Source organism: Simochromis diagramma, unplaced genomic scaffold, assembly GCF_900408965.1.
Source record: "Simochromis diagramma unplaced genomic scaffold, fSimDia1.1 OVJJ01000676.1, whole genome shotgun sequence".
Taxonomy (NCBI): domain Eukaryota; kingdom Metazoa; phylum Chordata; class Actinopteri; order Cichliformes; family Cichlidae; genus Simochromis; species Simochromis diagramma.
In genome coordinates, this window is record NW_024387466.1 from 2,347,055 (window position 1) to 2,419,143 (window position 72,089).

Genomic DNA, 72,089 nt, shown 5'->3' on the forward strand with positions numbered 1-72,089 from the left:
GAGAAAACTATTTATTCATCATCCAGTGTAAAAGCCTCCTCCACCGGGGGTTGTCCATGTGGCTCCTTTGTTGAGTTTACAGGTTGAAATCAAACAACAGCCCTCTGAGTTCATCATGATCAAATGGATTTCCCTGTCTTTGGCAGACCTTGGGGAGATTTTTGCACCTATTGCAGGGTTGATGTTTTTTTCGTTTGCGTTTTATTGAGTCTATCGATCATTGTTTCAGTCTCATGCCCTTTCTTTTTTCTCGCTTCTCTGTCTTGTCTTACCATACTGTTAGTCATAGATACACACACTCACACACAGAGACCTTATAAAGACACTAAAGGTATGCACACCTACACAGGCAATGTGATGTTGAGAAGAAACTTAATGGGCTGTAGGTACTCGGTTAAGGGATCTGTGTGGGATAGGGATTACGACTTTAAACCTCTCATGTGTGGGCACGCAGACTATAACATTTTTTTTTTTTTAATTTTCCGTGTCACCACCTTACTGTTAGCTTTGCGAGACCTGTATTCATAAATGTATTCTCACTTGCAAAGCAGAACAATTCAGACTTTAAACTACAATAACAAAGATCCTCTTAACAGCTTTTCTACTTTTAGGACCACCATGTCTTTTTCCTCTCCTATCTTTTCCATTCAAGAGCATGACTAGTTTCACTTAACAGCTGCATTGCTTAACTTCTCTACATTGCAGAACATTGCTTCATGGCCATAAAGCCATACTTTTCCATTTAGCCCCTCTGGTAAAGCATTCAACTTTGTTCTTCATTTCACGTCAGACCTGACATTCTCTGATCTAGGCTGTCTACTTGCAGTATCACCATCAGACAACTTACTGTGGCATTCGTCATTACTACAGAGGTGAGGACTGATTGGCTTTTGGGACTAAGGAATCTACGGAGGAATTTGGATCAAGCGACAAAGGGTGCTGAGGGTTATTTCTTAAAATCTTCTTTAAAAAATGAACTGGAGCTTCAGAAATATACATTTTTATACTCTTTTGTGTTTTTAAAGTTCCTATTAGCTGCAAGTCTGGTAAAAAAAAAAAAAAAATGCTATTACATCTCATTCCTTTCCTGTCAGTCAGTCACAGCGTTGGGCTTCAAGTACTTCCCTTTCATAGAGTGAACTTGTGATCAACTTCAGAATTCAAAATCGTGTGCTGCCTGCTGTGCAGACACATTTATATCATGCAGTAGTTAGTAATGCATGGTTAGAACCCATACAAGGCTGTACCAGACTCCTCCGAGAGGCAGAACATTGGGTTTCCAAAATAGATATTTGTAGGTCTGCAATGCAAGGACAAAATATCCAAATTTAAACTGAGTGAAGCTCCCTCTGGAAAAGCCCAGAAAAATGAAAGACTTGATAAAAAAATGAAAAGCCCTCCAACTAATTTCCTCCATAGACCCTCTGTCCTAAATAGCACACAGTGCCTCTTTGTCTCACATTCATTATCATACCCACATGCCGCGCGCAATCCTGCCAAAATTCTTGCTTACTTTACTGCACACATTCCTTATCAACATTCCTCAAGAATACACCTCCTAATCCGTCACTCTTCCTAAATAACCGCCACCGTGTGATGACTTCTTTACAATTCCGCACACAATTTCCGACTTACTTTTCACCCTCAATACGGCACATTCGTAAAGCCTCTATTTCACTTTCTGTAGCATGTCTGCGCATTTGCACATTATGTGACCATTCAAATTAAACTCTATTGCCAATGCACAGAAATTCCTAGAATTATCGGGGAATTTTTAGCAGCCATCTAATAGGCATTTTTTATTTCCCGTTTGGCTTCCCCATCTCCCAACATTGCTCTTTCCTGTCATAGCGAGGGACTTAACGCTGTCTGTGTTTGTTGGTAGTATCCATGCCCCATTCACTTTGACTGAACATTGTGGTGACATTTGTTTTTCCCCTCAGTGACTTACCAGAGCAGACAGCACCCAACAGCAGCCATTACTGAAATATCCCTGACATCTCCCATTTAGACACCTTGTATCAGGTCAGTTGCATACAATTCTAAAATTGCATGCAGTTCAGTCTCGATGCAATCAAAATACCGGTTAATTGAAACTAAAAACAAAAAGTTACATTTAATGAAGATTCCTTTGAGGACACTCATTCATTTAAAATATATACACATCACACAAAAGATGTGATGAGTGGTACAAAGTATCACCTATTCCACGACACAGACATGTCAAAGACGCAACATTGTGCTGTGTCTGAAGGACACAGTAGAGGTTACCCACAGTTTCTCTTTCTATCCTCTGTGCATGCACTCATTCACAGAGAATCTTACCTAACATTTATACTCTAAAAGACAGCGACATAAGGGGGTTAAAACACAATCACAGCAAGACGTTCACTCAGACAACTACATTTTTGAGGGCAATTCTTCCAAGGTGATTTGATAAAGCTAGTGAATGGATAAGCTGCCAGACATCCTCAGAATAACAAGTGCTCCAACTCAGAGGCTCCTTCGGCTTTGATGTTGGGCTTCAAACCTGGCTTTACTCTGACAGCAGATGCCGAGCAAAGTGTACACTAGCGTGCTTTTTCAGGTGACTGATCCACCCTGGGTTTAAAATATGAGCCAGTTGTTTCATTTGTAGCCTTTAATGAGCGAGCGCCATAATTAGCGATCACCTGTTAGAGATTACTGCAGTAGAAAGAGGGTGTCATGCACTGTCTCACTTACTTATGCTGCCCCTGTTTTTGTTTTTGCTGGTATAAATATTGCTCAAGCCTTTTGACCCTTTCCATTAGAGTCTGGAAAAACAAAAACAAAAATACATGAAAGTAAATTATATTTTATGGCTCATCTTCCCAAGAAGAGTAGCTGCTTCAGGTTATTAATTTATTTTACTGGGAACCACTGCTTACACCTATGTGAGCAGTTCCTTGCTCCTGAACTTCATAGCATTTGTTGTGAAATTCAAATAGTCCGCTTTCTTATCTCCAGCAGGACTGAAGCAACCATCCCCACCTCTCTGCTTATTCAATATAATGTTTTTAGCATCATCCGGTTATTATCACAGCTAGCAAAGAAAGCAAACAAAAGAGGAAAAGGATTCGTTTTTAGTTGCTGCTGACCTGACCCGACCCAAGCTTCCTGCAGATTTCTTTCGTCTCTAAGCCATATCATCTCACTTTGAGCTTTAGTTGACCTTAGTGATTAGCTGGTAGGCAGATGGTGGGTGGAAAGCTGGCTGAGCCACACTGTCACCAACTTTAGGGCTCAAGAGGGAGCCCATGGGTGAGGATTATCCTGCGGAGTCAGTGCTGGGTGTGTGTGTGTGTGTGTGTGTGGTGACTATACAGTACAATAGAGCTGATGATGGGGAAGGCATATGAGAAAAGATGAAACTGTCAGCAGACAAAGAAGCTTGATCCTGACGGAGAAATAAATGGGGCTGCACGTAAGCAAATCACAACAGGTACAGAAAGAAGTGACACTGGGAGAAAGGGTGGGGTGGCGGTGGTAGGAGTTCTGGCTCAGACCCTGGGCTTTCCTTTTGTGGTTTCAGGTGAGGGGGGACTCCTCTCTTAGGTCTTCTTGGCTGCTGATGGACTGCTGACTCTTTATCCCTCAGCATCTTGGAGTGCACTTCTGGAATGAGGTGGCCGCTGAGGACCATTCCCCCAGCCACCCTCAGTGCATAGTGGGCAACTTTGTTTCAAGTGTCACTGCTACCCTTTGTCCCACCCTCATTCTCCTGTGCTATGAGGCCTCAGCCTTGGGAGCTTCTTTCTGTCCATTCTTTAGGGACGGCGAATCTGATGTCTTCACCGTCTTCCGAGGTGGGCTCACTGGCTCACTGACTAGCTCGTGTAGTGATGGCTCCTTATACATTGCAACTGTGTAACAAAGATAGGAGTCGTCAGTTAGCAATTTAGGTTAATAATTAATAACTGAGAAATAAACTATTTCAGTATAGTTTTTTTTTAATATACCCTCTATAACTTTAGGCAGGAAGTGTGCCGCTCCCTTGGTCTTCTTTACCCGGTTGCCCTTCATGACCTGACCGTCACGGTTGATACCGATATACCAGGAGCGGCCAGACTGGGTCTGCCGATAGAGCATGGAGGAGTACGTAACGTAGTAGTTCTCAAACACGCTCTCTTTGAACCTGCACTCAGGAGTGAAGTGCTCCTGAAACGAGATATGGAATAGGAGAAGAATTGCATTCATATTGTCAAACTGAACATAACAAAAAAAAGTAAACTGCAAATGTGATGAGAATATTTCTAAATTATCGCAAGTCTTTGAACTTGGACTACACTGCATGTCAGCCCAGACTAAAAAGGAAACAGAAAAAAACAAAAAGAAAAATATGGGATGCATACTGTGAAACACATTAATGAGGTGGCTGTTTCCGGAGGGAAAGGAAGGATAGAATTAGATCTGAACTTGTGTTTCTTTGAGAGCGTGGATGTTCCGGTCTTTTAAGAACAGCAAGAAAAGGTGCAGACTATAATATAGATGTGAGAAAAAGCATTAACATCTCTGCTAAACATAACAACTACCCAAAGGGAAAATCCATAGATGGAAAAAGAAGATGAAAGACACCTAAACAATGACACCAACACACTGCAATGTGCACACATACATTGCTGTGTGTACATATAAATGACATCAAAGTGCAGGAACGGCTTCGGAGACATCACAATATGCTGAGCCTGGGATGATTATAGGGGTGAGGATAATACTGGTAAAGTTTACCAGTGTTTGGAATCACTGTTTCTGCAATATGTATGCCATAATTGGTTATGACATGCATACCGCATTTAATTTGTGTTAAGCTTATAATTATGACATGCATAAGAAGTTGTTTTTAATGTGTTTCCTGGTTAAATAAAAGTTACATAGACACAGACGCCCATTGCAGAGCCAAACACCACAGTTTCCAAAAAGTAGACACCTATGTGGAAATTACCCAACTGCAGTTGGTTAAAATTATTATTCTTTTTTTATCAATGTACAGTGGCAGTTACTAGTTAAAAGATGTTACGAAGCCACAGTCCGCTACCCAAAATTTCAGCCCTGACAAATGGCTGCACCACCGCCTCTCTTTAAACCCTCTTTTTTGCTCTCTTTGTAATTAGACGTTGTAACATGATGTAAAGTAAATGGCTGAATTTCATTTAAAAAAATACAATAAAAATCAGTGAAGTCAAGTGTAACTATATTCTGTACTGGGACGTGAACGCCAGCATGGAAGAAGCTAACGCTACAGCTGCTAGCACTGCAGAGGCCAAATTAATCTGAAGTTCTGCACATTTCAGCGACACTTCTAGCAACGGTAACGTTATATTAGCTATTAGGTCTGGCTTTGGGGACAGGGATGGGGACACCCTTTTGCGCCTGGGGACAGCTAGACTGGGACATAACGATAAACGTGTTTAACAATTTCAGCTCTTAAAATGCAGACTGAATACTCATTTGACCAATATTTAATTTTGTATTTTTAAAGCATGCTCACCTTCAAATTTTTTCTCAGGATTTTGTATCTTTTTCGACAATTAGAAGACTAGTTGCCAATAACATCCTTAGTTAAAGGTCTGGTGGAAATAGTTTTTGTTTCTGTAGTTAAATTTAACCTGTTGTGACAACAATATAGCATTTTCTTTTTGACATATAGTGAGTGCCATTTCTTGAGCGTAGAACATAATGGCTATAACACGCTACCTAGCAATTACACGCTACCTAGCAATTGCTAGCATTAGCTACAGCAGAAACAAGCAAAGAAACGGCACAGCCAAAATACCAAAGTTAAGCATTTAAACCAAGGGGTGGTTTCTCAGTGGCCCAAATTAATGAATTGACTTAAAACAAAACATTTTGTGGGCAGAGTCAACGCTGAGGTGTGAGAAAGTTCACATCTATAGGCAGTGTTGGGCAGTAACGGAATACATGTGCCGCCGTTACGTATTTAAAATACAAAATATGAGTAACTGTATTCCGTTACAGTTACCGTTTAAAAAGGTGGTATTTAGAATACAGTTACTTTGTTGAAATAAATGGATTACACTGCGGTACTTCCCTGTTTCATATTGTGTCGGGTCAGGACTGTTTGGGTTTTGTTTGACAGCTACGTTCTGCTGTTTCAGGTGGCAGCGTTACGGTTGCCATGATTACAGGGTGACGCTCTCTCTCTCTCTCTCTCTCTCTCTGTGTTTCCTGGGTGAGAGAGAGCGCCTTTTTGTTGTTGTTGTGCTAAGCTAATAGGCAGAATGCTACAGGCATAGCTCTAAAGAATGTAGCATCATAGGCAGTGTAGTCTGTGCTGCAGGGAGAATGGACTGCCATACGTGTTATGTGTCTGTGAGCGAGGGAGGGAGAAAAAGGAAAAGTACGAGTTGTCATCGAGCAAAAACGTGAGCTGGAAGCATGTAAATATAATAATAACCACTGCAGCCAAGAAGAGTGCCTGAAGAGCCCAGTTGTAAGTAAGCTATTAAGACTCGACTGTACGCTGTGTTCGTGTTTTCCTCTGAAACAATAAGTTCCGTTGGAGCAGCCTTTCAACGCCTCTCTCTGTCTCTCGCAAGCAAAGTTGACCCAGACAACAAAGTAAAGCTATTTTTCGGCTAAGAGCCTGACATGGAACCCGACGTATTAGCCAGAGGTCCCTTTACTACGGTTCGGAGCCGCGAACCTTCAGTAACAGTAATAAATCACAGCAATAGTACATTCACGTAGTTGTAAACAGCATGATAATATATTAAGTAATCCAAAGTATTCAGAATACGTTACTCTCATTGAGTAACGTAACGGAATACGTTACAGAATACATTTTGGGGCATGTATTCTGTATTCTGTAATGGAATACATTTTAAAAGTAACCTTCCCAACACTGTCTATAGGAACTCTAAATCTTAGAAAAACAGGTTGAAAACAAACTAGATTTTAAGGGTCACAAACTAGTATTACATTTATATTTACGATACATGTTTGTTTTTTTTGTTGGTTTTTTCCAGACTCAAATTAAACAACAGAAAGATCTTTCACCCTGCAATCCCCTAAATGAGATTATTAATATAGGCCACTCTCATGTAATGCCAATTGTCCGTGACTGGCCAAATGTGTATAGACAACAGAAAATCAAATTAGAAGAACTTGGATCATGTCCAACAGTTAAACAATTCTTTGTAAGTGATCATGTCCCTGCAGCACTTTCCCTCTCTCTGTACTCAGTGTAAGGGCTACTGAACACTGCATAATGTTGGCTGGTGAGATTAACCAATTGTGACAGATATACATCACTCTTAGTCTCCATCAGGGTCTGGACAGAGTCTGTCCCCTGTCAGAGAGCAAAGCCAATCTGTTGGATTGATTAAGTGAGAGCAGCAGGCCAGAAATGGCTGAGTGGAGAATTTCTGAGACTCGGGACAAACAGTAGCATCAAACTTGGCGTAGACACGTTTTAATAAAGAGATATAAGAGACCTTCAGTTTCAAACTTATCACAGATCATCAACTTTCTGCTTTATAGGGGAGTTTTATCCTTTAGCAAGGTATTTCAGGACTGTGTGTCCTCCCTCCATTTATTTCTGACCCACTGCTCCACCAATGTTCATGTCCATTTCACTGCCACCTTCCTACCATATGAAAATAAGCTTCTACCCTTAACTCAACAAACACTCCTGCTACCACCACATTGCAGAGCTATTTTAAGATCCACTGACAGGTTTGATATCTTCTGCTGTGCTAACACAGAGGATGGGATCGATAGATGATCTGCTTCATTCATTATTAATCAGACCAGAGAGCAAGAGGGTGGGAAGTGCGGGAGACAGAAGGGGAAAGGTAGGGGAGACAGGAAAGAAAGCAGAAGATCACTCAGAGAGGACAGAGGGGTTGGTGGGTAATAAAGGAGATTAAGAACTGAGAGAAAGGGAGATCCCTATTATCCCCCAGGACCAAAAGGAGCGCACGCTGAGCTGACAAGGGCTTTAGTCGTCAGCACCCCACAATCTAACACTCACATTCCTCTGGAAACAGAACCCATTACTACAGTGCAATGCCCCTTAGTTCAACCTCTGAAATGACACCAGTGATAACCCCTCTCCCAAGTCATCCTATAATTACCCTTCATAATCACGCCCCTGAAATTAGTCTAATGATAGAACTCACGTTTTCTGTACTTCATTCAAGTAGTCTCAGAAGATCTAAAGAAAAACCATTCTGCGAGAGCAGGCAGGACAGTAAAAAAATGTCCTTATAATACAAGGATTTTTCATGATGACCTACCGCAGTGGCTTCTATTGCTCTCCCTAACGGATACAAATATGTTACTGTAATTATCGCCATCTCTCAAACTCACCTTGAGGTAACCTTTAGACCCTAGCAAAACAATAGTTTCCGCTCCCACTGACAACATCACTCAAACCACCAACGTCTGCAGATGAATTATTGCTAATGATGTGTGGAGCGTTGCACATTTTAAAGAGCAATGAGGGAATATTTCCATCTAAGTGGTGGGTACTTGGACTGAAAACGAAATAAAAATCTCCTTCTTTAACCGTGACTTATTCGGAGACTTGGCTAGCTAGCTTCCCCCTTCATGTGTCGCAAGCCAAAAAATTAATGCGAATGAAAGCAGATGAGAAAGATAATATGTAGGGTCCGTGCGGAGAATTCCTAAGATGGGTAGAACCTTTTTATGATGCAGAGTATCATCCAGACCTTCCCCGCCCACACACGCAACCTCCTTCCTCATTCCTTGTGTCTGATTACATCTGTTCTACCTGCTTCAGTAAGCTTTGCTCTCCACCACGACCATACTCTGGAAGTGCATCAAGCCACACTCACACACTCACAGGGCAGAGTTCCCTAATCTTACCCTGCAGATAATTAGGATATAGGGGACAGGAGTGAGGTTGTGACTAATTAGAGAGAGTAATTCCATGCATGATATGTAATATCTTGTTCACTTTAATTTCATCATGCATGTACAAGCATGAAATCAGAACTGATGCCCCTGAAAATATAGCTCTATTTCTGTAAACCAAAACATCATTTGCATTTATCATGTTAAAACATTTGCAGTTCCCCATTTAGACAGCAGGGGTCATAGTGTCATGCAGGCTTCCTGCATCTATTAACCGGCCCATCAACTCCTTGTGTAATCTATGGGAAACTGTGAAATGTGCCCAGCTCCAGTAATCCCACCACATTCCCATAGTTCTGCATCACTGCTGCAGCAGCCCACTCACATGACAACATGAAATGTAAAGCTCATCCATGCAACATTTCCCTAGTACACACACATACATGCTCTCTGCGTTCAGGAAGCCTTCCACCTCCCCCTCCCCAGCAGGGCATGTTGCTGATGTTGTTTGTCAAGCCAGATGTGGATGCACTATGACACGACGAGTTACATAAGTCAGTAGACTACAGAAGCTTATTAAGAGGGATTCAGAGAGGATGAGAATACTGTCTAGCACCACACATGTATGATCTGTCCCTAATGCAGTCCGGGGAGAAATGAAGCTCACATGACAAGAATAGAGTGGATGATAATGTGCTGAGACTCGTGGCTCTGCAGTGCTGATTGATAGCTGGAAGTCCCTTGTCAATATAATGCTGCTGAGAGTGGAGCTGTCGCTGACATTCCCTTCTTCCACCGTCGGCGACAGCGGTGACTGCTCCGCACTGCCCGCTGCCTTTATCAGAAAACCCTCTGCTTTAAATATTCTGGGACACAGCACTGTGGTTAATAGCTATTCCATACAGTAGCAAATCGGATAATGTATCCTGACTATTTTGGTAGGAGAGCCACGGTACAGGCCGGCTCATGAATCCATCACAAAGAATAGGATTTTTGCCTTTCCTAAGTGCTCCTAATTGGCTGCCTTGGAAAAATGTCCTGCTTTATTGTTACATTTCTGCACTCTGCCTCTTTTCTTTGGCTCTGGCCAATTATTCTCCCTGCTGCTTTTTCTAATGTCCACATTTTCCCCTGTCCTGTGATAAAAGCGATGCTATCAAGCAGTGGTGCTGTCCTGCATCTCAATGTAATCCTTTCATGAAAAAGAATAAGAAGGACACAGGTTTTCATCAATACTTTCTCCACTTTTCTTCTCCCTTTCCTGTGTCTGTCTATGTTTCGTCTCTTTTGGTCCCGGTCTGTTCTAAACACACCCATCAATACTTTAGTATCTTTTAATTAATTAAAAGACTTGGACACCACACTATTTAATTGCATATATATATATGTGTGTGTGTGTGTGTGTGTGTGTGTGTGTACTGACTAGTTTTGACCAGCACATCTTTGGCCAAAACTTGCTTGTTGATGGTCATGTTAGCCTTCACTAACACAAGCTCTTTTCTCCCTCCCTCTCATTCTCTCTCTCTCTCTCCCTAGCACATACACACACACTCTTTCTCTCTCTCTTTCTCAGTGTCCATGAGGAGTTTTTCCAGAACACATAGATTATAAAATGGGGCAGGAACAAGCCAAGCTCTATTTTTGTATCGGGACCAGCCTTTTCCTGTTGTCACCCACAGGTAGTGAGGTTGAGATTTATGTCTGAGACAACGCTACTGTTGACTTCCTTCCTCTGTTTTTTCCAAGTCTGGCTCAACAGCCACACACTGCTGTATATGCATGAGGCAGGGGCATGAGAAAATTTTCCCTTGAGCATGCAGAGGCAAAACCTTCTAATAACTAACATAAGTGGCAGAACAAGCAGTGAGAAAACACTCTGTTAGCCACCTCAGCTCTGTTGTGACAGCCAAAAGCATATGTATCACATAGAACGCTGTCTGAGTAAAAAAAAAAAAAATCTGGCATCTTTTAAATGAAAAAGATGATTTACATTTAAACACAGCACAAAGTTATGTAGACATTTGCCAAATGCACTCACTCAAAGAACTAAGATTAAATAAAATGAGACTACTAATGTATCAGAAATTAGAACATGCTTTATGGCCAAAAGAAAATCATGTTCTGTTGTACTGCACCTATATGAGCCCATAACTGTGTGTAAAAGAGAGGAATCTCTCCGAAAGAGGTCAGTTTGGGATGTACTACAGCTATCGACTGCTGCTGAGGAAATCCCTTCTCTCCTCTTCGCACAGAGGAAAGGCACCAAAGTCTAATGCATGCTAATCAGGGGCTGAGAAGATAATAAGAGATGTTGCAGTCCATATGCCAATATTCAAGATTTGACTCTTTTATGCACAGATGGTCCTCTCGCATTTATATGCATTGATGCACACTTGCATTCACTGATTTTGCATGTAATTTTCTGTTCTTGAAAGCAGCACATATAACCAGTAGAGAGAAAAGATCCTAGTTATACAACATACATGAATAAATAAATGTGTTTTTACAAATGGGTGCATGAGTGATTCAATATTTGTACTTTTTCATAGCTAGGATATTGACACAAGGTGAAAAATGATCAGCTGTGCACAGTCTAACTTTCTAGTGACTTTAAGATAACCTGGTCTTTGTTATTTATAGCAACAAATGTAACTTTATCACCTTGGTATTTTTATCTCATGCAGGATTTCATAGAAAACAAAGTTGTCACAGTAAGGTGTAAAGAGTCAACATTTCCTGTAGTAGTCATAAATTTTTAAGCATGTAGCCATGGTTAAGTGATTTGACACTAATCGCATGTAAGCAGTATTGCAAGCACTGTCCAGAGTGCTGATCAGACTTTATCCTCTTGAAGTGACACCAAAGCTGTCCAAGGTGCTGACTGAAAGAGTCAAGTGTTCTGAGACAGACGACATTGGAACTATCCATCTGCCCTTTTTGTCCATTCCTTCACTTCTTAAAGTATAAACTATTTAGTTAAAACTCCCAGATGAGTTGGTACTGTATATGCTTGGTCTCAAAGCCTGAACATTTTATTTTCTTAAACAGTGAAAGGTCAACTTTTAAGAATATAAATGACTTCAAATAAATACTTAAATATCTAAAGTGGTAAAATGTAATATATACATAAAACAGAGACCTGGGACACATTTCTGAAAAATAAATTGTTGTATTTTGCTACTAAGCTTTGCCTCACATATTCTAAGTTGACAGGATATTTACTTTGTTGCGGAGTATTGCCACAGTGTGGTATTGCTACTTTTACGTCAGTTAAGGATCTGATGACTTATTTCACTACTATGGAGCAAAAACTACAGAACTATACAAGTGTTGAGCTATCTCTTATTATAACTTGGAAAATTGGAAAAGGGTGTAGCAATGTATTGAAATTTGTAAATAGAGCATCCATCCATCCGTTCATTCATTCATCCATCTGCTGTGGCATATCTGGCTTTAGGTTGTGGGGTGCAGCAGTCTAAGCAGGGTAACCCCAACCTCTCTCTTTGGCTATTGTTTTAGATGTACAGCAATTGTTTTTAAGTATGCTATAGAAATAAACATGACTTGACCTCTTCCAGCTCTACCGGGGGATATTGAGGCATTTCTAAACCAATCGAGAGATTTAAACTCTCAGTGTGCCCTCCTCTCAGTAGGACATGCCCATAACACCTTACCTAGAAGGAGGTGGTTTGGACATCCAAATCAGATCTCCAAACCACCTCAACTGGCTCTTTTCAATGTGAAGAAATGGCGCAGGGCTGTCCAACTCCAGTCCTCGAGAGCTACTGTCCTGCACCTTTTAGATGCATCCTTGTTCCGATACACCTGAATCAAATGAATGGCTTGTTACCAGGCCTTTGCCAAACCTGATGGCATTCTGAAGAGAAAATCCAATCATTTGATTCAGCTGTTTTGGAGTAGGGACTGAAGTTAGACACCCGTCGAATGGTGGGTGTACTCCAAATGAATGAGCTCCTGATGCTATTTTACCATGCAATTGACATGATTGAATGCCTTCTGTAAGTCACAAGGCACATAAACTCGTGGGGCTAACTCTGATATACGCTTAAATATCCTCTCCAGTATCCTGGCATGAAGCTTCCCAGGTGGGCTGAGGAGTATGATCCCCCAATAGTTGGGGCACACTCTCTGGTTCCCTTTCTTGAATAAAGGAACCACTAGTTTTTGAGATGTGGTGGTCCTTGAAGGGTTCCACCAACCATTGTGGTGCCTCTTGAGGTCTGGCCTCTTGAGGTCACTCCCTATTGTTCCCAGACTTTCCTTCCATTACAGAAGGCAAATCAGTGGGGCCACTTTTGTGCTGCTGGCCATCAGATACTTTCCAGATGGTTTTACATGGTGGATCAAAATCTGATGGAACTTTTCTGCTTTCATATTTCCATTAGTTTTGACAAGATCCCCAGCACCACTGGCTGAAATTCATCCCCAAAACACGACAAAGCCTCCACCGTGTTTTACTGATGGCTGTACATACTCACTGTTGTACCACTCTCCTGACCTCCACTGTACATACTGACAACAACTTGAACCAATTTTTTTTTTTAACTTGGATTCATCACTCCTTAAGACCTATTACTTCTGACTTTCAGTCCAGTTCTTGTGTAATTTGACATACCTCAGGCTTTTATCCCTGTTTCAAGTACGGAACTCATTATATTCCATTGGTTGCAATAAAAAAAAATAAAACGTCAACAGTTAAAAGGTTCTAAAGATGTTTCTGAATTATAAACTATCTCAGTAAAATATGTGTAGCGTAACATGTTTAGCATAACTCACTTGACCAGAGCTGTTTATTTTCTAGCTGTACTAGGACAAGAAGATGATTACATCAAAGTCCCCAAATTAATGTTTTTTAAAATACTGCAGCATAAAGATAGGTTAAATTGTTTTGGTACAAATGATCTGTAAGGTGTCTAGTATCAATGTCTATATTTGCAATTATTTAGCTTTGTTCAGTATAGCCATAGACTGACTGAACATTTTAATGGCAACAATAGTGACCAGAATAATGCTGTATATCTAGGCATGCTCAGAAAGGATCGTTCTTGCGCTTACTATCACAATCAATGAATGATAGTTGACAGCAAAACCCTGCTTTGAGGCACTATTTCTCATCCCAGTCACTTCACACTTATAGGTGCAAATCACCTCAGTGCAAACAGAAGGTCATTTACTCGGTGAAGCCAAAAAAGCAGAGATGAGAACCTGAAACCACTGAGCCCGACACCTTCCACCCCTTGGCTGCACCTAGAAATAAAAAAGCCCAAAACAGACTTTTTTATAGAATTTTCCCTTCCCTTTTTGAATCGGTGACAAACAGAAGGCCTGTTGGAATTTAAAGCCCACTTAGAATCAAGCTAACTTATTGCTGGCAATGAAAGTCAAGCTCTTACTATGGTTTTACAGGGACCAGGTAACTGGACCAGATAAAAACAGTCCTGATACCCAATACCACCACAAGCATCCCCCGCAGGATACCCCAGTCCACATAACACATGTAGACTGGTTGAGCAATCTCCCATACACCCTCAAATATCATGACCAGGATGAAAACCACATTATTTATCCAGAATCCAAGATTCATCTAATGGTTGAACTCTCCTCTGAGGTATGCTGGCATAGACCTTACTGGTCAAGCTGAGTAGTGTGATCCCCTTATAGCTGCAATGCAGAAGAAACTTAGGGTGAAGCTCATCCACCCCTAGTGCCCTGCCACCAAAATGTTTTTTAACTACCTCCTGACCTCTCTCTTCACTGTCTCTCTTTCCACTACAAAAGGTGTGTCAGTGGGATTGAAGAGATTCTCGAAGTACTCCACTATCTGACTATATCCTCTGTTGAAGTTAGCAGCTCTCCATCTCCACTGAATAAAGTGTGAGTTGGAAGCTGCTTTTCTCCTTGTGTCACCTGACAGTTTGCTAGAATTACCTCAAGGCTGACTGAAAGTCATGCTCTGTGGCTTCAGTTTTTGCTTCTGCTACTGTTAGAACCACACTTTGCTTAGCATTCCAGTACTTGTCAGTTGCCTCCTAAACTATCCAGGCTTGACAGGACTCATCTCCTGTGTCCACTTTCTGGTTCTGGGCTCACTGCAGTCACAACAGACATCGACCACCTTATGATTGTAATCTGTACACCAATGGCAGTAGGGAAAATGGTCCATTCATACTTGTGAGGTCCTTTCTGAAGTGCTTGAACTTATAGCTAAAGAATATTTTTATCTACATAGCTGTGATTAAGACGTTGAAGATTACTTTAGCATACAAGATCACAATCTAGTTGACCAACCCCATGCAACCCAAAGGGAGAAAATTGTCATTATTTATTGACATCCTATTTAGTAGTGTGTTCTCAAATAGCTTTACAAACTGTAATACATCAACTTATATTAATACCCATACTAATATATTGTTCTTTTCACTCTTTGTTACTTTATTTCTGTTTTACACCTTTCTAAGTTCATAAATTAGAAAAATGATTTAAAATTGAATTTATGTTTTCAATGCAATAAATAAGCGAGGCAAGAATCAAAAAATATGCAAGCTTTTGTGGTAAGTGGGCTTATATCTTGAATTTACCCTCATTTTTACAGTTCTGTATATACATGCATTGCGAGGTTTGTGATGCATGTACGTATACATCATCAGACCCATGTCATGCAAATTATGCTGAAATAGAAGAGACGGTAAACTGAAGTCTAAGTGACAGACAACTGAACCTCTAAATCCAATATGACAGTTGATGATAACGCCCTGATTGGTTTTCTCCTTTTTGATTTCCTTGTCAGTGATGTGAGTAGGCATTAGCTTTTCTGTAGGAAAGATATCAGGACCCCGCAGCTGTTATCCAAACCTGAATGGATGCATTCTAATCCAAAAGCAGAACAATCATCTTGGATTTAGTGTCACAGCAACATATCTCAGATATGTCATGAAATGGAAGTATTTTGTTTGTATAAGCCTAATGGGTATACTTACTGATGTATAGAGGTATCCTTCACTATTCATGGCGAGGTACAACCCTGTCTTTGCCCCCTGAATTGCCACAATCCGCAGCCCCACTGGAATTAAGTTGAACTGTGCTAAATTGGGAAATAAAGTCAGAGATAGAGAAGGAAGGAAAGGAAAAAGTCAGAAAATCAAACTGCAATACCATATCACAACACATTCTGCTATTCTGTATTCATATTTGCAGGGTGAATGGCTCCAGTGTCAGTGCTGCTTGCGGTTTCTCTCTTAAGCCCAAATGCAGTGACCTCTTACTTTATGTTTATGGAAACATAACACTCTGTCACCTTCACTGAGCTTTGTGCTGCCACTAAAACTGAACAATAATGGAAATGTTCTGCCATGCCAACTGCAGCTTAGAGTAAAGACAGCAACGCAGTGTTGGTAAAATACACTAGTAAGCTAGTTAACAGTTCACCAAGAAGTAATGTTACATCGAGAGTAAATAAAATGCCACATTCAGGCTTCGGCTTGAAAAAAGGCCCATGTCTGACTCTTGAAGGTCAAAAACAAAGAAATGATAAGAGAGCACTGCATAGTTTCTGCTCTGATGGCCAGATTTAGTTTGCGAAAGGTCAGGAGGAACATTCACATCGTCTCAACGGTTGCAATATGTCACTGCTCTCTCTGCTTTATAAAGTGCATATAGTGACCTGCAGATCCAATCAGAATCTGTGATCCAAGCGTTTCTGCACGAGAGCCGAACACACTAAATTGCCAAAGTTTGACAGGCACTGCGACATGATGTGCTTCCTATTAAGAGACAAAAATAACAGTCCTAATTGAACCAATTTTGACAGGTGAGCTGACAAAATCCTAACTTTTTCCTCCACTCTTCAGCCATAGGCCCTTACAGCACAGCACGACACCTGCTGTTGTTCGGTTAAGTTCTTTACAGCATTAATTTTGGGAAAAGAATTACGAGCATTTCCATTTTCCAGTTTTATATATATATATATATATATATATATATATATATAAGTGGGTAGAAGCAATGCTGGAGGCTAGATTTGTAATAATTGTTAAAAACTTACAACATAAGCATGATATCTGTACACTGATACTCACAAAATGAGCTGCTTTCATCCCTTGTGCTGTCAACAGTGCCATCAGGCTGCATCTGCAGGTAGTATCCATGTTGGCTGTACAGCCGGGTAACGATGCCTTTCAGCTGTGGCTCTGCAAGGGAGGACCAGAAAGCAGCGTGGCATTAGACAGATGTGACATTTACTAATTTAATGGCCCTGAAAAAAAGAATGGTTAGTCAAATATGTCATTTTAAACAAAGGCACCAATGAGAAAAATTAAGAAGTGCATTATATGAAGCTAGAATGTGGTTTATGTGCGACGTAACCTTAATGATTTTCTGGTATGAACTAATTTAAAATGATCATGTATGCTGAAGGGCAACTGGGCATCAGCATTACACATTTATAAACTTTTATTGGCGGTGGAAGATCTCTAATATTATAATAGAAGAATATTTGTACAACCTTAAATCAATTTGCAATAACATGTAAGAATATTACACGGCTATGTATTTTTTTGTACAAGACAGTGATTTCTCTGTAGGGAAACCAGTGGGTGATGTCATGCTGGTAACATCCATCTTTTTTATATACAGTGACATAGTTTGTTTCACTGTTCTTCTTTAGCCATGTGCCATGAGCAAATAAAGTAAAGTGAGATACTTCACAGTCTCCTTCTTGCTAAATAAACAATATATTCAAGGGGACTGGGTGCTAAATGTGACTGACTAGAGGAGCTGAATGTTTCATGAGCGGAGTCCCCACAGCCTACTCTGTGTCCATTTAACAAACTGAATCTCTGCAGCACCAGGCTCTTTGTTGTGATTTCTCTTTTGAGCTCAGCACCTTAATGTCGTGCTACTCCAACAACAAGGATAACCCTATATTTCCCCTGATTTTGCTTGTAGCAGAGTGCTTTATTCAGTCAGGACTAGTGACCTGATCAGCCCCCTTCATTCCAGCTTTAATAAGGCAGATGAAAGATGGTTAAAGGAGCAGTTTATGATGGAGCCTCTGGAGGGCCATCTGGGAGTTCCCCTTCCACTATACTCCTCACATGCACTCGCACACACTCCTCTGGGAATGACCTGGGGCACTGCGCAATCTGCCCGTCTTCTTCACACTATAGCGCGAGGAGCCTGAGCGAGGCAGAGGATACAGGGATGAGATCTGTAGGACTATTTCCCAGAGGAAGTGTGCCAGGGCTGAAACATCAGTGAAACTGTGACCTACTCCCATTGTTACACGCATGCACGTCCTTTTGTTTTCAAAGCCTCCTGTCAAAACATTTCTCTGTCTCCACTCTCTCACTTTCCTCTCCTTTTCCATTCCATACCCTCTGAGTTATATTTGCTTTCATCCCACCTAATAACATCATGCATCATCCAATCAGAGCAGGGAAGCCGTTCATTAGTTGTCCCCGCAGATTCAAAAGAGAGAGATGAGAGACAGAGAGAAAGAAAGGGAAATGGGAGGATCGGGGAGGACAGAAGCGAGCAGAGGGACAGCGAGGGAACAGTGAATGAGATGACACTGACATTTCATGAAGAGTGACGGCTGTATGTGCAGGAGAGGGGGGAAAAAAAGCACATTTAGGCAGAAATTCAATAGACAGCTTGTGCAATATAGCTGCAATCAAAACTCCCATGCTTGGTGTCAGGCGCACTAAAACTAATGTTTCACTTAGCAGAGCTGGCTCTGACTGCACAGTCCTCACCACAGCACCAGCACACATTAGATTTTGATCCAGCATAATGAGAGCAGGCTCCCAGGAAAGAACACGACAGCTGTATTTTACCACAGCTGCACTGAGGGTTCATTGTGGTCAGCGGATTGGTCACGTCGTGTGAAAACACTGATGTCACCACAGTCCCATCACCATTTATACTGGTGATCAAGGCACCAGATTGCTGAAATAGTCTCCTAAATGATATGTGTCACAACTCGGGGGGGAGAGTAAAAGTTTTTCAAGGAAGTCTCCTATTTTCCAGCTGTTGCAACATCTTTCTCTCGTAATATGGGAATCTCAGAGCTTTTGCAATGGTGTGTGACTGAAATGTTGGCAGAAACCAGCTCAATCGTACTCTTGTATCTTCAAAGCGCAGTTTAAACCAAATGTCCCACCATTTCTGGCACACGTCACCATTTGTGAGGATGTGAGACGCTGACATAATGTGCCCTGCAGAAATGTAAGGATCTTTAGGTAAAAATTTGTTTGATCTTCGAAGATATTTCTGCTCTAGAATAAAAGACTCTGTAAAAAAAGATGGATAAAGCCTCAGTGAAGCTAATATGGAAGTGACTTAAACTTCTATAGTAGCATATTAGCTTATAACTTCCAGTTCTTTCCAATGGCCAGTATTTTAGCAGTTGCAAAAATTCAATTCAGGGTCACAAGAGGGCTGGAGCTTATCCCAACTAGCATAGGGTGACAGGTGACAAATATTTGCACTCACATTTAAATCTTATTGAATACAATAGTGCATAATAATACTGCTTCTTGCATCTTTTATGTACAGTGTATGTCTAAAACTCAGGCAGATAGACACTCACTCTCTGACTTTGGCCCAGAATATTTTTTTTTTTGTCATATTTTTAAAAGAATGAATTAATAAAGGAAGTAATCCATTGATTAATAATTAATTAGTCAAATTAGCTGCAGCCTTGAACTGATTAGTTGTTTTTTGGTTGGCTATTTTCAAGCTGAGGTAGTGCAGTTTCTTCTTTTCAATTCTTTTTACCAAAAGAAGATTAGTGGAGCAACTGAGGCCAAATCCGCACAACAAATGTCAACAGTGATGAGATATAGTCCTGTCTTTCATGTCTGAATTCTTCCCGGTAATAAGAGGTCTCTGATTATGTGGGCTCGCAATATTAAGATTGATGAAATAGGGCTTTATGAAGAATTTCACTGGGCAGCTAATTCTTTATAGGGCACCAATGGCTTATGTAAAAAGGAATAAATATGTTTTCTATTGCCATATTGTAGTTGCTTGTTGTATTAATGGATTGGAGAGACAAATAAATAAGCTGGAAAAAAAGAGGATGGTTGTGCCAGGGATTAAAAAACAAAAAAAAGCAGACTTCATAAGGATAATGAAGACGAGGAGTTTGGCCAAACATTTAGATTTTCAGACCAACATGGTGAGAATGGCAAATAGGTTGTTGTGTTTACCGTCCAAAAAGAGGGGATAGTGTAATATATCACTGGGATTTAAAGCAAATTGGAATCTGAAGTCTTTTTAAACAGCAAACTGAATGAAATTCACAAAATCATGAGGAGAAGAAATCTGAGCAAACGGTAAAAGTAAGAACTTATTGTTTATTCAAGAAAGATTACAGATGTCACAAATGTTTTAAATATAATTTTTCTTATTTTGCTCATTAAAGATGGGGAATATTGTCATTACATATTAAACGTGGAAGATACAGGAAAATTCCCTTCATTTTATTTTGAAATTATTTATATTTTATTTATTTAAGTCCACATTCCTGATTTGGATAGGCTTTGATATTGAAGATTCATTTAAATGTATTTTTATTAATGTTCATTTTATAAATATATCTTTCTAAATCATGTAAAGAGGACAACAGTAACATGTTAGACAAATTCTTCATATTACTCCATGCGGATTATAGACTTACATATATATGGATTGTGTCAAATATGCACATGCAGCATTTACATCTTTGGTTAGAAAACCATAGTAAAATATTTCCTGGAACATTATTAGGAGGTCTCTGTTTATGTTTACGTTATTATACAACTCTGATATGCTGATGTTAGATCACGGTGGGAAACATGCTGTCATGTTTGGTCTGTTGTTGTTGGGTAATATGTCTGATTTCGGGAAGTACAGGTTATGTAAAAGACAAAAGTAAACATTTGTTCATTCATTCAGCTAAGAGTGAGCTTCTCTTTAGCCAGTTTTTAAAAGTAATAGCCATGTTGACCTGTTTAAATAAGCTAGCTGTGTTGTAAATGTAAAGAACATTTAACACTTTGTTAAAGAGTCAACTAGAAACACCTGAAAATCTTATTTTCTGCCCATTGTCCAGCATCACTACTGAGAGATTTTTGTTTCATTTAAATAGAACAATTTAGATTAAAGGCTTAAACTAAATAAATATCTTACTATAATGATTGTATCATATGCACACGTGTCTGTTCCCTAACTCCTCCTAGACTTGTTAATCAATGGGAATGAAGAAAAATTAAAAATATATGTATTTATTATTAATTTATCTGGTGTGTATAAACAGCCATTTTTGCCATCTGACTTTATATTGCGATATAATGAAGAACAATAACATGAATAAATGAGCAGAATCTGTATCTGCAGAAAACTGAGTGACTTAACTAAACTGACTTCATTTTTTTAAAGTTACAAATGGTGCTTTACCCCCTAAACTAGTTTGTGTACATGCCACAGTATAGCAAGCGCACATTATTAGGCAAGCCAACTTCTCCTGCTTTTATAAGCCCTGGAGGAGCATTCTGATAGATAGTGACACAGTCTGACAGCAGTCTACCTCTGGATTAGCAAAGCACACAGAGTTGTTTACATGAGCAAAAAGCCAGTGTTTGTATCATGAGCATGCTTAGTGTGCACACTGAGTATCTACTTCTGCTCCACAGGGGTAAACAGAGAAGATGATAACTTGGAGAGCTACTGGATCAAAGGTCATGTGTACTGATTTTGGCATAACAGGGCATACTTGCTCTCAAACAGTAAAAGCATATTTGATCTATTGCAGGGGACAAAACAGTGACCATTTTATGGTCCTCTAAGTCAAAGTACTGCATAATGGAGTGATAGAAAGCACACAGGTGCAAAAGTAAAACTTGGGGTTGCCATTTCCGCTGTTTCTCAGTTCTGTTTAGCTGTATTCAAAACAAATATTCTAGCTCAGAGTGTAAAAAATAAGGCCCAGGGTGTCACAGATGGACCAAAGACTGCAATTTGGCCCAATATGGATTTTAATTGTATTTTCATAAGTTTTGCAGCTTTTCCTGCTGATAAAGAGCTCCACCATGCCCATTCATACAACAACAAAGTAAATACGTAATAGATAAACACAAAGTTTCTATTTTCACTGTCTATTATGGAAATGTATGCTTTCTACAAATGGATTTACAGTAAGAAAAAAACAAAAATAATAACATTCAATTGAATCTTTTATGTAATTTTCCACCTTTATTTCTTAATTAAGCCTAAAGAGTCGTGCTGACAGAGTTTTCGTTATCATGTTGAAAAACTGAGGTGTGTTAGTGAAGTAATTTTTTTTTTAAACATATCAGGCATTAAATGTTTAGTTGAAGTTCTTTACACTGACATAAAGAGGAGTTTCACTGGTTTCTGCCTTCTTAAGGGGTCTGAATGTGGCCCACCGTGCACAGCTATAGTCCCAGCTTTAGTTGCTCGTTAATTGTTACTTTTATGTCCTGTTAAAGATTCAGTGTGGTTTTAGCTTGTGCAGCTTTTTTTAGTTAGGGCCTTCTCTTGTTTCAGCAGAGTAAATTTCCAAACTGTGTCTAAAGTAGTTAAAACTAGCTCCGCTTCAGCCAGATGCTTCTGTAAGAGGGCATTTACACATCGTTGCGTAAGCATTACCAATGATATAACACCTTACTCAGTATTATAAAGTGACAGGGGACTTTCTGTAGATGCCTTTTTAATATTTAAAATTACTTTTATCTGTCAGCTTTTTGGAATTTTACTTAAGTAAGCAGGACTTTTACTAAGAGTGCTTTAAGATCAGTTTACTGTTTTGGGGGCAGTTACAGTCCCATTAACTGTAATGAAGGGCTGCAGCCTGTGATATACACTGTGAGAAATTATTGAAACATATTTGCAAATCCAGTTTGCTTACTTTAATTGGATTCAGAAACTGAACTTTTTATCAAAGTGGTTGCAGGCTCTCTGCAATTCTATAAATTCACTAGTTGGCCAATTGTTTCAACTTTATATATTTATGCACACATTATCTAACACAATAACGTGAGACAGTTAATCCTTTGGGGGGGTTGAAACTGAGGCCATTAATCAAACCAGCCTTGTTTTTGTAGAAAAGAAGAAGAATGTATTTCTCATTGGGTCATGACCAGACGCATGACATTGAAAGTGTGCTGGAAAATGGAACACAAGCTTTTGGTAATCAGTGTTTCTGCACTCAAACATGACCATATATTTAAAAAAAAAAGAAAAGAAAAAAAAGCTCATGATCATCATTAATCCTACCATGTTTATCTGCTGTGATTCATCCAGAGTCAGTTGCAACCCTGTTCTGTAGTTACACGAGCAGCAGGCAGTGCACACATTCTTTCAGGGTGAACACACCTACATCTGCCTTGCAGAATTTTCTCTAAATATGCCAGCAGCACAACGTGCAGCTTCCACCGTCCAGGGTATTTCCCATGGAGAGGAAGCACGTGTGTGTGTGTGTGTGTGTGTGTGTGTGTGTGTGTGTGTGTGTGTGTAAGACTACATTCATCACTCCTGGGACATGTGTGGGCTTGAGTGACAGGAAACATTCGCTGATCCAGGTCAGTGGAGTGTGGGTCAAAGAGAGCTCCTTGTCTGTTTATGTACATCAACACAGGTGTTGTCAGCTCACCCGACAACATGTTGACTCATCAGCCGGCCCATTTTCAAGTGACCTCTCCACACATGAGAGGAAATATGACAAGCAGAAAGGAAAGTGTGTAGCGAGTCTCCCCTTAAGAGATGTGGATTTAAAAGAAGCCGCATAAACGTGACACAACACAAGTCCCACGTTTGCTGCACAAAGTATAACGCAGTTTTCAAACGGCGAGACGGAGACATTATTAAGTTAGGTAAGTTGTCGAGAGCAGTTTGTTTATTAAATTGACTTTTCCTCTAATCCCAGCAGAAGCCGCTGCTAGGTTTACACCGGGACGCCCCTCATCAATTTGCATTCCACATCGATAATCATTTTGAGAATCGCACGGGGGAGAATGGAGCCTAGCCCTCCAGTTCAACCATACACACAGCAATTATGTGGGTCTCTGTATAAATGAGGTCAATGCACATAAGAACCCAAGGTAATCACTTCATACATCCCGGCTGCCATCAAGGACACTTAAACCCTTCGCTGCTGTGTAATTGCTCTGAAAAATAAGCAGCGGTTGAGATTTATCTCTAATCAGCGTAGTGTATGTCTCAGTGTTGGTTATCATTACACTAATGTATTTATCTGGCTTGATTTGAGCTCAGTATGTTGCTGGCTGATCTCCCCAAAGGCGAGCTCCTCTCGATAAGGTTGGAGGTAATTACTGGGGGCCTGCATGACTGAGCAGCCAAGGGCATTTTCCTCTGCTTTGACCCAATCGAACAACGGGGGTTTTCCTTGGCTTATATTTGCAGGAGTCCCCGATTCGCTCTTACCTTTTTCGTGAAAATACTCCACTCTGTGTTTTTGCATGCATGTACTCTACTGTATTTTACACAAAAAAGAACGAGTCGGCCTCCCGCATGTGTGTTTGATTCTGCATGTAATAAAAGGAGAATACAGTTTCTCGTTTTCTAAACTGGGCCAGGTCTACAGTACAGTGCTGCTAGTAATTATCAACCTTGTGGAAAGAGAGGAGGGAGAGGGAAGGGAAGGAAAGGAGAATTGGAAGCCTGAAGTCATGGTACCCAGCTAACAACTTTAACAAGAGTGAGGAATGCTCTGTGTATGTCCAGAAATAAAAGAGATAAGGACAGCAAGTGCGACACAAAAAAGGGCAATGATGGAGTGATGGAGCTGCAAAAAGATGCGACAAGAATAACGGGGAGGGAGAGGAGACATGGGAAGACGCACCGGAAGGGATGTTGTAGAAGAGGGATAGGAGGACAGGGCGAGGTTAAAGAAAGAATAGGAACGAATGAGGTGTATCTCATCAGCAGCGAGTTCAAGAGTGGCCTCTTAATTTGAATTCAAGGCTTCATAAATCATTTCCTGTGACAATGGCAGCGATTCACATAAGTGAGGCACAGTTATTGCTTGTTATTAATGGCACTGACAAGAGCATGTCACACACGAGCACGAGCAAATAGGACTCACACCGCTTCCCTGACACACATTCAATATTCACATATGTGCTTCATTAGCATTATGACAGAAACGTATCAGTGACAGTTAACAACATGCTCAGCTCAGGGGATTCAGAGTAATGTGGGGCAGACCCCATGCTGCAAGTTTCTTCAGGTTGAAACGTAAAACACACACAGACACAAGTGGAGAAGTGCTCAAGCTCACGCCTCACCTATCCTTTTTTCTCCAATTGACCCGCCAGCAAGGACACAAATAGGCACTTGATATATGCAGAACAAACAAAGACAAACATCCTCTGAACTCCCACAGGGGTCCAGACCTCTGTCAGAATGTGTGATGATCACGCCAGCGAACATGCGACTGCGCTAAACAGTGTGATTGGGGCCAGGAAAGGATTTACACATTAAAGGTGTGGTTTGCAGTGTTTTTCTTTACTGAACCACTTATATGATGAGGTCCCCGCACAGCAGAGGAAAGTCATGCATAGAGATGCTTAAAGGCAGCTTCTCACCCATTGTAGATTTTCTGCCAAGCTTTGACTGAGATTAACTTTAGCAGACGCTGCCACACATATAGCATTTAAATAGGAAATAGAAAAGACCCTGACAGAATATACAAACAATTGGAAACAGCCACAAACATTTCCAGTGGAATAATTTGCATGTATTCAAATAAATTCAAATTCAAATTTTATTTGTCACATACGCAGTCATACGCAGTCATACACAGTACGATATGCAGTGAAATGCTTACACAAGTTCTCGTGACTTAAAGAAAAAAAAAAATAAGGGTATGAATAAGATAGGAAATAAAAAAGGGTAAATTAAAAAGGGTAAATTTAACTGGGAAGAATAAGATAAAAATATATAAATTAAAGTTGAAAATAAAATAACTGTACAACAAAATACACAATACACAAATACACAGTCTAGAAATATATAAGAATGTATGAAGAAATAAATATATATATATATATATATATATATATATATATATATACACAATAACAGCAGCTGTACAAGTATTAAATGGAAATGAAGAAATATAATGTCCAGTGTTGTGCAATCCACATTTGTAAGTGTCTTGTGCAGTGCAAATATGCTTAAAGTGATTTAGTGATGAAGTGATTCGATTAGATGACCACGCATCTAATCGAATTAGTATAAACAAAGTCCAGAATGTCCAGTGTGTGTTTAAGAACCATATGTGTGGGTCAGTACTATGTGGTGGTGTGATTGAGAAACCGTATCGCCTGCGGGAAGAAGCTTCTCCTCAGTCTCTATTCACATTTTTAAGTATTGATGCTTAATCAACATGTAAGGTATCAGAAATGGCAGATTTGTGACATTTCAGTACCATATTTATATTGCACATTATCATGGACAAAATACTAGGAGAGCATATTGTATATATTCCATTGTGAGTAATTCTGTTATGTAATCGAAATAATAGCTATTTTAGGTTAAAGACCTCATTATCATTTCATTGGTCCTATCTCTTAGCTTTTCTGCTTGGACTGGTGCCCTCATGACCCGAACCCAGATAAGTGATTGTAAATGGATAGATGGATATCTTACATTGGGCCTTGGTGCAGTCCCTTAGTTCATCGTCTGAAACAAGTCCTTTTAGCTACTTCCCTCTCTCTTTAATCACATTAGGTAAAACAATTGTTGGAGAAAAGAAAAAAGATGGTAATTTAACTGCAAAATTATATAGGTGCTGGACAACCTTGGTTTTATATGGGAACATATCCAGAAAACTGGCAACCAGCTGAGTCCAGTCTCCTATTGTAAAGAGAAGTGCCAAGACGAGTTGCGCATATCGCCACAGACTGACTCAGATTGATTGCAACGTGTTGGTAATCTGTCTGCGCTTATAAATTAGACTGCAGCTCTTTGCAGACTTTCACCAACCTGTGTGATAGTGATGGTCGTCAGCCTAAGATGGGCCGCTGTTATTTGGAGACAGGTTACCTCCCACCAGGTGACCATAACAATTGCCTTGTGATCGAAAGTTGCTGTCCAGATTCTGATGGTGTTGCAAGCTCAACCACTGGGCAACCATTTGGTCACTATAACTACTAGCAATCAGTCACTGAGCCATAAGCCAACTTTCTTCTCATTTGCTGTCTCTTATAAACTCAAGGGTTTGACACCATGGGACGGAGAGCTTCTTCACTCACAGCTCATGCCGTGTGCCTGAGATGACCAGGGATATCTGCTCTCCGTGACATTGTAGAGCCAATAATAGAAAAAAAAAGAGCAGTCCGAAGCGACTGGAATATACTAGTTTAACAATATATATGAGGAAAAGTATGTAATTGCGTAATAGGTCTCTTTTTATGTCCCTAAAATATATATTTTTTGGTTTCCCATCACAGTATCCCATGGTTGTCTTCCATTTATGATCGCCTTCCTCTTACACTCTCCAAATTTCCCTCCACTTGTCTTCTCATCATTACCTCTTTACAGTAGGTGTCCTCTATTCTCAGTTTTTCTCTTGTTAGAGGTAAATTCAATCTCCCCTTGTCAGCTTTAATCAAAGCACCCACAGATTCAATTTAGCAGGCATGTGTGGGAGGTTAAGGTGGCATCTTCAGTAGGACAGGAAGAAAAAGAGGCATTTTTTGTACACACATCCTTCCTCCTGCCTCACTTTGAATAAGATTTAAAGCCATTGTCAACAAGCTCTCTAAGGCAGCATCTTTTTCCACAAGCCAACTCCTAAACTCTAGCTGTAATAATACTTTAAAGTAAAAGAGATCAGTCTGTCATGTCCACTCACTTTATTTGTTAGACATAGGTAACTTAAAGATATAAAGTTAGGTAAACAATCAAAATTAAAATAACTAAATCTCTTAATCTCTGGTGTTTTTTACTTTACACAAGAAACTGCAAAAGATTAAAGCTTAAAACTTTTTCTTTCAAGACACACCATTTGGTGCCAGATAGTTTAGATGGCTGTGGAATACCGCGGGCTCTTTCGTGCTGGAAATCTCCTGACGTTGGTGGGATGACCTCATCAGCAACCAACGACTAATCTTCTGTTTGTCTCATCTAAATATGTCAAATTGTGATGAATGCTAATCTTATTACAACTTTCCTGCAATGATGCGAAACAAACAATCTTCTACTGCAAAATTTTAATTTCGTCTTTAAAATTTAAATCAATAGCTGTCTAATAACATAGATAGGGTTAGAAGTCTTAAGTAAGTCTTGAGTTTTCTGTTCTTGCCCAGACTTATTGGGCAACAGGACACTTATAATGTATCTGGTAACAGCTGGGCAGTTAGAAATGAGTGCTATTATTGATCCTGCTTGTCAGTAGCCAGTCTTGTTGAAACTCATTAAGCTAATGAAACCTATTAATGTTATTCTACAAGTTTTGCACAAAATAAGCTATAACCTAGGTACATTGTGACACTCACCAATGATATTTTCACCTCAAATTCGTAATGAGGAGGAAATAGCTTTTGGTACTATGCCTCTGGGTTGGATGTACAGCAATCTTCTTGCAGGTAAAGGTTTTAATTCAATTCAATTCAATTTTATTTATATAGCGCCAAATCACAACAAAAGTCGCCTCAAGGCGCTTAATAACTAAAGAAAGTAAGGCATTTGTTACCTCGTAATGTCAGGACAGTAAATTCTAGTTTAAACTTCCTCTGAGTGTTTTTTAAACATCTTGCAGTTTGTGTACATGCATAATACTGACATGGTAACACTATTGAATCTGAAATAAACTTGCCAACACTCCCCGTTTTCCCTCAACTAGCAATTAAGAAGGGATTTGACTTGAGTGTGTGACTGCTCTCCACTGATGAAGCTATTGCTGCTGCTTGTCCAAAAACTAATTAGGAACATTTAAAGAAGTGAAAAAAGCCCCAGTGCAAACGGTGCCCAGAGTTAATAACTACAGGTTTAATTTGATGACGATTGCTAACGTTTCCGTGACTTGAGGTTGGGACAGTTGCATTTTTTCTTCTTCTTTTTTTTAACTTTAGCAAATCCCATCAATATCAGAGCTGGGAGCCGGGTGGATGCACTGAAGGTGCCGGTATAGCAGGTGCACTCAAACCTGCTGCACAGCTTCAGATAAAGATGCTGTTTTTTTTCTACTGAGCTTGCTGTTTTTATTCCATTTTGATTTGTCTTTACCTGCAATTTCAACACATGTAGTAAAGTGAGCTTACTGAGTCATTCGAATGACACCATCCTCACCAGCTGCGGCAGCCAACTGACGATCGGTGACCTAATCCAGCGCCGCCGACTCCGTTGGCTTGGTCACAGTTGTCGAATGCACCCGAGCCGCTACCCCCGTGGCCTACTCTGTTTGACCCGCCCCACCGATTGGAGGGTGCATCGAAATGCACCAAAGAAGACATGGATGAAACAAATCCAGGATTATTTGAAGGCCCTTCGACTTGACCTCGAGCAGGCAAGAACCATCGCCTTAGAAAAGCGTGGAAGATAATTGTTGGTCAAGCAAGAGAACCTGCGGCACCTACAGCAGCGTACTGGTTGTGCGGCAGACCACCGCCGCTGGTCGCCCGCTAAGGACAAGAAGAAGAAGAGAGCCTACGGGAAGTAAATCTAATCTAGGGCAAGATTACTTGAAACCATCAGCTTCACTATGAGGAGGCAGTTTCTAACTTCTGCATGTCAGAATGAATTACTGTAGAAACAGCATTTGTCTTGGCACTTATTAAAAGTTTGGTACTGACCAGTCTGGCATAAGACCAAGTTATATCAGTCCTTGTTTCCCATCCCTGGTCCGAGTGACAGGATTCTTATTCAACAGCAGCAGGCAGCTGGAGCTCAGCTGGTGGAACAGGTTGTCCTCTAATTGCCAGGTTGAGGGTTTGTTTGACAGCCAGGGCATGTTGCTAAAGTCAAAGTTGCTCCCAATGGCAGGTGAGCACCTTTCACGGATGGTCTGACACCAATAGTGTGAATGAGAGAGAAAATAATGTATAAAATAAATTGCTGTGGTTACCACTAAGATCAACCATTTAACCCATACCACACTGAAAACCACCTTTAACCCACTACAACGCCCGCAAACCTTCATTCCAATTCAGGAAAAATGCTCAACTTTCGAACCACCACTCTCTAAACAGATTAAGAGGATAACTGAAGAAGTGTTTTGCAGTGGCACTTAATATCCAACCCCATGGTTTCCCATCTCATCTTCTTCTCCACATGCTGCAGCTATGACAGTCTGATTCACAGCTCTCTGCTGTCCCACCCGCCTCCCCTTTAATCTCTCCACCGATATCTCTCCTTACTCTTCTGCATTTTCGATCTTTGGATCTGTGTCCACCCCCGTCATCACCATCCACCCCCAAAAACAATTTTCTGTGGCATTAGTAATATCTTCTACTCTTTTCTTTAAGCTTGTGTTTACCTCTGCAGACTTGCCCTGCTTCACTGTCTCTTTCTCTCTGTCTCTCTCTCTGACCCCTGTCACAGTCAGTAAAGTTCTGATGAGAAGCTACCTAACACTGCATTGTCTGATCAGGTGTTGTTGAGTAAGCGAGTTTGCAGCCTCGATCTCTTGGGGTCAGCTTAATGCTATCCTCTGCTGGATCTCTCCTTGTAACCCGGTCTGCTGCCTGCCAGCCAGGCCCTACATTTCTGCTCCAACTGTTGACTGGCTTCTCCAGTGCTTACACCTACAACATACTACTGCACCTCCATGCCAAACAGCATTTTCAATGCTACAAGACATCCAGGTCTGCACTATATTTGCATGCATTAGTGTCTAATGACTCAGCTAATAGTGTTACTATTTTTAATGTGTATTAATATGTTTGTGGTAAAACCTCTCTGAAGCCTACTAACATTTTTCGTCCACCAAAATCAAGATATATGGTTTATCTGAATTTTTTTCTGTATCTCATTTTATACCTACCTGCTAGTGCTTGTTTTTTCCAGATCTGTTGTCCGTGTGCTTGTTTGATTTAACTTAGAAAAAAGGTACCAAAGTTAATCTGCAGGGCCAGGGAGTTTGATATCCTTTCACTTTTCAAGTCAGATTCAACCTTGAACAAACCAAGAGGGAGATTATTGATTAATTGCTATACATTAATGAGCCAAATTGATCTGAAAGAAGGGCAGGAGTATAGATCCCTGACAGGGCAACCACTTGAAAGGGTTTTCTGTACAGTAAGGGACTGTGCAGGACACCCAGAGGAAGGTGATTACACGGTAAAATCAGGTAGATGATCATCCTTTCTGTGATTTGTGCCAGCCACATTTACAAGTGGTGGGCAGTAGCAGTAATAAATTTAGCTTGTGTCTGCTGGTGTGATGCTAAAATGACAACTGAAACTATTCGCGGCTCAAAAACACTGCAGGAAGAGAATTTACATGTGGAGACAGAAAACATATAATTATATTTTCTGGCATCAGAGTATTAACTTGTGCAAATGGCTTTTATATGTACATGTTTTTAAAAGATGTGCACTTGTGTTATATAATGGAAGTTTAATCTCCAATCTCTAAGCCTTTTTTTAAATCCATAGAACTTATATAAGATATTTACATTGCATATCCTTCCAATGTCCCCATGTTCCACACAATGCTATATAAAGGCCTGTTATCTCCCCTCCCCCCAGTCCATTTGCATACACTTTTGCAGATATTACTTTCCTTGCCTATGAGTGGGAATGTTACCAATAAAACAATCTAAAGTTTAAGTATCTTTGCTTCCCTACTGGCAGGGTCGACACTTTGCTGTTGTGGCTCTGAAATTATTCAGCTAACTCTCCAGTGACTTTCATGCGGTCGTACTGGGAGTCTGGCTTCACCTTTCGGATTGTGGCTGTTAACTGTAGTCCTTATTCTGCTCTGTGAGCTCGCTGGCCAGCCTAAAAAGGTGGACAACTGGTTGTACTTAAGGCTTTTCCTGGGTGATCAGGCAGTAGAGTACTTAGATGTATATGATGGAGCATTGTCCCGCATTATTGTTCTCTCTGCTTTAAATGCTATATACTCTCTGATGTCCCAAATTGTAGACAGTCCAAATAGCTCATCCTTAAAGGAAGCAACCAATACCAATACCCTCCACTGTGCTTTCATCTGGTCCATTAAGAGTTACTCTCATTTTATCTGTTCATCAAATCTTTGAAAAATCTTGCTTTGTGAAATCTTGATGCTTCCACCATGTGGCCATTTTATGTTGGCCTTATTTCTGAGCACTCCTGTCATTCTTATTCATTTTAATTGTTTGAATGTAAATGCACAAAAAGACCAGAGATCAGACGATGGCGCTCATATGGGATTTCTCTACTCATTTTGAGCACTCAAAACACTATACAAGCCCTGTTCATGCATTTTAAGTACTATTTTTAACTTATCAGTCAGACTACAATGCATGCATCGGGGGAACTCAGGGTTCAGTATCTTGCCCAAGGATAAGAATCACGTGCAGATTAGAGGAGCCGGGGGTCGAACAGCTCACCTTCTGATTGGGGAAATGAGCTGCTTTACTTCCTGAGAGTTTTAATTTTTTTATGTCAAAAAACCCTCAAACCACCAAAAGTGGTGGTGGATTGTAACGCTTTCCATCACATTACATTTTTCTATTACATCTTTAATATTACCTCATTACAGTACTAACTGTATTAACATTGCTACTGTTCAAGCAACTGTTATTACTACTAACACAAAGCTAGCTTGATTGTCAACAGGTAACAAAAGCAGTAATAAGCGTTGTTGCTATGTAGCATCTATTTTTACCCATACCTGCCACTGTAGAAGTATTCTTTGGGCTGTTTTTCACCAACTTTTCTGCTGGTTCTGTGTTTATACTTAAACACTAAAAGAAAATGTGTGTGCCTTCATTAGCATAGGGATTTATATGGCTCTGTACTCTCAGGTTTACATTTTTAACTCATAATTATATGCATTATTTTTGTATGACGACCCCAACACTGAATGTCACACAAAGCTTAAAGCTCAAACAGCAGATGGGATATCTGGTGATTTTCCCTGAAAACACGATTAACTGTACTATATGTGGTCATAGTCGGTTCATTCATGTCCACATCAAATCACAAGCCACTGCAGCTCAGACAACTCATTATGTAAACAATTTACAACCCATTTCATAGAAAACAGGAATCGTTTAGGCTACACTGAACAGATGCATAATGAGGGGAATTTAGGGATGCAATATTTTTTTTCCATTGTTATGTCACATCTGTTAAATCTGAAAATTTTAGCAATGTCTTGTCAAAACAGACGTGGTTTCTGAATAGTACATTGGATGTGACTGACAGGAAGTTATTCCCGTTTTAATGATATGCGGGCTTAAATGTATTAAGCCAGTACAATCTTATCATCAAACAATACCACCAACACAATTAAAGAAACTCCAAGAGTAAAACACTCAGATGCTCAGACCAAATGCAGTAAATAGTGTGAACTAAGATAAATACAGCAAAGCAATATTTTGGCAATGAGGATCCCGTTGAAGCAATGTAGACATATGTGAACACAGGGATGCAGAATGAAATGAAAGTCCTCGTCAAGCATGAAGCACTGCTCTTCGCTTTTGATTCTCATGTGGGGGAAACACTCTGAATTCACGGTTTCTTCTCCAATCAGCCGTGAAGGTATGTTTCCTCTTTAAGAATGATGTTTGTTCAGCAACATATTCTGTAGCATACTACTGTCGCTATTTGTGCACCAATGAGCCTAAACATTTCGAAGTCATCAATTCATTGCAGCAGTCACACCAAAGAAGAAAAAAGTACTTTGAAAATAAATTTAAAAAAACATGATTTTTCTCCTGAATTAAAGCACACAAAGGTAAACATATAAGGAAAAGCAAAGACGCTTACTTTGTACGAAATGTTAAAAAAATAGCAAGCCATCATATAATGAGGTCTATATTATGAGCACTAATACTACAAAGCTTTTGTTTTGCATCCTTAAAGTGGTAAGGAAGAAAGGAATCTTAGCATCACATCACACGAATCTCTGTTCAGAGACTCAGAGCTGAAGTTCTGCTTTCAAAGACCAAGCATATCAGACAACCTGACAGAATTAAGCCTGCACTGGGATTGCAGTGGTTTTTAGCTATTTTGACAATTTATTATTTGTGCAGGTCTGCATAATTATGTCTGGAGATGCAAAAGCTCTGTTATGTGCATGTAAACTCATGTCAGAGTTTTGTCTGACTAAAAACTTGTTTTATTTTTATTATGCAGACTTGAGAGATGTGGCGACCATTGGGAGAGGTGAGAATGCAGGAGGTGGCTGAGCTGAGAATGACTGCTAATGTGAAACTCAGATATGACAATGACAAGTGTGAATGGTTGGGTGTGAGCTTCACTGTTCATTAGAAATAAATGAGGACTGACAAAAAGAACTCTTAAACTAGTAAACAAACGTGTGGGTCTGAGAAATACAAATGCATTAAAACTGCTTACTTTGTCATTGATTTTGCACTAAAATGTGTGTGTGTGACTAGCAGGAAGCTACTCCTTTTGAATGATATGGGGGCTTAAATGTATTGATCCAGCACAATTAATTCTTATTATCAAACAATACCAGCGGCAAAATTTAAGAAGCTCTGAGACTTAAAACAACCAAATGTAGTAAATAGTGTGAACTATGATAAATATAGTAAATAAACCTTTTGGCAATGAGGATCACGTTGAAGCAATATAGACATATGCGAACAAAGGCGTTCCGAATGAAATGAAAGTCCACATCAAGCATTAAGCTCTGCTCATCAATTTTTACTTTTCATCACTTTTCTCACTCTGAATTCACAGTTTCTTCTCCAATCAGCCATGAAGGTATGTGGCCTCTTTATGAATGATGTTTGTTCAGCAAAATTTCCTTAAGCTGTGGCTACCATTGGGAGAGGCAAGGATGCAGGAGGCGGCTGCACTGAGAATAACTGCTAATGTAAAACTCAAATATTACAGTGACAAGCGTCAATGATCAAGTGCGAACGGAGCTACAAGGTATCTTGTTGAAGTGTTGATCATCATTGTTTGGACAGGGAATAAAAGAGGACCAAACAATGTGAAAAAGGACTAATAACAAAACCCTGTGAGTGTCTTTCAGATTGAAAGTTGAATTGGAAAACTTTGTATAAAAGTGACTTATCTCATTTTAGTGCATAGGTAAATTTTCCATTTACATGAAGTGTGAAAAGTAATTTTAGCCCAGTTTTAAGATAACAGGTGTAGCTCTCACCTCTGGTACAATATCCCAAAATATGAGTGAACAGAGAAACAAGATGGAAATGATATTAGTGACTCACCTGGTCTTTTGTCATTTCGCCCTTTTCGACCTCCGCATAGCCGTACTTTGGAGATCAGGACAAGGATCTGTTTCTGGCACAGGGACTTGTTGCTCTTAGGACAGGGCTTGCGCTTGCTGGCTACCGGTCGGTTGGCTTGGTCGTCCTTGACCGCCCGTTTCTGTCTAATGAGAGAGCTGGCGAGAGCTGCCATCTTCCCCCCCTCTCACCTTTGGGAGGGGGGTGACTTCCTTCCCGGTACCCCCTTTGCTGGTTTGGCTTTTGCTTTCCTCAGTACACTAGAATAGGACGAATGTTATAAAGAAAACCCCACAGGGGAGATCGGGAGTCTAAGTGGGTTAACAGGGAAGAGTTTAGTTTGAGGGTTCCCTTGGAGAGGGATGAACTGGATAAGATGCAAGTTCACATGCAGTCCAATATAATGGACCAAAAAAAAAAAAAAAATCAAAATCTGACAGTAACAGATCCCAGGAAAAAATTTTTTTTTTAAGTGATACAGTCACATTTTCAATGTAAAACTTTGAGACCAGCTTTAAAAAGACAGACTTTTCCAAAAGGTTACGCTCGAGACATGATTCTATCCCGCTTCCCCACTCATGTTTCACATCAAAATGTGGCCTGGCAGCCAAGTACAAAATGTTATATTGCAAAATAACTAACCTACTTTAAACAGGCGATACAGAAGAGAAAGAGCTCAAATTAATTTACGTATAAAAACACTTTTAAAGAAGAAAAGTGGGCTCATTTTGAATGCTAGGAAGCTCTTAAAAGCGCAAGAAAAACCAAACTGTTTTTCACCATTCGTGCATTCCATGGCGGTCCAACTTTGCCTCCCATTTAAATGTGGCAGCGTGGAATAATGAACCGAGAGTCCAAGCAGTAATCCAGCTGATTTAAATCCAGAGGTAGCACAGCAGGCGGGACACTGACGGTCTTTGTCGGAATGAAGCCGGGAACGGAGCAGAGACATGGACACAGACAGGCAGAGACTCCTCTTCTGCCTCCAATGGCATGCCTCTTTCCCACAGACCTCACCGAAACCCCCCTCTTTCCTCCTCCCCTCCCCCCTCCTCCTCCCATCCAAAGTCAGCGAGTGGTTGTGAGAGTATGTGTGTGTGAATTCCAGCAGCCACCATCAGTAGAGGTGACATTCATGACAGAGAGAGAAAGGAGGGGGGGGGAGTGAGAGACAGCAAAAGAGACTGAGGGAGGGGAGGGGAGGGGGAGGCAGAGGCTGTGATGTGTAAGAATGAGCTTGGCGGGGAAGACGGAGGAAAATGTGGGAGAAGGACGTCTTAACAGCCACTTCACCGAGGCTACAATTTTGTTATTTCACAGAAAACATCCCCCTGAAAAAACAAACCAGAGCCCCCCTGAAACAGAGACACAGCGCCAGAGTAGGAGAAAGACACCAGAGAGTGCTGGAGGTGCAGATTGTGACAGTTCTCTGTCTCCTCGAGAGGAGCAGCATCACCACGTGCTACCTTCCTGTCACATGCACCCACTCACACACACACCCAACACACACACACAGAGCAAATCAGCATATTTTGTAATGGAGTCTTCCCTGCTGTATAATTGCTCATCTCTAGTCTGTGTTTTTCTTCATCTCCCTCTTTGAAACTCACTTACATGATAGTAATCTCCATATTCTTCTTTGCTTCCTTCAGCTTTACATATACAATTGAGTGGGGGGTGGGGGGGTGTCTCTGTACCCTGAAACTGACATTTAGTGTCTGACATAGCCGACTGCTGGCTTACACTAACCCTGACAGAAACATGAGTTAGGACAGATTGAGTAAGACAGCTAGCCCTGCCAACACACACATACTGTCCTGCTCTTCCAAAGGCAGACTTTATGTTTGAAATTTTAGAAAAAGAGCAGGTCTGATTAAAGTTTTTCCTTTTTTTCACTGAATGGAATGAAAACAATCCTTGCATTTGACTGCATTTCTACACGAAATGTCATGAATTTTCTTGTAAAAGTAGATATATATAAATTATCTTAGAAGATTTGGGCCATAATTTGAAAAAGCCATCAATGAATCTGTAGCAAAACTGGATATAAAAACACTAGACATCTCTGGCCCAACCCCTCAGACTCAGAGCCAATAAATTAACTTATCTGATTGGCAATCAATCCAGTTTTATTTGACATGGCACCTTTTTACAAGCCAGTCGCTGGGGAAACCAGCAGTAGAGGCGACTTCAAAATGCAAGCTCAATTCAGATCGTTTCTAACAATGCCACGCAAGGTCACTGTCTCTCAGAACTTGATTGACAAGTGACAGCAGATGTTTAGTCTCAGCGACGGACGAGGGCATGCCTGGGGCAGAGGAGAGAGAACCACGCATGAGATAATGCAGTTTGTATTGATGTGAAAACATAAAAAGGATTTTTTTTTTCTAATGATCCTTCCCTCCCCTCCCTTCCAACAATCCCCACCATTTCCAACAATCCCAGCCACTCCCTAGTCTTCTTACTCTGGGTTAAGAATCAATCTCCTAATGGACATTGCATTACACACATTGCCAAAGGTTGTTCTTCTTTTTGCTTTTCCCAGTCACAAGTACATGCCAAGTTACACCAAAAGAAAGCTAAGTGGGGATTCTTGGGACATTATACTGTCTCAAGGTTAAGAAATGTGTCCAATATTATAATGAAATATCACGCTATAAACTTAGAGGACTCATTAAGACCCAGCATTTTTTTAATTTCTTTGTAAGACCTACTGTATCAGCACAAAACCAAACTAAAAAAAATAAACACTCATTATGCCAGAACACTTTAATATCCTGGTTAGAGTCAATTAATTACCATATCACTTTTGCCTCAAACACCTAGCTAGGTTCTTATACCCACAAATGCTCACACAGAAGACTCTGCCAGCCTTAGGATGTTTTATTCAGGAAGGAAAGAAACAGTAAATCTAAATGAAAGTATGAATGATAAAAATAGCAAATGAGCTTTCTGTCAAATGTACATGTATAAATTCTCATCATCTGAATAATATACAAAAGAGGATTAAATTATGTTTTGCTAAAAACAATCCATTGCACAATCCCTGCATGCATATCAAATTACATGGAAACGGAGGGTATTAACAGCATATCCTCTTTTAAAGGGCTTTATACAGAAATGTTTTTCCAAGGATAATGATTCTCAGGTTTTGGTACATTCCATGTTACTTAACAGTCTTTTATAATCTTCCCTAGATAAGCCAGATGGATGAAAGATAGATGGAAAGGAGGGATTGTTTATCCATCTTCATCCTGAAAAGTAATTACAGTTGTGAAAAGTACGTAGCTTGGACAACTATTAGTTGGCTAATAAAAGTGCACCAGGTTGCAAAAAACCCCTTAAGTAAGACTCTTGAAACTACCAGACTGATAGCTTGGCTGCCAGAAAAGATACATCAGAACAAGAGTATAATTGGTCTGCAAATGTTGTCCAAAGAGTCATAAAGAGCCTACTCCCAGCTCCAAGGGAACAGCAGCACAAAGACTGAACATCCATAAATGACACTAAGTAGTGATGCAAGGATATCTGGGAGAAAGAGACATTACACAATACCATTGGCTTTGGTGGATGGAGCTAAGATATACAGTAGCTACCAAGAATAAGAAGATCACAAAGGTGGTCCACTGCCTGGACCAAGTACGATCCAACTCCTTTTAGCTGAAACACCTAACAGATATCTGTGATCACCTGGCAGAACAATTGTATGAGCTACAAAGAATAGGCACACCCAGACTTGCTAACACAGAGCAGAACAATGCTGATGAGGATTCACACAAGGGTAACTTCCAGCTACTGGCGAGTAACTTGCCTTTCCGTAAGATGGAATCTCCTGTAAATTGAGTAGGCACATAAGCTGACACATGCCCAAAGCTCAGAATGGCACTGGAAGCAACGCCAGGAGATCAAAGCACCAGCTAATAGGTGAATCAACATAATCACTGCCTCGATTGACTATAAATAACCCTATCACTGATGCCCCATACATGTCATCCACCTTATTGCAGAAGTGAAGTGACCATCAGCCATCTACATGAATGACATCAAGCCATATGGCAGGAGTCAATGAGACATTTGACACACTAATCCATCCAACATCTATATGATAGCAAAGAAAGGGCAAATGAAAAGTCCTATCAGTCATTAATTAAACTGGCCATATAAGAGGTAATAGATTGACGCCAAGACGTGAAAACTTCTCACTGTTCCATGCAAAGAGGGTCTATGTGCAATCAAAAGAGGGAGGATGTGGATTAGTGTGTGTCACAATCACGACTGAGAACGAAACAAGAAAAATACATCAAAATGTCCCTCTGTGAAGAACTGCTATATGACTGCCTCAGGCAGCACAAGACAGATGACCTGGAGGAGGAAGATAAAATATAATAGAAGACCCAGCCCCTCCACGAATGCATCATCTGCAGATACTGGCAGACATCAAGATATTCTTCCAGAGGATAGAAAAGGCCACCCTGAAGAATAGCACAGAGTCTCGGATCACGACAGCACAAGAACAAGTCCTAAGCACCAGATCCGCAGAAGCAGGCGTCGAGCACAGCAGCCAGAACCCAATGTGGTGATCCAAATGAGATAGTCCAGCTATCTCTCTGTCCACTCTGTCCACTGTAACAGAGTGTAAGACAAAACAAACCCTGAAAGCCTTAGCCAGGTGGATGGCATAGCATATAGCCACATTTGTGTAGGAGCCCCAAAGTCCTGATGGAACACATATCTAAAAGTGGTTGAAAATAACCAACAACTTCAAATTCCAGACGGACAACCAGATGCTGGCTAACCAACCAGACACTGTGGTGGCTGACAAGGAGCAGAAGACTGTGACAGAAGTCTCCATCCCAGCTGAACATTTTGGATTTCTTATCAGTATAGATTATAAAAGTTATTTGGAAATAAGATGTTTGTTCATTTCCTCAAACGTATGATTGCTCATTGGACACTTTTTCTTGCAAGATCTTTTTCAGACCCGAGTAAAAGCAGTGAGCTTGATAACGCCAAAGCAATTATTTAATTGATGATTGGTTATTTATTAAAGAACTGCAAGAAATGTTGACAGGGATTTATATACTGATGGAAATACAGACAGTAAAGCTGCTGCAAGGTGCTCCTTGAAAACGCTGCTTCATTGAACTGTGATGGAGTATAGCTACCCTGAACTTTAGACATGCGCCCATGTTTATGTTAACACATAGATACACACACACACACACACACACACACACACACACACACACACACACACACACACACACACACACACACACAGCCAGAAAGAATTAAGCACATCAAAACAATTGGCCCAGTTCTGTCTCTTTCTCCCCCCTCTCTTCATCACTCTCTCTCCTTCAATCCTCTCTCAGCTCATCATACTGTCCACAGATGACAGGAGGTATTCTTCGTAATCCCCCTCCATTATGCGACCATGTAGAATCCGAGGCCCGCTTGCATACAGAAATATTCTTTCCTGTGTCCATGACCCACGGGTGAGTTGCCCATTAGCTTTGAGCTGCACATATCATTCTCAGTTTCATTGCTTTTTTTTAACAGTGTTCAGACCATTCTGGTAATTAGCTTTTAATACTGATTATTCGGACAGATACGGAATCTCGTTTTTTATGTGAACAACACCTCCTGAGTTTCATTTGCAGACGCCTGGTGTCTAATTAAAGCTAGTTATGCTGATTTTTTTTAAAAAATCATTCAAGTAGTTATGTTATTGATAATTTTGTTTCCAATATATTCCCAGTGTACAGAAAGTTTATTTAGGAAACAGTCGTCTGTTATCAGATAGAGTACCATCTTTATGCAGTTTCCCACAAGAACAATCATCAACACAACAATGTAAGTATGACTACCACAACTTTACTATGTTTATAATTTATAAATTATGGCTATTATGTATTTATTCAGAATTGTATTATGCTTATGGTTTGGGGATAGTGTAAGTATGTTTTATTGTGTGACTGTGTTAATGAAAATTTAATTTCTACATACATCGTGTGCTTAGATGTATCTATTTATTATGTTTTTGTAACCATGCTAATGCCATGGCTCTAGATATGTCTAGTTGGCCTGTCATTTGGCCAATCTGTCATTCAGTTGTCCTGGTCCAGACAGAAATATCTCTGTGTGGTGTTAATGGAAACATTTCATGACTTTGTGGGCAGAACAGTCTGCAACATTATTGAGTTTAATGATCCCCTTTCAGTGAGGACATGTGCAGAATACTGGAGCTACCTAGCAAAAGTTTGAGCCATAAATTATAATATCAAAATGATAACACTCACCTACCCCAATTTCTTAATTGAGAAAGGTGCTTACCTTATGTACATGGTGAAAGCAACTTTGGTGCAACTTTCTGCAAAAGCACACAAAACACAACAGAAATAGAAAAAAACACAACAGAAGAGTTTCTGGGGATACGGCAATGTGACGGACCAGCTACGAAAGCAACAGAAACCAAAACATGTAAACTAGCACTGAAACAGGCTTAAAAGAAACAGAGGATTCATCAGTGCTGTAAGAAAGAAAACAATGTAATTTAATGTGTTTTCATCACATGTTGAAGAGGCATTCTTGCCATTAGCCATTTACTGTTTACTTGTCACTTTGCAGCTGTTCCGTCACATATTGTCTCCCAAAAAACAAAACGTCAGTTTTGTTACATGATTTTAAATTTTTTATATATTTTCTTTTAAGTCTTGCAGCATATTTTTCTATTTCTGTTGTATTTTATTCAACTCTCATCGTGTTTTGTGTGTTTTTGCAGTGTTTTCCTAGTTGCTGGTTGGCAATGGGCAAAATGCTCAAAGTGTTGTGTTGGCTACATCCATGTTTCTCTATGGTGTTCACTCAATAACTGTGCCTCTTTTATTCTGCATGCTAATTCAGCACTGGCATGGGTATCAGGTAGCTAGCTAAACTGGACAGCTACTTGAAAACATATTCAGAATTTATGTTGTCCATCTATAAAACTGCTAAAGTTACAAGAGCCATGCAGACAGAGAATTTTGCCATCTTTAGGCTCTATTTGAACCTGTTTGCACCCCTCATGAACACTCTCACAGCAAACTAGTGTTTCCAAGCAGACTACAAAATATTATTTGAAACACGGATCTTACTGATCTTATTACTATCGTCACTTCTTTACAGGAATTGCAAATCCTGCTTAGAATTCTTTTGAAACATTCAACTTTTCTAAAGTTTTTTGTGTCAGTAAACCACAAGAATTAACAAAAAGGAAAACACACCCATCTTCTCTACATAGTCTTTGTACTTGTACGTGATGTTTTTCTCATTGTCTTTGTCTACACTGTTGCCTGAGGTGAAGTCTTAGCAGGTAGATCTATAAGATTAAGCTTGACTTTTTCAGAGTAAGTAAAGATTTCATGATGAATATAGATTTTTGGAAAGCCTCTGTGTTTAAAGTTTGCTCTCACCACAGCTTGTTCAGCCATCACCACACTAAAGCCCTTCCCTTTGTCCTGTGTGATCCCCTTCCATACTGAGTCTGACAGTGCTGCAAATTTGCATTTATGTACCCACTTTTGAGGGACTCAAGAAACTTTGGGCATATAGAAAGAGAGGCAGAAGATATAGCCCTAGAATAAAAAATGTAGCAATGTGGGAGTCTTTTGAAAGTGACAGTAGGTCCATGCAGGGGGAGAATTCTAAGGGATGGTAGGTACCACTCAGTTGTCCAAGGACTTCAGACACTGGGATGGAGTACAGGGTGGGACGAGGCCAGATAGGTACTTAACAGCAAGGTTATAAAGCTTTTGCAGAGGGAACATTGTGTTTGCAATATTGAGATATATAAAAAGTGTTACAGTTTTAATTCTGGATACTTTTAAAGAAAACCAAGCAAGAAGGAGATTCTCTGTGTCTGATTTTAATCCTCCATTCATCTGAATGTCAGGGCACTCAGAACAAAGTGAGATGTTGTTTAATTCCCCCAAACTAAATTTTCTGTCAGTGAGCATTAGACCTGTGAGATGCAGTCTATAAATAATCATTTTTTTTAAACCAGTTAACTGTGACACATCTCTAATGCTTTTGTTTGTTTTGTTTACAGTCACTGTAATGTGTTGGTAGAATATGAATTTAACCGCTCGCATGCAACAGCAATATTTTAGTGTCATTAATACAAGCTGGGGATCATTATTACTTCTCTTTTTCCCTGCTTCCCAATATTTATTCTCTAGTTTCTAAAAAACAGAAATAGACCAGATTAGGGTGACCTTTCATTTCATGGTTCAGGAATGGAAATGAAACGTTTGGGTTTAAATAAAGACTCCTGATTTATGAACCAATCCTGCTACAGCCGATTCTCATCATCCCCAAAGGATTGGGGTTTTTTTTTAGTGAACACAAACGGCTCAGAAATGCAATCATGGTGTGTTTACATGTTTACAGACCAGAGGTGATACAGCAGATATTTATTTATTTATTTTTATTGTGTGTTCTCGCATTTATGAAGAGCGTTCACAGAGAATCAGTTCAAAGTAGGAATACAGAAATGGCAGCAAAATGAGGTCGAATAAGTGGGTTTTGAGATTGGCTGTGTGTTCAATATAAATATTGATTTTATGTTTCTGGAGATCTCTCAAGTGTCCCATCAGTCTTTTTTGGCATTTCACTACACAACACTTACTGCAAATTCTGAGAATAACTCACTGTGATTGACTCACCAAAACTAGAATGACCTTATATATATGTGACGCTGGTATAGATTTACACACAGTGCCGTGTAACCAGCATTATTCATTTAGCTGTAAGAATGTGATTCAGACATCCAGTTAAGGTGGTTGAGGAGAGAAGCGGTAGGCGAAAACTGGCATGTCAGATGGGCACCTCCCATCGCAGATGTAATGAATTAGGATCGTAACGTCTCTAGAAGGCTCTAAACTAACCAGGACCACCCCACCTGTTCTCAACTCAGTTTCAGTAGATTGTTCTGTTTATTATTACAAATAGTCTTCAAATGTAAAATCAGACAGCAGCACTTAAGACTCTTCTCTACTCTTTATTCTCATTAAAAAGGCATATATGTGAAAATATAATCATACTACTATTGTACAAAATAGCAGTTCTAATCATACTTATGGTATTAATAAACAAGTCCTCAAGAGTAATAATGCCCAAAACCACACTGCATCGTGAGCCATGAAGCACCAAGCAGGCAGACGTGGGGTGTATAAAAATCACAGAGTACATATTAATTAATGTATTTATGTCTCATAGGAAGAAGCATATTTTGATCATCTTAGACATGCCATCCAATGTTTACACTGACTTGCTATGCTCATGAAGTTGAAGCATATTTCTACCCTCCTTATCTACTTCAATCTGTTACACTGATAACTTCAATGATTTGTGTTGGGCTCTGAAGGTTGCCAAGATGTGGGTGACCTACAACTTAATATGGTTCTTGAACATTTTGTCCAAACACACATGGAGCCAGAGCTATATCAGCTGCTTACAGACATAGTGTGAAGAGCACGAACCCCACCTCCTTAATCAACTGAAAAGACGTTTTCTTTATAACTGTATTTCTAAGAATGCAAAAAATAACAATAAGGAAATATGGCAGGAAAATGCTAAGTGCATTAGTAACTCCGGGGATGGCAATATCGTTCCAGCACTTTGGTTAAGAATGAAATATCTTAAGAATTTTTTATGGGTTGCCTTTTTTGCAATATTCAAGAACCCCACATGATGAATCTTATTAAAATTTTAAAATGAGCCGACTTGATGAAGGAGAAAGTGGTGTACTTATCAAAATAACAGTGTAAGTGCAGGTTTGAAGCACTAAACAGCATGACAGTTCAGATCAATGAGTGGCACCTGAAGGAGAATTGCTGTGTTCTGATATGAGGGTGAACTCTTCTATTAGAAACTGATGGAACTGTTTGAGACTGATGAATCATCCCAGAATGCCAGAGTTACCCACAGAAGGGCTGCTTCATTAGAAACAAGTTTGCTGAATAAACCTGAAATCTGTGTATAATTGTGAACTTGTGGGATGAAAAACAGTTTTTACAACAGAGTTTGATCAGCTTGTAAGTTAATGAAGTTACTGTTGTTGTGCCACATGTGTACAAGTGCAAATTGTAAGTATTTCCTTTTTCTATGCCATGTGAATCTACAGCTATTAATTACTGTCTAACTAACTACCAACTAAACTACTCAACTACTTAACTACTGACTTAACTTACTGACCTGGTAGCCTGGCTGCCCCTGGGTGGGTCCGGGATGGGCGTGAGGTTCTGGGGGCGCTCCGTCTCTGGGCTGGGGCCCTCGGGGGCTTGGGTCCTGGTTGGTGTGTTGCCGGGGTTGTGGGTGGGTGGGTGCATGGGGGCCCAGCCCTGGCGCAGGGTGCCGCCGGTGCGTCGAGCCACCTGGGGGGCTCTTCAACTGGTGGGGGAGATTGTCACATCTTGCAGGAGCTTTCCGTTCTTCAGGAACTCTCTGCAGGAGGGGGAGATACAGGAGAGGTGGAGGAAGATCTCAGCCTGGGCGTCTATTGTCTTATGTAGTCTGGAAGATGAGTGGATGGTGGGGTGGGTGCAGTTTTCTCTGTGGTGGGGTTGGGTGGACTGTCCCGGGCTCTGTGGGGCCGGGAGGCGCTGCTGCACTGGGCCCCGGTCTGGATGGGCCTGGGCCCCCTTTCCCTGGCGGGTCGCGGAGTATGGGGGTGCCTACTGGGGTCAGCGGGGGAGCTGGCCCCAGGGAGGGGTCACTTGCCCCTCCCTTCCTTCCCTCCCCATCTCCAGCTGCCTCCCTCTTCCCGCTCCACCACAACCACCCACACATGCAGGGCCTTGGAGTAGGGGTATGTCACCAGGGTGCAGAGGAGGCTTCCCCCCACGTTGGTTGAGTGTGGAGTAAGTGCATATGAGAGCATGAGGGTGGGAATGGATGTTTGTATCTGTGTGTGTCTGTATTTCTGTGTCTATATGTCAGGTTGGGTATCAGACGCCACCTCTCTGGGGACATCTCAGGCCCTCCAAGGTTTGGAGGCCTATCTCCCCCCCCCACCACCACCACCACCACCACTTCCCCTGCCGGTGGCGGACTCCCTCAGACATCGGTGCGTTGGTGGTTCTTTGTGTCTGTGGATGGGCATCCAGGTACACACCGGCTCACTCCTTGGCGGCCGCTTATCGGGGCCTGGAGCCTGGGGCTCGCTCGGGCCACTTCGGAGGTGGGGTGCCCCCGGCCTCTCGGCCTGGGGCTCGGTCACTCAGGCGCAGCTGGCTGCCGGCGGAGCTCACGGGCGCGTCACTGCAACTCCCCCTGGCTTCTGCTCCGCGGCTGCTGAGTGAGCCCTCATCTGGGACTCTCCTCAGCTCTTACTGGGACAGTGGCGTGGCTGCCCCTCTGTTGGTCTTCCTTGGTCTCTTGTGTTCTGGGGGCCTCTGGATGTCTGGAGTTTTGATCTCCTCCATACCTGCTTCATGCCCTGGAGGACGGGGCTGAGGCCCCCCCATACCCTCTAGCAGATCATTACATGAAGGAACCTTTTAAAAACAAGCGCGTCCATGCTCACAGGTGTACACACGGGTGATCACACCCACAAACTACACCCTTTTTGGCTCCTACCTCAAAGCACACTGTGTTCTGTTGATCTTATGTGCTGCACAATAATGTTTAATATTTAGTATTTACTGTCATATTCCCATATATCATTGTGATGTTGTTTATTCTATTACTCTTGTTCTCTTCTGCTTGTTTTCTTTTTTCTTTCTCAACAGGTGATCCAGGTGATCGATATATGCATTTTCTTTTTCTTTTCTTTTTTTCTGCCCATTCTGTTGGTTTTTGGTTTTTGCCCTTGTCCCTCTTCTCAGCTGTTTCTCTTTCCCTCTTTCTTTCTCCCCTTCTTTCCCTCAGTCAAGTCTGTCCCGTATTCAGCAAGTGAAAATAAAATAAACAATAAAAGGTGAATCAAATGGACCATTACGGCAAGGCTGGGATGGTCAATTTGGTAAAGTAAATCCGTTGGGCATCTTTCTTTGCCTTTAGACAATAATTCTGATGGCAAAAGAGCCAAACGGGACAGGCAAAAAAAAATACAAACAACAAACTACTTAACTACTACTTAAACAACCAACTTCTAAAAGTGAGTTTAGCCTTCTGCTCTCAGAGTGCTTCTTGTTCTGACTGACATTCAGCAGATGACGTATTTTGAGATAAAATTCAAAATAATGTGTATTTTGAAAATATTTTATGCAATAGATCTGGTAACAGAGAAATTCAAAAAACATGAAGATGATTTTTGATGTTGTAGAGCTCTGTATGTGCTTGCTGCTAAGTAAAGACACACGAAGTATTCTGTGCCCGCTGCCATTTTCATTATTGACTAATCTCTTCTCACTATAAAAATAACTTGTAATACATCCAAGTGGAATGCCCAACCAGAGACAATAGAACACTGGACTTACTGTATGCCAATGCTGAAGAGGCATACAGTTCATCACCTCTCCCTCCCCTGGGCAGATCTGACCACAACCTGGTGCGCCTTGTCCCTGTGTATGAGCCCTTAGTGTGCAGGGAGCCACCAGCCACCCGCACAGTACAGAAATGGTCGGAGGAGAGCGAGGAGGCTCTTAAGGATTGTTTTGAGTTGACTGTGTGGGAGGTGATCTGTGATGACCATGGAGAGGACATCGACAGCCTTACTACATGCATTACTGACTATATTCATTTCTGTGTGGATAACATCGTACCTACCAGGACTGTGCAGTGTTTCTCCAACAACAAACCTTGGATTACCCCAGAAATTAAAGCTGTCCTCAAGCAGAAGAGGAGGGCCTTCAAATCCAAAGACAAAGAGGAGTTGAAAAGGGTGCAGAGAGAGCTGAGGGGACTGATAAGGAATGGGAAGGACAGCTACAGGCAGAAGATGGAGAACCAGCTTCAGCAAAACAACGTTGGAAAGTCTGGAGAGGCCTCAGAACCATCTCAGGCCACAAACATCAGAACTCTCTGCCTGGGAGGGATGTGAGGTGGGCAAATGAACAGAAACATTTCTTCAACAGATTTGATTCATCCATGAGGCAGTCTTCAACACCGGCTGCTGTTCCACCTCTGACACCTCAGACACTTCACACCTCCTCTACTCACCCTGCTCACTCCTCCCCACCCCCAACAACAGCATCCAATACACACTCAACACAAGGCTCCAGCCTGTCTCTCTCAACCACCCAGGTTAGGAGGGAACTGAGGAGGATTAAAGCCAAGAAGACAGCGGGTCCAGATGGCATCAGCTCAAGGGTCGTCAGGTCCTGCACAGACAAACTGTGTGGAGTGATGGAGCACCTCTTCAACCTGAGCCTGAGGCTGGGGAGAGTCCCACAGCTCTGGAAAACCTCCTGTGTTGTACCAGTGCCAAAGACTTCACGCCCCAAGGATCTCAACAGCTACAGGCTGACATCTGACATCTCTGACATCTCAACTCATGTTCTTTGATTTCTCCAGTGCCTTCAACACCATTCTTCCCACGGTCAAGGACAAGCTGGAGAACTCAGGAGTGGACCATCACCGCACTACCTGGATTTTGGACTACCTCACCGACCGACCACAGTATGTGAGAACTCAGGGCTGTGTGTCGGACAGGGTCATCTGCAGTACGGGGGCCCCACAGGGAACGGTTCTGGCTCGGTTCCTCTTCACCATCTACACTGCAGACTTCTCCCACAACTCCACCCAGTGCTTCCTGCAGAAGTTCTCTGATGACTCTGCAATAGTCGGCCTCATCACTGATGGGGACGACAAGGAGTACAGAGGACTGACCCAAGACTTTGTGCACTGGTGCCAGCTGAACTACCTCCAGATCAACACCAGTAAAACCAAGGAGCTGGTGGTAGACTTCCGCTGGCACAAACATCCTCCACTGCAACCACTGAACATCCAAGGTATGGACATTGAGGCTGTGGACAGCTACAGGTACCTTGGTGTTCATCTGAACAACAAACTGGACTGGACTCATAATTCAGACGCCCTCTACAGGAAAGGGCAGAGCAGGCTGTACCTGCTGCGGAGACTCAGGTCGTTTGGAGTGGAGGGCCCACTCTTGAAGACCTATGACTCTGTGGTGGCCTCAGCCATCTTTTACGGTGTGGTCTGCTGGGGTGGCAGCATCTCTGCTGGTGACAGGAAGAGACTGAACAGGCTGATCAGAAGGACCAGCTCTGTTCTAGGATGCCCTCTGGACCCAGTGGAGGTGGTGAGTGACAGGAGAATGGTGGCTAAGCTGTCATCCCTGTTGGACAACATCTCCCACCCCATGCAGGAAACTCTGACAGCACTGAGCAGCTCATTCAGTGGCAGGCTGCGGCACCCACGGTGAAAGATTCTGCAGGTCTTTCCTCCCCAGTGCTGTCAGACTGTACAACAAAGACTCCAACTGATCAAACACACATATCCACACATGTGCAATAACACTAAGTGCAATACTCTTTTCTGGCATCGTTGTATTTTTACTCAGTTGTATATAGAATTTGTATTCTATTTTTATCCTATTGTATATTTTATTCTATTTTATTCTACTGTATATGGTATTTATTCTTATTATATTCTAATTTTTGCTACATAACTTTTGCACTGTCCACTTCCTGCTGTGACAAAACAAATTTCCCACGTGTGGGACTAATAAAGGTTATCTTATCTTATCTTAATAAGTATGCATCTTATATTTTCCCTTTGGTACTTGTTAAGTTCTACTTTGTTACAAAAAATACCACTATTGAGGACTAAACACCTGATGTTTTTGTAAAACAAAGCCACAGATCAAGCCCTGTATTCAGACCTTTGAGCAGCTCCTTGTTCCACTTAGGAGCTGCTCTGATAATGTCTTGCATTGACCTTCCACATATTTTAACACTCCCAATGGCAACGAGAACAACTACTTGTTCTTGTTGCCATTGGGAGTGTTGCAAAAGTCACACATTTTAGGGGCTTTAATTAATAGTGAAATTTGAAGTACACAGTAAACTTAAGTAAATCAGTTTTTATGTTTCATTTAAAAATGCCCCTCCCTACATTTTGTGTATTTATTCCTACAAATACAGATGCACTGGTTTTGGGCTTAACATTAGTTCCACACATCTTAGTAAACCTGAAAGTATTAATGAAAGTATTAATGTCAGTGTGAGCTTTTTTGCACTTGCACAAATGGCCCTAAAGATGCGGTATTAATATGCTCAAACACAGTGGAAAACATTACACATCCATTATTGCACCAGTATCACTCATTGCTGAAGTTCCGAAAACCCTATTCTTAGCTTTTTCCGCTTTGTGATTTTTTTTCTCAGCTCCTGCTACAGAATCACAGGGAAAATGTTTTTTGCAATGGCTCTATAAGGCTTGGGATGTCTGAATCAATTGTGACAGTAACATGATGAAATGCGATGCCATATGCGAAAGAAGGTAAGTATTTTAACTTCTGAGAAGCTAAAATTACAGAAAGGAAAAGCTTTACAAAATCCCGGACACCAACTAAGTTAGATTTTCCTTCAACAAGAGCTATTTCACTGAACCCTATTTTAATACATTATCTTAACCATGCCACAGCCTTTTTCAGTGTAATCTTGCTCTGAGTTTCCTTTTCCAACCCTGATCTCTGTCCAAGGTGTATAGCTTTCTGTTTAGAGTCACGATACAGTTTATTTCCAGCCTCTGTGTGCCTCATCTGTCACACTTATCCGGTGGTCACAGCAGCCATCAAACAAATCCACTTAAAGCCTTCCATTCTGATGTAATTATTTCTTGTGCTACTTTTGATATTCCTTGGGTGGAGTGGAGAAAAGCGATGCAAGGTGGAGGCATAAAGTAGATGTCTTATTAAGTTTTTAATCTTTTATATACCTGCATATCTCTTAGAGCAACAACGCTCACACTCATGCAGTTGCACACGTTTACACCTGGAGGCTGTCCAGCACAGCTAGACTTATCTGCTCACCAGTGAGTAACTTTATTGCAGCAGATGAGAACAGCTAAAAGCTACCTCAGCGTGGTAATGTAGGTGGGGGAGGTAAGCAGTGTTTTGTCACTTTCCCCACTTATCTGTACCCTATCTCTCAATAAGTTAGTACTTTATTTCGTTTTATCAAGCGTCATCTATCTTCAAAGTTAAAGCAATTTATATTCCATATTTAGCAAACACAGTACAAAAAGCTTTTATATATATATATATATATATATATATATATATATATATATATATATAGTAACCAAGCTGTAAAATGCTTGAAATGTCAAAAACATCCATGAAACAAGCATGACCTTTACAGATGTACAGATAACAGTTTAAGGGCATTGCAATGATAGAAAGAGATAAAACTAAGAGGAAAATGATTGTGTCTGATCGTTAAAGAGACAAGAATGATCTAAAAAATGGATAGTATGAACTGTACTAAATTAGACTGACAGCACCACATTTATCAGGTGTCAGCATAAACTGCATATTTTTTTAGGATAATGATTCGAGATAGAGATTAGTTGAATGTAGAGAATAAAACAAATCATTATTGAATCATGATGTTTGTTCAGTTTCAAGTTTGAGACATCAATTAATTTCTGCTCAATAGCCAAATAGGCATTAAAGTAAGACAGCAACATATGCTCCACATAATGTATTGCAAGATATGTAAGCTATTTAAAGTAAACACTGCAGATAGATTTCTCTTAAGGTATATGAGTATGGATCATTGGGGAGAACACTGATGTGGAAAGAGCCTGCATGACTCACAGGTGGAGAACATTTATGGCTTAAATGCACACAATTCCAGCTGTGTTGAGTCATTAGAACAAATTATAAACTGCTCTCTGTTAAAAAAAAAAAGCATAGCATTTTCACAGTGTCCTATCACCAAGCTTAAGCTCACACAAACACCAACTACAGCATGATTCTCAATGTGCTGAGTGTGAGGGATGTCAGACAGACCAGCTGAAATAGTTAACGTTTTTCTTACAGAAAAGTGTCTGCAGATGGTCTTGCTATTTTATAACAATCATATTGTTAGAGATAACAGCTGTGCTTTAAATTTGATTAGTATTATCGGCCAATATTGGCTATTTGCCGATTTATCAGTGTGAGCTTTTATAATGAAAGATCAATGAAATAACAAAAGTAAAGGAAAAACACCCTTCAAACCTGAATACTGACGCTACATAGCTTGTCCACCAGAGGGCACACTGCAAGTTCACTGTTGATGACTTTGGTACACAACCCAACAACCAGATAATCTACAGTAAGGCTACGTTCACACTGCAGGTCTTAATGCTCAGTTTCGATTTTTTGATCAAATCCGATTTTTTTTGTCTGGTTGTTCACACTACAAATAAAATGTGACAGCAAACGCGCTCTAGTGTGAACCATTCGCGGCCCTCAAAGCGGCCCGCACGAGCAAAAGAAGACATCACACACAACGCGCTCTGTTTAGACCCAGACCAAACAGTATTGTTTGACTGATGGCCCTTAATATAAAGACTTGTTTCGGACTTTACGTTTACCAATTTTTCTTTAAGTTATGAACTTATTTTGCTATTTACATATGGCCTAATAATTATCCTTATTGCTGTTTTGGAGATGAGCGGTGCTTCAAAGGATAGTTGCAGGTTTTGTCAGAATCTGCAGATTATACAGTACAAATAAAATGTTCACATTTCTTCAACGTTGTCTTCCCAGCAGTTTCACTAACATCTACACGGGATGGCCAGGAAGCGTTGTGTCTTCTCGGGCGCTTCTCCGGCGCTGATAATTGCCGTCTGTCTTGTGTCAGTGATGTAAAAGATGGATTTAATGCGAGATGACCATTCAAACAGCAGTTGCTTTCTAAAACATCAGATATGTATCGGATTCAGTACCACATACGAAAGTGACCCAGATCAGATTTGAAAATATCAGATTTGTGCTGTTCAAACTGTCATACCATGATCGGATATGAGTCGCATAGGGTCAGAAAAGTCAGATTTGATGCGCTTTTGCCTGCAGTGTGAACGCAGCCAAAGTGAGTTGATAAATGACTTCACTAACAAATGTTAGGAAAAGCTGTTTATGCTACGTGTGTCTGAAAAAATATATATCAAGTGACATCACCAAACATGAGTATTGTTTATAAAAAAAAAACAATATTAGTGGAATTTTAATTGTGGCTAGGTATTTAAAAAAAAAATCTAAAAACGTATGTGTTGCACCCTCAGAGAGACACGACTCCATTCTCCTTTTTGCAACTTTATTCTCCTCAGTTCAGGTTTGGAGTTTACAGGCAGCATAGCGTATCATCAGCAAAACATTGCTCTCACGTCTCAGACACTGTTTTTTTCCTTTTTTTTCTGCGCTTACTGATGACATCACTCATCTGAACTCTTAGAGATTTCCCCAACAATTCAGAAAATGTAAGTTTTATAACTACTTTTAGAGCGCAACATATGAAAAGTCACGAATTCTAGATCTTCTACCAAAGATCAATACGGCATGTCATTGATCTTTTTATTAATGTTGGAAATAAAAAATAATAATAATTTGATTCATAAAAAAATTATATTTGTAACCAAAATCCGACTGTTTAGGTAGGACTATTTTTTTTATTTATCTTTTTTTTCTTCATCATTAATGTTAAACTATGTACAGAGTACAATGTCGATGACCTAATCACCAACCGTATGTCATATTCAATGAGAGGCAGTTGTACCGTTAAATTAATGCTGAAATTACTGCTGACATCATTAGAGGGCTATGAGCAGAACGAAAGCATCTTCACCCTTTGCATGCAGAGGTCATTTCAATCAAAACCAGCTGTAATTGCATCTCTTGGTGGATTCCAAACAATCTTCTGCAGCTTGGTAGATAGCTGAGTTTCACATTTTACTGCTACCCTTCATAAGAGAGCTCTCTTTGATGTTGTAGAGCTCCGCTGCAAGACAGCCTTTGAACCAGTGGGAAACTGCAGTGGATTAATGGATATTGCAGTCAAGTCTCTTGCTGGGGGCTTGCTTGCGCTATTGTGAGCAGACCATGCAGATCTTTGTTATTATCAACTTAGCACAAGTCATGCCCCACATATGCCCCAGCCAGAGGCAACGCCATGGGATCTTATATTTGTTTAAAAAAAAAAAAAAAGGCTGATGCAGGACATGGTCATGCCAAGAGTGACCATAAATAATGAGGTGTAGATTTCTGTATTTCACTTTCTATGGGCTTTTACAACTTTTGTAAGTTAACAGCAAATTACTTATTTGATAGTAGCTGTTCTAGATAGGATCTATCCCTTCTTTACCATCATCCGTCCCCATGAATTTTGCCACTGGGCTTTGAAAAACTGAAAATCTAACATCTAACACCAAGACGCGCAAAAAGCATGACAGTTCTAATGGAAATCCTCCGGCATATGATAATTAATCACCTGCTGTGATATGAAGACAAGCACACATGCACCGTCACACACACATAGAGACCGGGGAAAAACATTTTTTTTATTTGCTGCACCAAGCAAGCCAGTGAACAAGCACTGCCCCACCTGTGTAGCACAATTAACTAACACACAAGAGGACGCTTAAAAGTCAAAGAAAACATCTATTGTTTTTTATGGATATTTCTTTTTGAATGCCCAGTAACAAATTTGAGGAAGGGCATATATTCATCATATAAGGTAAGGGTTTTTTATGTGGCGCCTAATTTTGCTGGGTTTGATAAGTATTTTTGATCATACATGCCAACTTTATTTAGTTTAAAATGCACTCTCAGCAGCCTGACCTCATGTGCTCTACTCTATGTGCTGTGTTCAGAAATGGGCACTGCACAGGAGTAGTCTTGATAAGTTTAATTTAAGGGGTCAGAGCCTGCTGTTTATCTCACATGAACCAAATTTAAATCCAGCTTTAGAAGCAGTGAGGTACACGCCAGGGCATGATTTGAACTCAACTGTACATGTATAAATTCATAGGAGGCTTGTGCCACTTCCACTTGTGCAATTCTGGTCCTTTAAAAAAAAAAAAATTGGATAAATCAGTTATAGTGCTGCGTTGTAAAATTTTGAAACCCTACCTTACCTTTACCTCACAGAGGGCAACAGCTTATCCTAGCATGCCCTGGGCTGGATGCCTGTCCATCACAAGACTAAAACAGATTAACACCATCACAGTCACATTCTCACCTCTGAGGAAACAGCTTGCTGCGAGGCAACAGAGCAAGTCAGTGACCCACTGTTGTGTTCCAAACGGTTTCAAATGCAGACTAATTAACACCTGTGCTTTAACCTGCCGATGGAAAACGCGCTTTTGTGGCAACAACTGAATTTTCTCTCCAATCCTGTTGGATTAATCAGACATTATACATGTATTTCTGAGCTAAAATGTGAAATTTCATTGCTGAGATTGCACAGTGAACCAGCATATTGTGCCTGATGCACATGCCTTCGGTAATCAGCTCAAGGATTTGCATACATGCCGCCACAGGCAAGATGCTTCTCGGCCAAAACTGAGGTTTAATCCACCAACTCTGTCCTCTCAGTTCCCATGGAGGACAGCCAAAGCCTTGTTTACCCCTAACCCCTCATCTGTCACAAAATTAAGCCTGTCTCTCAACAGCGCTGACACTGCCTGTGTTTAAAATATTAACATGATACCTTTCACTCACGCTATTAGACACACAGCAGTATTCTCCAAACATGTTACTCTCTCACACTGGCACAAGTGGGTGATGAGTGTACTGGATATTTATGTCAGCTTATCAGATGAGACTGATGTGTGGATGTAAATCTCCTGACTGACTCTCACTGACACTTAAATCCACCATGTTTATTTATCTCTGTGTCAACCAGCTGAGCAATGTCCACACTAAAGAAATGTAAGACTTGGCTGTATTAAGAAAATTTACTTGACAATACTGTGAAGTGGGAGGAATCTGGAAAGTAGTAAGAAACCTATTAGTGACGTTATCATAGATGGTAAAAATGAGCTGAGTTTAAGAGTTTATATTGCAAGTGAAAAATCAACTCTTTACCTGGGTGGGTTTACCTAGACTAAAATGCAAGTGTCAGACTTGCACTAAACATAGCTGAAATGCTGTGTGGATGTACTGTTAGCCACATGAATCATGGGTTTAGCAAAAAATAACTCGACAGCAACAGACTCAGCTGTACATTTGCATCTATAGGATAAAGGTCACACTTTTGAGGATGCCAATTCTTCATATTTTGGACAGAGAAGACAGATGGAGGCCATCTACGTCCACTGTGAACAACCATCATTGAACAGAGAGGCTGGGTTACGACACCGACTGTCTTCCACCTACAATGAAGTTTTAAGATCCCTTCCCAGCCACCTCAGCCCCCACTCACATTTTGGGTCAGGTGATCTCAGTGGTTCACTTGATAGGGTGAAGCAAGGTCTCACAATGATGTCACCCGACGCCTTTTTTCACACCTTGGGCACATGATCTTCTTGCTCTTGCTCTTGACGAAGGCGGTCGCACTTTTCTCCTCTCCTCCTCCTCTCCCTTAGCTTCCCTGCTTAGCCTCTTATGTCCTTGTCTAGTCTCGTGTTTTTTGTATTACTTTTCCCTGGAACATTCTCTCACAGTCTGTTCTCTAAAACCTAAAAGAGGAATTATGGATTGGATCAACTGGTCCCTATATGCAATTGACACCCCTTTCTCAACGAGAAGTTTGGGCTTGGGTGAGCCTGAGTGCTGAAGATATCTACCTATTCTGAACCATGGTAACAGGGTTCTGGCTGATCGGAGCTGGCTTGGCCCTGACTTATCGAAGAATTAAGAAAGCGGAACCGGCTGTTCAAACCCCCACAAGATTGCCCGCTGGGATTGAAACGATGGGAAGAGGCGTGAGGTTCTCAAAATGGGCTCATTGAGTGCAGCACGGATAAGATCTTGGAAAGGCTACGGCTGCTGTGAATACTCAGAATAAGATCTCTGACTGCAGACTGGATTACATCTCGGAAGGGCTAGCTCGGAATAACATCTCTGGGCGCAAATTGGATGACATCTCGGGGAGGCACACTGCCGTGAGTTCTCAGAAATCAGCTCCTTGAGCACAAGAATGACAACATCACAGAACGCAAGTATGGCGAAGCTCGCGGCTCTCCAACGGGAGATTGAGAGACCAGTGTTGGACAGTAGAACTGCTTTGAAATTCATATGAGCTGTTCGCACTAAAGTAAAAAGCACCATCACTTCATGCGGATACCCTCTCGGCGCCAGCTGCGGTCTCAAGGCTGGAGCCGAACAAAAACATCCTGATAACGACTGTGTTTAGACTGTCCTTCCCATTCCATGCAAGGCCACCTGGGTTGGCTGGAAGACTGTTTACTTAGCCTAGCAGGGCGAAGGACACTGTCTCAGCTGAACTCTGGACACGCACACACATACATATACACTGATATGCACACACTCATCCCCCCTCCCTTTCCAAACGCCTTCGACGCTTATTCCCTTCCGATGCTGACGGTGGATCAAGGAGACCAGCACACAGGCTGCAGGCCCGGATGTACTGTCTAAATCGGCTGTCTCTCACCCTTTACTCACCCCTGTTGCTTGTCATGTGTTTCTTTGGTGTGTTAAGAATTTTTTCATGTGCTATGTGCAGAGGTGTTTTTTTCTGTTCTCAAACTGATCTCCCTGTTGGAGCTCAGTCTGGGGGGAGTTATTTTTTTCTCCTTATCTTTCCTCATGTGGTGCATTTTTCCATTGTTATACCTCTCTGACCTGTCTTCCCCATGTGATGTTTTGTGTAATGTATGTATGGTCGGAGGGTAAGATGGCGCCGCCATTGCGTGCAATAGGTCGGCAGCCTCATGAAATTTCCCCTTGTGGGACTAATAAAGGTATATCAAATAAAGATCAATAGTGGGTCAATGACCCTGGTAAGGGACAACCACTAAGGATTAAATACCTCAGACTCTCCACCTTTTGGTTTTATAAATGAAGAAGCTTATTGGATTAGAGTTGAAACATCTTCAAGAAACTTAAAGAAGTCCAGTTGCTTTATTTCTAAGCTCCTTGGACCACCATGACCTTGACTCATGACTGACCAATGACTGAGAAAGATGGACAGCAGTTGAAGCCAGTTGAGAGTCGCAACCTTCCAGCGTGTCCTGGGTCTACCCTGTCATGTTATCTCCATTGCATTTGCCTGAAAAGCCTGAGCTAGCAAGCATCTTACTCAGATGCCCAAACAACTCGACTGACTCGTTTTAATACACAGGAGTAGCTTCTCTACTATAAGCCCCTCCCATATGACTAAGCGAGTGACCCTGGCTCTGAGAGTGAGTCCAGCACCCTCAGGAGGAAGCTGATTTCTGCTGCTTACATCTGCAAAATTCTTCTTTTCGTCACTACACACACAAGTGTGGATGAGCCTCTCCATGATGCCATGCCACTTTACAGTCATGGAAGGCTTTGCATCCCCGAGTGATCGCAGGAGCTATGTTGTTTTGTATTTACTTTCTGGAGTCTCAGAAGAGCATGTGTTATCAGAATCAGAATTTTATCCCCAAGGGGCAATTAACAAACAACAGAGCAACATAGATTTATGTCTGCCACCACCATAGACACTGGAAGAGAAACCTTCTTACTGTATGTTGCTTTAAGGCTAAAAACAGCTACCATGAAACTTTTTAGTCCTGCAAACTCCACATGCCATCTCGCTACTTGACTGTGATTGATAATGCTAATACTGACTCCGAAAAATGGACTGACATATCTGTTCATATGATAATGAGTAATAGCTTTCATTTTCCTCGGAGATTTCTACTCACCGATTATTATTCTAACTTGAGGTGCTGCGGCACACGAGGAGCTTGGCACAATAAGCCTTGGAAAGCCAAGACGAATATGTTAAAACGTTGTCACTTCCGTGTGCCGAACAGATGCTGTTATTTGAGGACAGCACATGTTGTAGCTCTTGCTTTAAAAATTGAGTAGTAAAAATTTACATCCTGGTAATGTGGGGGTTTAATAGGCCACTGTATCTGCCTTTAAAGCAGACAGCCTAAGCTTTTGGCAATAAGGATTTTAAACGGAGATGAATTTTAAGACACAAGTTTACTGGAGAGAGGACCCATAAAATGCATCACACTGAAGACCGTACAGTGGACTTTACAGACCTAAAGACAGCAAGTTCAGCGTCGGTTAAAACTAGCAGTGGATTCACACCATAAACATACAGTGCTCTTGTTCTTACACTGGCTGATGCAATGGCAATGCTCGTTAAATTTCTGCTCCCATATGTGCCTTCAGTTACTTCTTCTGAGTATCGCTGACTAAATTCACATTTAGAAGTATGCTACTCTTACTGGATAGCGAGTGGAAAGAGGGAGAGGCCTTTTTCTCTGATTGTTTTTCGGACTGCAGCCCATCTAGTGCGTCATGGCTTAAGGCATCATTTGTCACACTCCCCTAGCAGTCTGCTTTTTTCTTTTTCCATCTCGTCAAAGTGTTTCTTTGCGTCATCATCTGTGTGTGTGTCATTTTTCTGCGTCTGTGGGTTGTAGTAATCTTTCAGACAGCAATTCTACTAATTAGGAGCTAATGAACGTTTGAGACTCACCTCTTCGTTTATCATCGTGCCATAGCAGCTGTCACGGTGCAAATCTTTATATGAACTAAAACTGATGCGGAGCTCACCAAGTTTATCTGAATTAATCTGTTTCTGGTCGTGCACTTCAGTTCACAAAGTAATGAGAAAAAATGTTGCACCACAGACTGCTGTAGTCTCCTGCTGGAGCTGAACAAATAGTAGGACAGAGTAAAAGACATGACGCAAGCAGGGAGAAGGAGAGGGGATGTCTGAGAAGAGCAGGAGACCAGAAGTTGTTGAAGAATGAAAAACTGATTACTTATTACCCCCTTGACTCTTAATCCAGTTTACAATAGTCGACTTCACCCAGGCAGTTTTACTTCAAAGGTTTTGAGCCACGGCCAATTTTGTTGCATCCAAGTGTTCCTTTTCGAAACTGAGAAAAAAATGTCAAAGGGAATACTAATTAATCAAGTAAAGTCAGTGCCAAAAAAAATGTTTCAGCTAGTTACTAAAGCCGAACAAGTGCTGTTCAACATAAGCCCTGGAAAGAATGGAGAGCTCCAGCATATTTCCAAAATGCCCTGCAAAGAGTTACCATTTTTACTAGTTTTTATCATATCATTTTTTATTTGACTGTTGCCTAATTTGCACAAATCTTGTTTATGGTTACTAAGGTAACAGGTGCCATTATATTAGACTACACACATTAAATTTATTTATACAGCGCCAAATCACAGCAACAGTTGCCCCGAGACGCTTTATATTGTAAGGTAGACCCTACATTAATACAACAGAGAAAACCTCAGCAATCATATGACCTTCTGTGAGCAAGCACTTTGGCAACAGCGGGAAGGAAAAACTCAATTTTTACAGGAAGAAACCAGGAAGAAACCTCTAGCAGAGAGGCGCAGCCATCTGCCCTGACAAGTTTTGCCACGTTGCAACTACTTAGAAAATATTTCAACACTGTATAACAATTAGTCGCCCGTCCTTTCTAGACCTTAAGTCACGATTGAAAAATAGCTTCACAATGAAAGTTGTGCTGACATAGACAACACTTGTAACCTGAATTTCTCTTGTATGTCCTTGTTGGACTCTCTACAGGGCAACCTTGTGGGTTTTGCCACCACAATGGGAGATGACTTTGATGGGCAACAAATCATTTAAAACTTTGATAGGGTTGATTATTAAAAAGACTATAACCCCGATATCTTGATTAGCTAGAGGAAAGAAGAAGAATTGTTAGATTTTATTGTGATATTCATTTTGTAGACATGTGGAGGATGATTAAATGGCTGACTTAACATTAATCCTGCAAGCTTCCTGCTTTCCTTTGGTGGCAACACAGAAAACAGCACTAACATCGATATACCCAGCATTTAATTACATTTCATTAGATTAGCTTGCAGATACGTTGGTCTAGATTTTTGTGTAGTTTGTTCTATAAGCTTTTTTGCCCCTTCTTTTCTTATATTCTCCATATTTTGGTCAATTAGAACTGCTTTAACAGAACTGTACCAATCAAACACATAAGTCACTGGTGCAAAACATTTGCATCAATACAGTATACTAATGGTAGTGGCATTAACAAATTCTAATAACAAGCATGAAGATAAGGATGGAACAGGAATGAGGACAGTCACGAATGCATACAAAGTAAGGAAGTGCTCAAACTGTAAATCAGTCATTTAATGACCAGTGTAATTTTCCCCAAAAGTCCCAATAGCTTCCCATTTTCCTTCCTCTCCCTGAAACTATTAATACTCTTACTGTGTTAATGGAGATTAATGGGTACGAGCAACAAACAGACATAGAAGAGCAAAAGAGAAAAAGCATCATGAGTGGTGGTGGAGACAGAGCAGCCCGCTGGAAGTGGATGCGATCAAGGACAGAGTGAAAGATGGATAGATTTCATTAGTCTGGGGAAAGGATACACTAAGTTCTGAGGTGAAAAACACCTTTATACGCAAGCTGTTCCCCAGATAATTACAGTTTACTGTCCATTCTCAGTGTTGCGGAGTGATCATTGCATGGTGAAGTGCACCACAACATACAGTACAAAGGGGGTAAAAAAAAAAGCTTTGTTCTGTAAAACTAGAGAAAGGAACACGATTAGCTGGAGGGAAAAACATTCCTGTGGAATTGCATTGTTCATAGTTAACGAAAGCAGGTTGTTCGGCATCTAAGACAGTGTCAAATGGCTGAGATGCTATATGAAGCTAATTGACTGCAGACAGGCTCTCCTGCAGGCTGAGCAGTGTCAGAGCAGTGGAATCAGTGTTTGAGTGATGGGATCATGTGTTCACTGGACAGCTTTGGGGACACAAGAGAGGATGGGGGCATGCTTATGTAAGCAGTGGAAGACTGGGGCATCCTTGCTTGAGTCTAGACCCCAGACCAGTGCAGAAAGATGAAGAGAGGCAGTATTTTGTGTGGGTGGGGGATGGGAGGTGGATGTTTCGGCGGCTACAGAAGAGAATAATCCAGGAAACTCAGCGGCATAATCTCCTCAAGTGTGGCAGATTGCTTCAGTGTGTGATGTTCACATCCATGTGTGAAGATACGTCTGTGCATTAAATGTTTTGCTTCTCCTTCGTCACTGCTTCTTCTTTGTCTTTAATTTCCCTCCACTTTCCTCCATGCGTTTGAGTCTAACCTTCATTCGCTCCACCTCAGCACACACACTCACACACACCGGACCAATACGCTCATTAGTGCCCCTTTTCCTTTGTGTCGGTTTGTGCTTTCCCCACGATCAGAAGATAAAAGTGACCCCAGAATGAAGTGAGGTTTCTCACCGAGTCTGCTGGTGTTCCTCTGCCCCTGGCCATGGTGAGGATTGTGAGAAGGGGGTGGTTGTATGGCGGAAGGGCAGAAGAGGCGGGGAGGGGGTGGGGTGCTGTGGACCAGATTCTGCTGATTGTAGGAAATTATACCCTCTAATTTCACCTGCAACTCCAAGAGACAAAGGGCCTCAGGGAGAGAATCCGATAAGGAAGTATTTCACAGAGTGATAAGAAGAAAACAGAGAACGAGAGGGAGGGATGAAAAAGGGAGAGAAGGTGGACTTAGGGGGCATGGGAGAGGCTGTAACACTAGAAGAAGTGTTGGTCTGAAGCCAGTCAGGGAAGACAGAGAAAGAGGACAGGGAGAGGAGAGGCAGCCACCGAGTGGTTCTGCTAAACCAAACCGTGTCCTTAAGGATCACCCATCCAGCACAGCGCACATACTCCAAATACCCATCTGTGGATGTACTCACAACACTTCCCCCCCCCCCCCCACACCACCTATACCCTCACTTTTCATCTTAACACCTTACTAAAGCACCATTTGCCTTGCCGGTCCCCGTGTATCCTCCCATCTTCCTTTTTTCGATCCCGGTTTCCCTCTCCTTCTTGATGCTCTTACTCGCAGACCGTGACTATCTCCCCCTGACAGAGCCGGTACGGGATTAGAGACCGATGAGGAAAGCCAAGCGCAGTCAGCCAGCACCTCCTGCTGTTCACAAAACGCAACTGAATCACAGGTCTGCTGCATCCTTGAAAAACACAGCAAGGGCATGTCTTTGCTCATTCCCCTGGCTGCTTTGTTCATTCACTAACACTTTTTTTTTTTTTACAATAAGCTCAGTGCACATGTCAGCATGCCTGTGCTCATGTGCAAAAGACATTAAAAAGAGGGGTATATTTAATCAGTATAATTATGGTGATTTTATGTCAAGGTTTCCACTGCGAATAACAAATGATGTCCCATCTGAACATCTGTTTGACTATAATCCTAGCCGTCCTGTTTAGTCTTACGAAACATCCTCATCTGACTGGTGAACACTGGAAGTGACACAAGCTGACTTATCTTTAAACAGTTAACAGATTTGATTATGTTGCAGGACCAATTTTAGTGTGAGTATAGTTACTTATGAAGAATTTAAGACCTCACAGCTGCTGACCAAACGTGCGTTGTAGAATTTTTTGTTATAAAAAGGCAAGGTTTATTTTAGCACCATGTAATGAAGGAAGGCAAAACATTTTAATCAAATGTCTCATCTACTTTGCTAAGCAGGATGTGGGATGTTGGATGACCCACATGTCCTATGTCCCATCAGTGTTGTGTTAAAACAGCCATTAACTATAACACATAGCACTTCCAGCAGCTACATATTGTAATGTGATTTCCCTATTTAATCCACTCCGAATGGGTTTCAACTCATTTAAAAGATCCTTGGCAAATTTGGATACAATGATGGGAAAACTGGGACAGGCTGTACCCTCTGTGTTTCACATTTCTGATTCCAACAGCAGCCTCAAGTCGTGCTCCTCGATACCAGACACTTTTTCACCCCTTTCCCGCCCCTTTCCAAACATTCATACTGAAACATTTTCTCGCCAGTATTTAATACTCTTTTAGATCCTGCAAACGACGTTTGCACCAGAGCTCTTTTTGAAATGTTGAACTTTTAATGTGGCTTGCGCTGAACATAAAAGTGTGAAAAACACGGTGGCACAAATAGTCAACCACTTACTATTGCTCTCTCTTTTTTTATTTTGCTGCGTCCTTGCTGGCCCTCTCTCATTAGTCTGGAGTCTGTGGGAGTGAACGGTGTGAGCCAGTGCTAAGTAATTCTGAGCAGGGAGAGTGTTTGAGGGGAGACAAAATGAGGAGCTGAACGACAGAGAGTGAGCTTGGCAACGCTACAGCGTTTCACTGCAGAGGTTTTAAATCCTTTAACATGATTTTGCTCATCCTATTAAAGACATAGCTGTGGCTATGGAGACTGTAATGTGTTACGTACGGACGGGAGGGGGACTGAGTGAGAAGGAGTGAAAGGGAAGTAAGAGGGAGAGAGATTAAATGGGTGTTAAATATAGGGAACAAATCATCATTCCAGCCCTGTCTCTATCTGCAATCCGGCTCCTAATGTTCTCAGCATCATGTCTTGTAGATTTGACTGGATGACCTTTAATTATTTGCCCTCCTCAAATATAATTTCTTTTTCTTCACATAGTGATTTAAATATAGCCTTTTCCCCTTACCGTTAGGGTTTGTCAGAATGTGGCTTTTATTTATTTATTTTTTTCTGTACTGCAAACTTTCAAGAACTATTTTAAACTCCTTTTTTAGGGGGTTACAATGACATCTATGTAGGAGCGCAAGGACAGCATGTTAATACTTGTGTTGCACACTGAAGGAAAAACTTAATGACACAATTAAGCTCCTTTTTAGTGTGTTTAAACTGCTAAATGTCAGAAACTGTTATACAGAAAAACAGAAAGCCTGAGTCAATATGATATTTGTGTGATGCTGTTATGGTTTGGGGCAGTGCTGAGGTTGTTACTCAAAAAAAAGAGAGAAAAAAGTAATTTATTAATAACGACATGTTACTTTCTTCAAGCTAATGCAGTAGGTTACTTAATTACACACAGGAGAAAGTAATTAATTAAACTTTACTTTCACGTTACTGTGTAAAATGACTTGAAACGCATTGTTACATAATTACCAGTTAACAATGTAAATATTAGCCTACAGTGCCACACACCAACATAAGCCCCTCTCCCAATGAGCACAAAGAAACTTGAAACTACTTCTAATGTAAAAATGTATAAAGGCAGAAATGGAGGCTACAATGCTGAAAGTCTAAATGCTCATCACTGCCTTCATTACCTCTTGAAGTTCAGGTTCTGGCTACTGGGCCGCTCAGCTGTTAACTCTGTTTGGTTTTTTTTTGCTAGCTTTGTGTTAGCATGCTATCTGTGCAGATGTTAGCAAAGACCATAAATGCCATTGTTTCTCTCCTAGAAGTAGTTTGAGCTTCATCTTCGTCACTTTTATTCTTTTATGCAGTGAAAACATAAAAGTGACGTCCATATCCGCGCCACTTTACGTTAATAAAAAATGTAATGTGATTGCAGTAGCATGTTTCCATGCGCATGTCTGTTTTTAGTCATTTTATGTTTTAGGGTTTTTGTTTGGTCTTACTTCCTGTATTTAGCTGCGCTGCTGTCATTGGTCTCTGTAACATCTGTCTCGTTTTAGATTTAAAGTCCTCGGTTCTTAATATTGGTCATCCATCTGTCTTGTTCTTGTCCACGTGTTTCCTACACTTTGCTTCTTGCCAGTGTTCCCTGTGCAATGTCACTCTGCAGTACTGGTTTGTACGCAGTTTGTTTATTAATTCCCATCATCCAGCCTCAATCTTTGCCCTGTACTTTTGTTCTCAAGACTTTTTGTAAGCCTCAGACTGCTGCAGGGCTTGTTTTAAGGGCTTGTAGAGGTGAGGACCTAGATGCAGGAGGCAGAATATTTCAGCAAAAAGTGAGGTTTGATGGCTGATGTGAACAAAAAAATCCAATAACAACAAAGTCTAAAAAGTAAAGGAATAGAAACCCAAGAGAAAAAAGGGTGAGGTCTGGAAACCAGAGACTAAATCCAAGAACAGGATGGCACAAGAAGTGATACAAACAGATAGTTGTCTCATTAAACAACAGGAAAGTAATTGGTACAGGTGACGATAGGTAGGATGGGGTTGACTTTCTCACAGAAGGAAAAAACAACAGAAAGTAAAACTACTGAGGTACAGCAGAAAACTAACCATCAGAGTACTAGATGTGTAAAATGCGTGGTACTGTTTAAAGCGTCAAAAATCTTTTGTGGATTCACTTATTCTTAACAAAGCTGTTCACACCGTTCTCATAATTTGATGAGTCAGAAGCGTTTATTTTTTAAATCAACCAAGCTAGATTTTTCCAAGTTTTCAACGAATAAACAGATCTGACCATTGCATTTGGCAGCAAGTGCACTCATATTCTGAAAATGCATGCTAAGCGCCTTGAGGCAACTGATGTTGTGATGTGGCGTTATAGAATTAAAATGGAATTGAATTGAATTTTGCTCATGCATATTCATGCAAAGTTTTATTCAGATTGTCCCAACCATTAAGGAGGAGATAAGGCACATACAGATCATATACATACATATGCTACAATCATCATAGTAAGATTATTTTTACATCATCATTATTTTAATATTAGCCTAATTACCTTCACAGTACTATACATGATTCATGATTACCTTTATGATATGACAGGGTCATCTGGATATTTCACACTGAATAATGGATTGGTAAAAGAGAAGACATCCATCCTGGATATTTAACACATACTGTGTTTAGATCCTTGATGACATGCTAAATGGACATGGAAATGGTAAAACTATAGTCACCATCCTTCAGCCTTCTCTCTGTCATGAGTATTTTTCACTCCCATTTATAACCTAAAGCTCCAGAGTTTCTGTCTGACTGCTCTGACTCCAACCACCGTCGCTGATCACATGTTCCTCCCTGTTTCTTAAACAGCTAGCAGGATAAGGACCTCAGCTCCACAGCAGTGCATTTATAGCAGCAGTACAGCCGTTAACTTAATGAGAGTGGGCTCTACATTTTAACAATGCAGTTTTATGACCTTCTTCTTTTCACAGCGCATCCAGAGTTTTATAAAGCATATCTTGCTAGCCAAAGGACACGGCTTGCTTTCCTTTACTGATTACTCTCTGCAGACACTGTAAAAACTAATTGAATGGAGGGGTTTTGTAATAAGTGAATTAGATTAAGACTGTTTAACTCATTTTGAAATGTAAGTATTCACAAAATGTTTCCACTGATGATGGAGTGCCGTCCTACTACACTGGCGCTTTTCAAGTCTTTTATGAGTGTATGTACTTACTTAAGATCATTAGTAGTTTTTTTAAAGTACAAAACGGGGGTGCCGAGTTGAATTGTGTACCCTCGAAGTACTTTAAGCACTTCAAATAGACCTTTGACTGTCTTGAAATGCAATAACAGCATCTATCCAGCAGAGGGAGGTGTTCTACAACATCTGAATACAGGAAATGCGCTGTCTCCTCATAAACTGGATCCCGTGGCTTGTCTAATTCTCTTGTGTGCTTGTTTGATGCTGCTCAGTCAGTTAGCATGGGAAGCTCAGAGTCTATTTAATGAGCACGACAGCGTTTTAATACAGGATTACAGGTTATAAATGGGATTTTAGAGAGAACGTGTACTTTGCAGCAGTCCTGACCGCTGGATACAAAGTTATCTTTTCTTGTACCTTTTTGAATCAACATCAGGGCAATTTACAAATTCTTCCAGTCATATACCACCTTTTGCAACCCATGGATGGGAAATCAGCATGCACAGCCTTGATTTACAATAGGCTTGTACCCTAGCTGAATGCAGTCCAAGCCAGTCGACAGTTTAATTCAGCAGTGCAGAGTTTCACTATTCTCCCTTGAAAATCTCGCTTGTGATGCAATCCAGGAAAAAAAACTCTCTCCCACTCACAGTTTCTGACAGCAAAGGCTCCAGCTCCCAGTCTGGTCACATACTGCTTTGTTGTTGCGGTTAATAATATTTGGTAAGCAGATGATACTCTTGCAGCTGTTGACTCCCTTTAATCTCCTCCCTGACCTATGAGGAGAGGCCAGAGCCTCAGGGACCTTTGTACCTACCGTATCTCCCCTCTCGTTTTAACAAGACACCTGAGATCTGCCCTCTGCGCAAGGAATGGTGAAAAAAAAAGATTTCCCTCTGCACCGGCCCAGAAGAAATAGTGCTTATCAGCTCCCTTTTCTAGGTTCTCTGTCCAGATTGACAACAAGACTTTGCTAACGGTGTGTGATTACTCTTCCTTGGTGCATTCTATGTCTTTATAAGACACATTTAACATACCGAAATCTTGACCTTGGAAATCGTGTCCTTTTAATATCAGCCCCCTTTATTTCATATGTCAGAATACTTCAGAACACTTCTAAGTGACAGTATTGTTTCACAGGGGTTAGAAATGGATGATTAAACACTGTACACACATTTAAGAAATGAAAGCAGAAAAAGGGATTTTGAAAACGCAGGGTCAGTTTAAACTAACAGTAATGAAGTCACAGTTTTGCATCCTAAATCAGGTGAAACTAGCTAGACCTCTTCACTTCACAATTAAACTACTCAAAGAGTCCAGTGCTCTTTGCATTTCACTGCACTGAGCAGTCATCATTTTTGTACATAGCAAAGACATATTGCTAAGATCATCTAACATTTGCTTAAGTGAGTTACAGGGTCACGGTGCAGTTCCTCTGCACTAATGGCTGTCATAATTGAAGGCTAATCTAGTGTGCATTTATCTATCTGTCCATCCATCTATCCATTTCCTGCCACCTATCTGCATTTAGTAAGTGGCTCAGACATACTTCCAGCCGCATCTTTCTTTCCATGAGACATCAAGCTGCCTTCTGAAGGCAAAATGGGATACTTCATCCCTCTAGTGTGTTCTGATTGTACGTCCAGTCACCCCGAAGACCTTGCACAAGTCATCCCGGGCTCCAAACTATATCGAATGACTGAATTCCTCACCTGACTCACTGACCGTAAAGACGCATCAACCTCTGTCTGAAAGTCTAAACTCAGAACTCAGTCATCCAGCGAAAGAGGCTTGTTTGGGTAAATTACAGAACGTCTTGGTTCATTTTTTCCTGTGACTAGAAAGATTCCATCATGAGGGTTGTAACGTTGAACTGTGGATTCAAAGCGAGCATACTGAGTGTCATCTTCACACACTGCTTCTTCTGACCACAGCTTAGTAACACCCAAAATTTGCTGTTATTAACCCCGATTCTTTTGTCCCCATGATAGAACAGAGAAAACCCGACTCATAGTGGTCAAAACATTTATATTTCTTTTTATTCAATCATCTTCCGGAAGAGAGAGCCCTGCACAGCCCCAAAAGCCAGTTGCAGAAACTCTAACATTTTTAGCTCAACATGTGTCTTACATAGTGTTATTTCGGTACTTCAGACGTCACACACGTGACACACACAGTTTCATTACAAACTCCTTCTACTCAGTTCCTCTTTTCTGTGTCTGATTTATTTGTCTGATTTATTAATATGCCTGTGCACTAAAACTTCCTGTGCAGCTTGCAATAACTTCCCCTTTCTGAGGTCCGTTACCAGGTCAACCTGTCTGAACTTAGTTTATGAGTCAAAAGTGGCTTTGCTTTACAAACCTTCATTATTAAAGTACATAAAACAATATAATAAAGAAAATAAACACTAAGGATATATTAATTGCATGACACTGTGCAATGATACACCTCACAGATTGTATGGGAAGACTCACTAATGAGTCATGAATCGACCAACAATCATCACTTGACTTGCTTGACCTCTTCTCTTTGGGACCCGTCTTCATTGTTTTACTTTTAGTGCCCACTGTGTCCTTGGGCAAAATTTCAGCAAGTTTCCTCCTGTCGTCTTGGTGTCTACGTGGTTAAAATGAGAGACAAAAATGCTGAAGCTCTTTGTAAAGAGCTAGGGTAAAGAGGTGCTATATGTAAGTGCAGTCCATTTACCCTCCTCAATGCTCCTATCGGCATCGCTTCCAGATGCAGCCGCAATTACTTTGATCAAAAACAGCTTTAAAGCCCCCTGCTTCATGCTACCTGTCGAGGACCAAATGACAAACAGAGAAAGCATCTAGCAGCTGAAGGGCCACATATTTCCCTCGAGGGTGAGCGAAGAACAAAACAGAACTTAATAGAAAGTTAGTATCGTGGCAAGATTCATCAAACAATTGATTGCCAACACGACTGATTCAGCTCAGTTGTATTTATATGGCGCCAATTCACAGCATAGAGGCGAACCCCAACGATTTAATTTGAATACGCTATTAGGGACTAACTGGTCACTTTTGGCTGGCATGTTGTGCTTGTGCTGCCACCTAGTGGTCACATCAATGCAGGTAGTCTTTACTGTGTACCAGCTGAGCTCTGCATCCATGCTCATTTTCCTTAAATAATGTACTCAACCAGGAAGCAGAAATGATAGGTAAGTATTTATTGTTGCTGTTATTTGTATCATTATTGCTCTATATGTAACCCGTGCATTCGTATGTTACGGTGTTTCATATTTCACCCACCAAAAAAGTAACAAAAAATAAATTAAAAAAAATTAAAAAGAAGAAAACAAAAATCTGACGTCAGCCTGGCACCGATCATCACCTATAAACGCTGGAAGCAAACGCGTTTTGCTTTTCCACGCGAGTATTTCAGCAGATCGAGCGCCCTTTTCCGCCGAATTATGCGTCTCGCCTCCTCGTCATGACAACTAGCAGTGAGACTGAAATATTGCGCGAGAGTCAATGAGACTGCGCTCAGAGAGAGAGCGAGAGAGGGAGATTGAAAAGCAGTGGGATCTCCTTCAGTGCGGGCTTCAAAAATAAATACCACTGCATCATCCTGATATTCACAGCCTTTCAGGTGTTGTTCCAAAAGCACCGGGGCTGATCGGAAGGTGCGGGCTCTGTTTTCTCATTCCGAGCTTTCTCTCCTTAGCATCAGAGACCAAGTGAAGAGAGAGAGAGAGAGAGAGAGAGAGAGAGAGGGAAAGAGAGAGCACCACGCAAGCGCGCGAAGAAGAGATTGGACACCTGATTTCGGTGGGGTGTCTTCGCTGGAGCGCTGTTTCGTGTTTTAAGTCAGTCAACCTGTAATCTTTTTTTTTTCTTTAAAGGGGGCCGTTCGGCACAGCGGGGGCGCACACCGCGGATTATTATCAGCGCGGGCAAATGGGGGGAGAGAAAGAGGACAGATCGCTGCGTTGACTTTTGAAGCGACGCGCGAGTCCTGACGCTATAGCGTTACGCATTTATTTTCCTGTGAGTTCATTTTCCCCCCTCTCTCGTTCTCCCTCTCTCCTTCCCGTGTTTGGGTCGCACTCGCTGCTGCGTCTCCGCCTGATTAAAAAAAGAAGAAAAGAAAAAGTCAAATATTCCGTGGAGAAGGAAACATAGCAGGGGTGTTGTCAGAGAGGGATGAGAGGAGGAGGAGGAGGAGGGGGCCAGTATGAGGTGTGCTTTTTTTGGAAAAGCCGGAGAAAGACGGACACCGAGAAGGTGTGCTGATGTGCGGAAGCCTGCGACTGCGTTGCTCTCCTGAGAAATAATTGCGAGCCGGGGAGAAATGGCCTAGTTAGGAGATCATCGACACGCCGACGGAGGATAGAAAAGAAGAATCGTGCTTAGATGGACGGGCCATCATCACCATCATCATCCTCTTCTTCATCTTAATTCCGGTGCTTGCATCGCGTCTTTTAGGTAAGCCATATGTTCACCACCAGCACCCAAACGTGACTGGAGATTTGCTGTCTACCGCGGGCTTCATGTGTGCGCAATATGTTTGGTGACTTCGCACATTGCGCACGTTGCCCGTCCTGAC

At 41.1% G+C, this 72,089-nt stretch overlaps 1 protein-coding gene across 1 annotated transcript; it reads right to left on the reverse strand.

Annotated features, from left to right (window-relative positions):
• Nucleotides 1-271: 271 nt before the first annotated feature.
• On the reverse strand, nucleotides 272-36,884 carry fgf11b (fibroblast growth factor 11b). Its single transcript, XM_040014701.1, has 5 exons — nucleotides 35,261-36,884; nucleotides 16,956-17,066; nucleotides 15,858-15,961; nucleotides 3,981-4,179; nucleotides 272-3,884 (listed from the first exon to the last, which is right to left on the reverse strand). The coding sequence occupies exons 1-5, from the start codon at nucleotides 35,451-35,453 to the stop codon at nucleotides 3,748-3,750; spliced, it is 744 nt and encodes a 247-aa protein (XP_039870635.1). The 5' UTR covers nucleotides 35,454-36,884; the 3' UTR covers nucleotides 272-3,747.
• Nucleotides 36,885-72,089: the final 35,205 nt, after the last annotated feature.

Coding starts and splice junctions, on each gene's coding strand:
- fgf11b (XM_040014701.1), bottom strand. CDS start 35,453: ATGGCAGCTCTCGCCAGCTCTCTCATTAGACAGAAACGGGCGGTCAAG. Junction 17,067..35,260: donor GCGAAATGACAAAAGACCAG/GTGAGTCACTAA, acceptor CCTCCCTTGCAG/AGCCACAGCTGAAAGGCATC. Junction 3,885..3,980: donor CCTGCCTAAAGTTATAGAGG/GTATATTAAAAA, acceptor TTTGTTACACAG/TTGCAATGTATAAGGAGCCA.